Source organism: Amblyomma maculatum, chromosome 3 (genome assembly GCF_055883805.1).
Source record: "Amblyomma maculatum isolate TAMU_Amacu chromosome 3, ASM5588380v1, whole genome shotgun sequence".
NCBI lineage: Eukaryota > Metazoa > Arthropoda > Arachnida > Ixodida > Ixodidae > Amblyomma > Amblyomma maculatum.
The window spans coordinates 42,097,218-42,169,306 of record NC_139346.1 but is presented as its reverse complement, the minus strand read 5'-3'; the positions used below and the strand labels follow the sequence as shown (position 1 = coordinate 42,169,306).

Genomic DNA, 72,089 nt, shown 5'->3' with positions numbered 1-72,089 from the left:
AATTGTTTTTTATTTTTCACACGTATTCCTTTAACAAAGACTACCTTCTCGGCGGCGGCGATGAGCTTTTGCTTCAGCCTCGCTTACACCTGGTTGCTCTCGACGGTGGCGATGAGCCTCCGCTTCGGCGGTGCGAACGGCAGGGTCTTCTCGACGGCGGCGATGAGCTTCTGCTTCAGCCTCGCTTACTGCTCTGGATTCTGGCGACGACGGCGCTGGGCCTCTGCTCTGGCAGCTCGTTTAGCAACAGCAGCAGCAGACGGAGGACTTCCACCGGTTGTCTCGCTCATGGCTCAGAAAGAACTGGCAGATAATTTCGCAGTGGCGAACGGCAGCGGCAAGTTCGGCTCGGGCGGTGCACATATGCAGATCCGCCGCCACCGATCTGGCTCTCTGATTGCCACCGCACAGGGGTTGCATTGGAGGAGGAGCGAAGAAAGGAATTAAGTTCGAGCCGGCGCTTTGACAACCGGAGACTCGCAGGAAGAGGGGGGCGGCGTGTAGACCCAGCGGCAAACGATGGGGGCAGAAGCGCGGGCAGCAAGCGGACAACGCGATAAAGGGAGGAGGGAAGAGATAGCAGCGACTGACTGATGCTGCTGACGCCGATAGTGAGTCAACCCCAGCTGCGGAGTTGGTTTCAGGGACAACGCCGCCGATGCCGACGCAAACGATATGATACCCTCGCTTCCGCAGCGCCAAGAACCAGGTCTAGCCGTGGGAAGGTGGTCACGTATTCGCCGACGTGCCGGGGCCTAGGTGAAATAACCGGCGCGTCGGCAACTGAAGAGCACCCTATCCGCCACACAGGAACAGGGGCGGGGGGGGAGGGGACCCTCCACTCCTCTTTCTGCATGACGGCGACGGTGTTCTATGCAGTCACGTTATCTTGACTCTCTAGCGGCGTCAGCGGCATCCAGCGGTATCAGTCGGTCGCTGCTAGCGCTGGGGAGATGAAAGGGGGGCGGAGCTGGTTACGAGGCCGACGCCGACGCGAAACCCAGGAACGGACGCCAAAGAGCTGCGCTCTAAAAGTTGTATAGTGCACTTAGAAGTGTTCAGTATGAAAACTATGTCTTTGTATGACTCTCGAGCATACCGAGCGAATGAGCGGGCGGTGCGAACTAGGTGCAATAACGCCATCGCGTTCCACTCTTGAAGGCGAAGCTTAGGCGTCCTCCAAATTTTTTATCTGTTGTAGCGTCATTGCACCCGCCACCGCTTCGTTGATGGACCACGGCTGTTGTTGCGGCGCGCGTCTCTCTCTCCCTCTTCCTTTTCTTTCTTTTCTATTTTCTTTTCTGTCTACAGAAAACAAGCGAGACACTTAGCGTGCCTTTCCCTTCCTATAAAGAAATCTCTTCTGTCTGCACGAGGCAGCGGAGATGGCTCAGCTACACAGCCAGAGCAGGCCCGCGCATTTTCTTTTCCTTCTTCCTACATGTCACAACAACATGGACGCTTCTTCGTTTCGCCTCCATCGAAACGCAGCCGCCGAAGTCAGGTTCGAACCCGGGTACTCCGGCCCAGTAGTCTGGCGTCTTACCACTGCACCACCCCGGCTTTTTTTTTTCTTTATTGCCGTTTTCTGTGACAGATACTATGCCTTTCCCTTACTGTGAACCAATTATCATTACTTCCAAATGTGCTCTATCCCAATCTTATTAATCTCCTAGTTATTTCCCTTTCGTGGTCCACATCTGCATTTACTACCTCTACTAAGTAGACACATTCGCCTACATATCACTTCCAGTGCAACACTACCTATTGTAAACTGCTGTTCCTTTCTCATGCTGTTCAACATTACCTTCGTCTTCTGCACATTATTATTTAGGCCTACCTTTTTCCTTTTATTGTCTAGACCTTTAACCATTCTTTGCAATTATTCCTCTGAGTTACTTGGCAAGGCGATGTCATCAGCGAATCGCAGATTACATCCCAGTCAAGAAAATTCAATGGATTAAATTGGGAATTTCCCAATTGAAATGAATTAGCCAAAAACCAATTGTGTTTCCCCCACCCATTGGGTCTGACCATCTGATATGAATTGATACTCCCAACTGGAAATAATTGGTCACCCATGAAGACCAAATGGTTCACCAATTGAACTCAAATGGCATACCCGTTGAGCCCAAATGGTTTGAACTCACATAGCTGAAAAAAATAATTGAGATGCAATTTCAATGTGTTCTGTCCAGAAGTTATAGGAGAGCCGACTTCTATGCAAGTAGAATGACATTACAATTTTTTACAGAGATCATGACAGACAAGCATTACACACACAGAACACAGGTTCAATGTATATATCCACAGGTTGCAGACTTACATACTCCATTCTTTGAACAGTGCTGCTGGGACCAGTTACACATCTTTGTTATTCAGAGTTAAATTATTTAATTATGCCTGCACTTACAGCGAACACGATATAATGAATAAGATTAAGCAGCATATATTTATAAGAACTTAAATTTTTCACTGTTGTCTCTTTATAAAGGCGTGTATATTGTGCACCCCACAGTCAAGGATATCACTAGCGACTTTCCCAGCTGGGAATGTTTGCTTAGGACCAATTAGAACCAATGGGAAGCCCAATTCGTTTCGAAAGGGCGTCCCAATTGGGAGCGAAGGAATCCCAATTGGGATTGAAGTAACTCATTGGGCTTCCCATTAGCTCAATGGGTTTATTCAATCCCAATTGGGATGCCCCGTTGGTTTCTTCAGTCCCAATTGGGACACCCAATTGAATTCTTCATTTTCAATTGGGAGTCACGAAGCCAACTGGACTTCCCAATTGCGAGTGAAGAAACCAGTTGGGTTGGACAGTACCCATTGGACAAACCATTCGGGATTGGCAGAACCAATTCAATCTGACTGGTCTTCCCAATTGGATCCATTGATTTTTTTTACTGGGATAGGTATTAGCCATTCAGTCTTATCCCTAAAATGGCGCTGCTGAGATGGTGTCTCCTAGCCTGACACCTTTCTTGGAATTTTATCACTTTCTTTCTACAGAACAATGCTTGCTGATATCTTCTAGCACTTTCATATGTGGCTCACCTATACTCTTATCTCGCAATGCCTGCATGAATGCTGTCAGAGATTACGAACGAGTCAAATTGGTTTACAAGAAAGAGAAGGCTCGCGGAATCTCGCTGACACATTGTGTCTGTCGTGTGGACTTTCTTTTCGCGCAGCTGTTCAGTTGTGGCCTTGGTGGTACACCGCAACGTTGACATGGAATGTCAGGAATGCTAGAGAAATAGAACTCATCTAATTGAATCTTGCAAATAGATCACACCCACGAAATTTGCTCATAGATCTCCCAAACGCGAAATTTTAATGTGAAGGTCTTTCTTCCCAGTCAAAAAAATTCAATGGGTCCAATTGGGAATTTTCAAATTGAAATGGATTGGTCAAAAATCAATTGTGTTCTCGCCGCCCATTGGGCCTGACCATTTGATATGAATTGGTGCTCCCAAATGGAAATAACTGGTCACCAATGAAGACCAAATGGTTCACCAATTGAACTCAAATGGCATACCCATTGAGCCCAAATGGTTTGAACTCACATAGCTGAAAAAAAAAGAATGGCGATGTAATTTCAATGTTTTGTGTCCAGAAGTTATAGGGAAGCCGACTTTTATGCAAGTGGAATGAAATTACAATTTTTTTACAGAAATCATATACGAGAGACAAGCAAGCACGCACACAGAACTAACACAGATTCAATGTATATGTCCACAGGTTGCAGAGTTATATAATCCATTCTTTGAACAGTGCTGCTGGGACCAGTGACATCTTTGTTGTTCAGAGTTAACTTATTTAATTATGCCTGCACTTACAGTGAACACGATATAATGAATAAGATTAAGCAGCATATACTTCTTATAAAAACTTAAATTTTTCACTGTTGTCTCTTTATAAAGGTGTGTATATCGTGCACATCTCAGTCAAGGATACCACTGACGACTTTCCCAATTGGGAATGTTTGCTATAGGACCAATTAGAACCAATGGGAAGCCCGGTTGGAAGCCCAATTTGTTTCAAATGGGTGTCCCAATTGGGATTGAAGTAACCCATTGGGCTTCTCATTAGCCCAATGGGTTTATTCAATCCCAATTGGGATGCCCGTTGGTTTCTTCAGTCCCAATTGGGACACCCATTTGGTTTCGTCAGTCCCAATTGGGACACCCAATTCGTTTCTTCCTTCCCAATTGGGAGTCACGAAACCAACTGGGCGTCCCAATTGGGAGTGAAGAAACGAGTTGGGTTGGACAGTACCAACTGGACAAACCATTTGGGATTGGCAGAGTCAATTCAATCTGACTGGTCTTCCCAATTGGACCCATTGATTTTTTTTTTTGACCGGGTTGCCCAAGCAGCAATGGCCGATGGCCTGTCATTGGACATGTCTTGGAATCCTCTCGGTGGCCATCATACTTGGCCAACGCTATCCACCCTTGATAGGAAATAGCTTGGATACCATGCAGAATTCAACTATATAGGAAAGTCATGGTCCCTTAGCTTGGCAGCTCTTTGGTCACCATGCATCATCCCACAATTAACAGAATAGGTCACACATCTAACCGGCGCATTCACAAACACGCCTTCACTCGAACTTCTACTCCAAGCGGCCCTCGAGGCCTGTTTTTCGTTTCAGAAAGCAAACTCCACTCGAATCGCTCCTCCAGCGGCGGAAAAAACTCAAGTTTTCTCGAGAATCTCGAGTCGGCGACGACGCTACCTTGGCCGCTCCTCGACCGCCACTTCACTTGTAAACATGGCGGGCATGGCATCGTTTGCGCGCTTCGTAGACTTTATTTTCCGAGTTGATGAAACCTTTCACGGCAACATCCAAGTTCATCGTGTGCCAAAACGTCGCCTGCGGGACCGACTTAATCCTTTGGAACATTTTAGCGACCGTGAATTCCTCTCTAGGTACCGGTTCACAAAGGAGACCGTGGCCTACCTCTTGACAAGGCTGCCGCTCATGCCGAGCGCCGACAATCGTGGCCTGGCGCTCTCGCCGATGCTGCAGCTGCTGGTCGCGCTCCGGTTCTACGGCGCCGGAACGTTCCAAGTGGTCGCTGGTGACCTAGTGAATGTGTCACAACCCACCGTGTGCCGCGTTGTCAAACGGATTTCAGAGCTCATAGCGAGCACCTTGTTTGCTCGTGTGGTGAAGTTCCCGCAGGCGGCTTCCGAATTTGATGCCGCGATGAAAGACTTTTACAAAATTGCAAACTTTCCGGGAGTGACAGGGTGCATTGACTGTACTCATGTGCGCATTAAAAACCCTGGAGGCTCCAACGGAGAAGTTTACCGCAACCGAAAGGGGTACTTCTCTATCAATGCGCAGGTGAGCGTTCAATTTTAATTGGCAGTGTTAAATTTGGCATATTGTGTGCATTCGCGTCGAAACGATATTTTTAATGTACAGTTTATTTCGCTAACCATCAGCCATAATGCTGCCCCAGCACAAATTGATTCTATTTTCATTCATTTCTATATTTCCCGCTCCTCATAATATTCTGAACAGCGTCAGACAGCGATTTTGTTTTAAGTTTTAAGTTTCAATTCAGTGATATGTTTTGCAATTCGGCATAAATCCAACAGCGTGAAAACATTTTTTTTTCCCCGCAGGCTGTCGAAGTGCAATAAAAAAAAAAGGATTTCTACGCAATCTGTGGTGACGGTGGCCACAGCAGTAAACCAGTTTGCTTGGTTAACGGTGGCAAGAACAAGGCACAAAACATGAATTCCTCTGTAGAGCAGATAAATAACCCCAACCATGTGTCGGCATAAAATTGCGATTTTTTTTTTGGGGGGGGGGAGGGGGCATTTCATTTAGTTTTTTCTTCCACTTCCTCGTTGGGCGCTACAACCCGCGTTTGTTCTTCACTCTCAGTTTACAAGCTGTTGATATAATGTGACATCAGACAGCCAGCACTAGTAGTACCGATTAGGGCACTAAAGTCAGATTTGAATGGGACCCAGAAATAACGGGCTTTCTGGCATCGCTTAGGCAATTAATGGTGTACTGAAATAAAGAGGATATAATAAAATGAAAGTATATATATTAGGCCGTGACAGCAGCAAGCGCGCTGCTCGCGACCATGCAAATTCACACAATATTTCTATTGGATCATATTTTATTGAACCATCAAGACACTTTTACTCAGCATTTAAATACATATTGGTGGGGCAATGTTAGAAGGAAAAATAATATGTGGCCAAAATTTTACCATTTCGAAGCACACAGCATGATACATTGATTGCAGAAGTGTAGGAAAAAGATCACATTCTCCCAGTTGACATGAAAACTCTGCTGCATGCAAAAATTGACATGCCACGATTCTGCATGCACGTCTATATATGTAGACACCAATGACAAAAACTATATTTGATACTTGACTCGAGTTTTCAGTTTGTAATTATGCACATCACAATTTTAGATTCTTATTTCAAATGCAGCTTCAATCAATTGCTGCCCATTGCCAATATTTATTGATGCTTATACAGATTTCAGCACTTTCGAATTCAATTGATCTCACCAAAGAATAACTTACGAAATACTTTGGAATGACTCAAGTGCATTCTTACAAGGAGCAATCATGTTGCACTTGCAGAAACTTCTAGCAGCACTCATTACTTTTTTCATTGCTGCAATCTATTCAACCTATTTAAATTTGCCTCTCTTTCTAGGCCATCACGGGACCCCAGCTGCAATTTTATGACGTTGTTGGCTGGCCTGGCTCCGTGCATGACAGTCGAATCTTCGACAATAGTCGTGCACGGGTCCTATATGAAACCGAGAGACTTCCTGGAATGCTGCTCAGAGATGCAGGATATGCCTGCATGTCATTCCTGATGACAACACTAGCAAATCCTGGAGCCCCAAACAGCCCAGAATCGAGCTACGTAAAATTGTGAAACAACATACAGCAACAAGCTTACTTCTTGAGTTTCAAATCCATCAGTGTCATATGTTGTGTTTAAGATGTCTTTAAGACCTGTTCTTCTTATGCAGGTATCAGGCTGCCCACATTAAAACGAGAAGTACAGTGGAGCGGGCGTTCGGTGTGTGGAAAAGGCGGTTCCCATGCCTTGACATGCGGCTGCAGCACAAGTTGGAGCATTCAGTGCTTATAACCACAGCTTGTGCTGCACTGCATAATATCGCCTGCATGCGGAACGAACCTTGCCCACCTGCTGTGCCCATTCCTGCTGTCCACATACCCCAAAGGACCAGGCAGCAACCCCATTTGCCACACCCTGCACCTGTTGATACAATCAATGGCAGTCGTGCACGTGCTCGTGTGATCGCGAGGTGCTTTCAGTAACTTCTTCATTTTCGCGTCCCTGTCGTGCTTATCATTTGTGTCGTCCGTGCTGTCATCATGCCAATAATAATAGCCTGAATAATCTATACTACCCACATTTTGATTTTCTACTTTAAGCTAATGCGATGAAAAATTTGAAAAATTTAAAGACTCTGCCAATCCATCCCCACGTCCTTTTATGATGCCGATGCTGCTCCTGTAATTCCTGATCGTTACCACGATTCCTGCTTGCTAATATCTGAACTGCAACACCCAATTGGCATGCTATATCTACTTTCACAAACTATTAGCAGAATGTTATATAAAAAATAATAATTAGAATACACAATACAAATTCACCATTTTGTGGCACCCTTACATCAAGTTTTCCACACAATAATAAAGGAAAGGGCTATACATGATCTGTCACATAATTGATTAGATTATGAAAAACACAATAGTATGAAAAACGACAGGCGCTTTTTAAAACATACGTATGAAAGGCACAAAGAGGAACTGAAATGAAAGGGAACAAGAAGCATTCATTTAAATTATCCTGTCTTGATTCTTACGGCAAGTAGTCTAGATATTTGTATATTTAAAAATAATCACTCAGAGTGGAATAGAGGCCTACATGCAAGAGCTGCATGTTAATTCCTTTACATTGATTTAAAAAAAGATTATGAAAGACCTAAGCAATCAAGAGCACTGACAAAAGGCGGGTTCCAAATACTCATTTTGCATCATTATGCAGAACCATAAAAAAAATAGGTGCCCCTCTATTATTGCTGTTGCGAATCGCTGCGTGATGCTAACATTGCAAGTTGCTGCTCCTTTACTTTTTTCTCCATTTCGATTAGCTCAATCTCTAATTTGCTCTATTTTTCTTGGTGTTCCAGTTCCATTTTTCTTTTCTGTCTTTCGAATTCTAGATCCATTTTGTTTTTTTTATCTTCATGTTTCCATTGCCGAGTCTGAATTATTTTCCCCGCAGCAATTTCCTTCGCAGTGTGTGTAACTGACGCTTTCTTTCTTCCGCTTCCTCAAAGCTTTTGTAGCGGGCTTCGGTCTCGGGAGCTAGCATGCTTTTTACAGCTGCAATCCGGCCCCCAGCTTGACTGCCTTCTACAGATGTTACCCCATTGGTGCCTGTGGTCCCCACACTGGCAGAAGGTGGTGTTTCCGGCCTTCGAGCTGGTGACATGGGCATCACAGGGGATGGCGTTCTGTTTCGGCATGATGGGCCTAATAAAAGAGTTGAAACTTGCACATAAATATCAACAAAAAGTAAAGTGTGATGAGTACAAGAACACTTCAAAACATTACAAATACTGATTTCCAGCTTCACTTAATGCATAGCAAGCAAAAAATAGAGGAAGCTTTTTTATATAGTTTGTTCATTCAATATATGCTGTCTGATAGTTGATTACTATCACCTGTGCCTGCGAACTAATATAAATCAGGCATTGCTTGACCAGGATCTTCGAGAATGGCTACAGCACAACTGTTTAGTCATCGTAGCATGATACTGTACATAAATTGCTTAAGGAACATGTGATTGCAGGATAGCTCTGTTTGTTTATCTGGTATATTGCTCTAGCACCATGCATCTTTTTTTTTTTTTTAGCAAAACTTTCTGCAGCTGTTAATGAAACAATTCTCATAAACAAGTCCCCAGCAGAGCTTCACACTTGCAGGCAGTTTTGCGTGCTTTGAATACAACGGTTCTCATTAGGAATTTACATCATTTTTAGTTAGTTGATTTAGAATTTTTTTTTTCTGTTGTGTCATGAGAGAAAAATGTTGAATAAAGATGAATTAATAAACAAATATAAAAGAGCAGCAGCAATCAGCAACACCACAGATATTCAAAATCATATATCACAGGAGTGAAGCTGCAAGGCATGTGCTAAAAATTTAGTGAGTACATGGTATTGAAAATAATAGCGAAGATGCAACCACTTATATGAAATCACTTAATATCATTGGATATATTCACAGCTGATTCAACATCTTTAAGGACGTGTGCATAGAAACATTGTTCAGTGAATGAATGTCATGTATGCTAGGGTATAGTGTTTTTCTTGGCTGAAAGATAAAATTAAAGCTTGAATGAAAACTGGCCAATAGATAGGCAAAATGATGCATCCATTCTTCGATATCACCTGTGTTTTTAGAAGTAAAGAGCTGAGTTGTTAATTCCCTTTGTTTGTCTCTTCGTCCTGCACTTTATGCTGCCTTGCTTATTAAGGGATGAATATGCAAAAGGCGGCCGCCACTCCAGGGTGAACACACGAGTGTGAGTCGTTTCATTCGGCATGTCAAGTATCCCAGGTAAACAATGACATGAAGGTGCTTTTTGGCGTCATCATGCAGCCATTTTGCTTTGATCTATGGCCCTGAAAATTGCACTGATGCTACATAAGAATGCAGCCGCAAGGTCGCTCTGTCATGCACAAGCAACTGTATAATATATATTTTCAGCCTTTTATACAGATTACTCTGCATGCTATACAAAACGTCTCTCAAAAGGATGCTTGAAAGCAATTGCTGCAAGTCTGTAGAAACAACAAAAAAGGCTAATTACCAGGCATGTCGGTCCAGTCAAGATCTGGCTCCACCATTGCGTTGAGCACGGCAGCCGGTGGAAGTGCTAATACTGGCTCGCCCATGTGAATGCCATCGCTGTTGTATGGATTTTCCACCCGCGTTGACATATGTGATGCCAATGCTCCTACAAGCTCCAATGATGGGCTCATTGGACGGCATCCTCGTGATCCACCTCCTGAAATCAAAATGGTACATATGCGAAACCTGCATGTATAACAACTTAATGGCACAGTCAGTGAAAGGGTAGATCTGACCCTTTATGCCCAACGTTTGGATCAAAAGGAAATAATTTCTTCCCCAGTGTGCCAGCCCGTATGTATGCCTTTTGAATATGCATAGTTTTCAGCTTAACATAATAATTAAGCCATCAATAAAAATTGCTGTTAGTGCAATTAAACTTCGAGAAGCTGGTGTGTATATTTCACATTCTGAGTGGTGTGGACCATATAATATCTCAAAACGATTTGTTGGCCTTAATACATATTCCTGTATTTAAGCCCACAAATATTCTAAAAAAAAAGAGAGAGATGAGGAATTGTCTGACAGAAGTCGCACACCATTACACACTAAAGATTTTTAGCGGAAGGCAGTTTTCTTAAAATTTTGGCGCATCAAAGTATATTCTACCCAAGCTCCATAGAACAAAAAATAAACATGCATCAAATATGATAACGGGTTCGCGGCACTGGGCAATTATAAATGACCTGGTCAAGGATCCTGCAAGCAGCATGCATACATTGTTGCAATCAAGCAGGAGTGTGTTTCTCAGCACAGGCCACAGAAATCGAATTGTCGAAAATTTACGAAGGTGTCAAAAAATGGTAATTACCAGTTGCATATAGATCACGCTTCTCCTTGGAGTCAGTTTTTTTCCACCTGGACTTTTCATTATCCCATAGTTTGCGGAGCTGCTTCGCAGTTCTTGGCCGCATGTTGGGCTGGCTGTTGTACTCCAGGCACAACTTCTCCCATGCCTTGTTTTTCGCTTCTATCGAAGCGCTATTTGTGCGCTTATTTTCGATGGTTCTTGTATATTTCCCGACAAGCGCTCTGAGCACTTCGAGTTCCTCCTTTGTATAAATAAACCGCGTAGCCTCTTGGGAAGGCTGAATACTTTGGCTCTCGGCTGACGAGGACACTTCGATAGAGCACCGACGTAGAGACGTCCGAAGCGATCGACTACGCTACCAAAACTCTTCGGCTGTGGTTCCCGGCGGCATGGTGTAGAATTTTTTTTTTTTTGCTTTCTTATCTTTCCGCGCACCCCTCTTTTCCTTGCACTCACAGTTCTCTTCAAAAGACGGTAAAAAAAGACTAGCAATCACTTTGCTATTCCATATGCGCGAACGACGACCAAAGTGGGCGCTCGCGGACCAAGTACGCGGCCAGCCATCTGTGTCGTACGCATATCAGTGCGTAGCCCAGCGCCTCAGGGTGCGCGTTCGAACCCCATTCTGCGTTTCCGGGCATGGTTTGCGCATTGCTGAATACAGCTCCCAGCTGTTCTTCCAAACGCAAGCAGCGTTTGCTTCAGCGGAGTGTTGCACGAACGACCACCCGAAAGTAACAGAGCAGTGTACGCTCTGCTAGGTTTTTCTATTTTCACTTCACCATTCACAACAGAGTCGCTGCTAGCCGAACCTCTGAAACGAAACAGCGCTAAAAAATGAAGAAACTTGTCAGATAGGAAGAGGACTTATTGGTCCCCAAAAGGGCCGCGCGAGAGCTGTGGGCATGCCGCCCATGGCGCCGGCTAATGAAACGCAGTCGCGACTGGTTGGCCGAGACCGACCAGCGTTTTTTTTTCTTCTTTCTTTCTTTTTTTTTTTTAAGAGACATTCGCAGAAAAAAAGCGCCGTAGCAAGTACGCCTTTGAATGCCTTGCTTGCTTGTCCAGGCATTACAAAGCGCCGAGAAGCACTGGCAGCAGACGACTTAACAGCGCATCCGCCGCTCGCCCCTCGCAGATGTTTCGCGCTTGTTGTTCGCGCGAGTGTTGCCAGATGCGAACGTGTTTCCGGCCGCGCCATTACTCGCAGTGCGGAAAGCGCGTTTTTTCTATTGTAACCGTCGATCTTCTTTCAGAAGTTAATTCAGAAGCACGCCTTGCTAGAAATTGCGCTTGTTACACATGACTGCACGCAGTTTATACGAAAAAATTTGCTCTTAATCTCGTCCCCTTACTTCCTTTTCGCCAGCTCGGTGGAGGTGGAGTGGAGGATGGTTTCTCGAGGGCGCCTCGTCGGAGTGAAAGCCGAGCGGGGTTCTTGAAACCGAAATGCCTCTTGAGTGGAGGAGCGGCTGATATCTCTCCTCCACGGAGTGGAGGTGGAGCGTCGAGTCGAGGCGCATTTGTGAATACGGGCGTAAGCTATCTATACGCTGCCAGGGCCTATACACCTGCTTACAATCATTTTTATTTAATCGCCCGTTTCGCGCGCGCTCTTTTGACGAGCAGGCGCCAATCAAGCCATGCTTGCTCGGGTTCGCTGTTCTTATAAGAAAATTCAGTTATAATATTGAAATCACCGATATATAAGCTAAAATCTCATTTAACTACATGCTTTATGCAGAACACACTTGGTAACAGTGCATGTGAAGCTAACCTAAAGGAGGAGGAGGAAACTTTATTGAGGAGAATTGGGAAAGTACTTTCTTCGTGGGAGTTCGCTTCGCCCCAAGCCGCCCCAGGGGTGGTCATCGCTCGATGGCGCTCGACGACCTCCTTGGCCCAAGCCGTGATGGCGTGTTGTCGGCTTGGATCAGAACTAAGCAATGCGGCTAACCTAAGGAAGTTTGTTTGGAGAATGAATTTGTATACGCCCACCTGTGCACGCCGCACGTTTCACTTTGTCACCACCTCGGACCTCGCTCGGTGTATGCATGCGTTTCGCCTGTGTTGGAGCTGCATATAAGGTAAGCCCTAAATTTATGCTTCTGGGCAATTTTGGAAGCCGAACCTTGTTTATTTCGTGTATTCCTGGTTTGGTAGAGTTTGTAATTGCCTTTTGACAGGTACATAGATTGGCATTCGAAATTGCTACCGCTATGAAGAAAAAAGTGGTTTTGGCGAGAACATAAACACTTTTGTTGACACATTTGCAGTCGGATGGTGCAGTTGGCTCAGTCGGTTGAACCACTTGCTTCTTCGCGCTCAGATTTGGCCCACAGAGCTTGTGCGTGGCGTACGGCGCACCATGCATCTGTAATTTTCAATTCAGGTTTGGATCACACTAAACTTTAGCGCGTCGCCTGCACTGTCTGTCCTCCATCAATGATATTCCGGATCTGTGCGCAAGGATTTACAGTCAGTTCTGGTCGAGCTAAGAGCTAGTGTGAATGCCACATTGAAAATTATAGAAGGTCGACTATCTGTGTGCCGAATTTCTATGCGGATAAAAGAGCTGTTCAACGTATCGAGGTAGATGCACATTGGAGCTCGCATTTGGCACTGCAATGCTAGCAGGTCGTGATGTCATGTAAAAAAAGAAAAAAAAATACGTGTGCGGCTGCGCCCACCTGTTTCTCGAACTCAGCTTGAGCAGCTGCCCATCCGAAGTGGTGTTTATTTATTTTTTTTTACGATGTTTATTGCCTCGGGGTATTGCATGGCGTTTGAGATGCAGTTTCTTGTTGCTGTCGCGTGCGGCGATGGCCGGCCAAATTTTCCGTACTTGCGAATTCCAAGCGGCAACCTGAAAGCCGCTCGAGGATAGCATGGTAGCGGAGGCGTCTGCTACACGTGCATCGCAATATGGCAGTCGACGGCGTAGTTGGCCCGGGCGCCAGTGTATATACCACCTATTGGACAAAATATCCACGCATATAACTCCTGGCCAGTACTGATGGAAATCTTACATACGCAAATGACGGTGGAACGCTGTTAGTGCAAGGCAAACTAATGTAGAATGAGCTAGCCTATTCCGGTTAATTCCGGTTAAATATACATCTACGACATCTACGTATACGTATATAGACCGCAATTAAATGCACTCGTGCGCTGTTTTCTAGAGCCAACGCACACCTCGAAGTTCTCGCTGCGTGGAATCTTGGCGCACTGCCAAGAAATGCAATGGAGTGTGACGCGCGTAGCGGAGGGACGCTTTTAAATTTGTTGGCGACAAAAGTGAGAGGCAATTTCATTATGCATATAATGTACAGTCATAAAATTTATGAGCGTGCACACGGGAAAGCATGCCGAACTGTACAATCAGCGCAGTCTAGCGCACGCTGGCAGTAACTTCGCGAACGAGATATTCGCGGCTAAGGCTGTTAGATTAGCGGATGCACTCCCTGCCATCAATACAGTCTGTTGTCCCTTCTAGACCCGCAATCTGCTGCGTTAGCTATCTGCAACACGTGGTGATAACAGCTCAAGAAAGGCGCACTCATATGAATCCTACATGCCGAGCGCGTAACGATAAGAATACTGACGTGCTGTCCAATTATGGCATTTTTGTTCTTTTGTTTACAGCGCAGCTCTTATGCGCCCGTTCATTGGTATAACCGCGCCGCCGTCGGCGTTCCCGGTGTAACCGAGCGAAAGGGCCCGTGCAGCTAAAAACGGGCGAAAGAAGTGCCAAGAGTTCTGAGTCGCTCGCTGGTTGAAACGTTTGTGATTGGTTGAATTTCTTGATCATAAAATAAAACACATATGCTTTGATAACGCTGATACAGTTTTGCGTATAAAAAATTCCTTGAGCGCCCCTACCCGTGCAAGGGCCCTCCCCTAACTTCACTGTTAATTTCATATTTCCGCGCCGTTCCGGGAAAGAGCCCCCCCCCCCCCATTCCCTTCCCCACTCTTAGCACGCACCGCACCTAGGCAACACTGGCCTGCCCCATCCAGTCCTAGAATCCAATCCAATCCGGCTTTTCAAGCCGTTCGCATGCCCGTTTTCCATACCCGTTTGCTACTAGCCATTTGTTGTCTTGCTTTGACGTTGTCAGGTCGGTAATGCATTCCTACACGGTGGAAAAGAAAATTGAGGTTATACAATGGCACCGAGAAAACGGAAAGAATGTGCACCAAACGTCTCGCCACTTCAAGCTCGACCGGAAACAGATACGGGAATGGGACAAGAATTTCGAGAAGTTGCTGCAGCAAAACTACGCAAAAGGAAAACTTCGAAGAAAGTTAATAACGGCATGCCGGTGTTTAGTGAAAGCGTGGACGATGCGCTCTTCGAGCGTGAAAGAACAGCAGGGCGTGCGGTTAGCAACCGGCTTCTGTCTGAAGAGGCTGTCAGAATAGCAAACGGCATGTAGTTGGGAAACTTTGTAGCTTCCAGCCACTACATATGCCGGTGGAAGCAGCGGTTCGGCATGTCAATGCGCCGTTCTACGAACGAGAACCAGAAGACTCCTGAGGAATTTTCGGAGGCAGCAAATGCTTTTCGGTCGGCCGTAAACTCCCTACGACAGCGCAACGACTACACCTTGTTCAACATCGCCAATATGGATCAAACGATGGTCCGAATAGACAACCCGGCCAACAGGACGAACAACTTGGTCGGCGAAAGCAACATCCGGATCGCAAACACTGGGTGTGCCCGGTGAGGCGTCACGGTTTGCCTAGCCGCACGCGCCATCGGCCACAAGCTCCCGGCCTTCGTTATCTTCAAAGAACAAAGCGGGAGAATTCCAGCCAGGGCCTTTGCTAGCCTTCGCATACCAGGTGAGAATAATTTAATTTTTCTTCAGTGGGGCGAGAAATTACGTCGCTCGGAGTTTGTTCTATCAAAATGTGACTTTTTTTTTCTTTCACTCGTAACAAATGTTCGTCTTACCGCCATGAGAAATGGCTGGATGACTTCAGAAAAAAATGCAGGAGTGGCTGTCGAGAGACTGGGGCCCAAACGTCGATGACGTGCGGCGTTTACTGGTACTGGACCAGGCGCCCATTCATAAAATGCAAGCTGCCAAAAATGCTTTTGAGGAGCGCGATACCGATGTGCTCTACATGCCTGCGGGGTGCACAAGCATCCTGCTGTAGGCCAATGTGTTCTGGAATAAGCCTTTTAAGTCCACCTTACGGAGCTTGTGGGAGGATTATATGCGTGAAGAAGAGAGGACACCCAAAGGGAACCTGAAAAAGCCGTCGCGGCAGCATGCCCTTGACTTCGTTTCCGAGGCGTGGGATGCTGTGCCCGAAGAAATAGTGGCACGCTCCTTCAAGGATTGCGATATTACTAACGCACTCGATGGCTCCGAAGAAGGCGACCTGCATGATGGACTGGTAGATATTGGAGCCGTGGTGCCAGAAGACCGGGGGGGACTTCAAGTAGAATGCTGTGAACTTGTTTTGGCGACTGACTCGGAGGAGTCTTTTGATGGTTTTGAGAGTGATTGACGTAGCAGCCATAATTATTTCGCTCAATAAACTTGATGTTGCTGAAGATAAATAAAATTTTGAATCGATGAGCGCCGTTTTTTTTTTGTAGACAAATGTTACCGCCATCTTTAATTTCGGTCCCATTCCGGGAAAGCGCCCCCTCCACTTTTCGGGTAATTTCGACGTGTGAGAGGGGGGGGAGGGCGCTTGCTCATAATTTTACGGTACTTACTAGGTATTACAATGGCCATCTCTGTTTATGGACAATGCAGCATTTGATTGCATTCCTGTATGTTCAGTGTTGTATGTTTTCAAACTATTATTTAACTTTTAGATAGGTAGAGATGTGTGTTCTGGATCACCTCCATTATTTCAGTGCTAAATGGATGCAGCACCTTGCCTCATTTCTAATATTTGCAACTTGAGTGCTGTACACACATTACATCCTTAAGAAATTGATCCTACAATGCAATAAACTTCAGGAGGCAGTTAGAGAAGAAAAACTGGCTGTCACACTGTTCTGTTGCATTTTTCTAGATTGTGGAACCAGACCGGGCCAGCCTTGATACTTGTGCACCAAGTGCAGCACAAGGCAGCATACCTGTGGCTAATGATTCTAGCAGCGCAATGATAAATCAGGTGAATGAAGTAACTTCAAACAAACATATGGACTGACAAACTTGCAGATTGGCATTAAAGTGCTTAACCCAATACTGGGCTGTGGCCTGTAGCTTTTACAGCCACTCATATTGGCCTGTACATGACAGTGCAATTCCAAGCTTTTATCATCTCAGACTTCGATTTTTGCATATGGTGCTTGGAGGACAATATTTTTGGGACTGTCTAACAGGCTCTAATAAAGAGCATTGTATGATCCAATGGAAGTCTATTGAAAGTAACATTATGCTGTGCTTGTAGCGTGATGTATGAAATAGTCATTTTAAGTTAGGTATTCATTCATAAGCAGTTAAAACACATTTGTTTGGACTCTAAATGTAGCTCTATGAGAGGTTTCATATGCTTACAAGCAATATTTGTCGTAATAGCCTCTGTGGCAAAGCAAATTAATGGAAAGCAGTGTGCTTTTGCTACGTGCTTATTTCAGTGCAAACATTGGTTTCCTCTGTTACAAATGTGTGAAAGAATACTTTTAGAGCTATCACTGGTTGCTGTGGCATACGACACAAGTGATCTTTAAATTTCTTTTGCAGGAAGTCCTGACTTGTCCGTCGTGTCACATTCTGACCTTAATGCTGTAAGCTGCTAAACTTCAGTACACTCTTCATGCATAGTGAACCAGTTTTCCAGTTCATTTCTTTATTTATTCAGGTCATGCACTTGCCTGAGCAGTATGCAGATAAGATAGCTTCTTCTCCAAGACAGGAAGGAGAGACTATAGACGACAATGCAAGTTTCTACATATTCTATGTTAGGCTTGTGTAGTAAAAGCTCGATAATTCGACTCCCGTTAATTTGGAAAATCGGATAATTCGACCTTCACGCCTGGTCCCCAGAATTATGTATAGGAGTCTATGGGACTAAACTCTCGTTAATTCGAACGGATTTGACCACACAACGGATAATTCGGACAACTTCGGGCAGCTACCGAGGCTCGAAAACGAAAATAAGACAAACGCGGCGCAATGGCGATACCCAAAAGCAGCATCGCCATGGACATCAATTAATCAACTTGGCTCGACTTGTGGCTGAATGGGCGCTTTTTCTTGTTTTTTCACGAGTCGACGTTACTGGCGGTGCAATTTTGTCGTTTTGCTGCTGTCGGTGCGCTACGCTGTTGTACTGAAGACTGCTCGCTTTAGTGCGGCTCATTGCTTCTCTGCTGTGCGCTGGTATCACCGCACTTGCCCCTGATGGCAACACCGGCGAAACGGCTGAAGAGCTACGAGGCCAAGGACTTGGCTACCAAAGTGGAAATTTTGCGGGCCCTTAAGAACGGGCTCTCCCTACAAGAAGCAATAAAAAAATATGAGGTTAAAAATAAGTACTTTAAGCACATATGTAAAACATGAAGAACAGATTCTTCAGGCGTTCGAAAGCGAGAAGTTCCAAGCGTCAAGGAAGCGTCTGCGAACAGCAGCTCATCCGGAGTTGGAAGAAGCGTTGCTTCGGTGGGTGGTCAACTCGCGTGATGCAAACCTCCCATTGAGTGGACCCCTCATCATGGCGCAGGCTGAGAGGTTTGCACTGATGATGCATATCGACGGATTCAAAGCGTCAGAAGGGTGGTGTGCGCGCTTTAGAGACAGACACGGTCTTGTTTTCAAGACTGTGTGCGGCGAAAGAGGTGCCGTCCACGAAGATGTTGCCAACTGGAAGAACGCTCAGCTGCTGGAACATATCGCAGAAAATGATCCAAATGACATTTTTAATGCTGATGAAACAGCACTTTTCTTTAAGGCATTGCCTGACAAGACTGTGACAATGAAAGGAGATCCCTGCATCGGAGGAAAAAGGAGCAAAGAACGAGTCACCGTTCTTTTAGTCGCAAACAGGACAGGGACAGAGCGCTTGCCGCTTGTCGTCATTGGAAAGGCACACAAGCCACGGTGCTTTAATAACGTGCCTGCTCTTCTGGTGGAGTACCGGGCTAATAGAAAGGCCCGGATGACATCGGAAATTTTTCGCGGCTGGATACAAAAGTTAGACCGACAGTTTTCCCGCGAAGAACCGCAAGGTGTTAATTGTCCTTGAAAACTGTAGTGCACATAACAGTGCCACCGGACTGAGCAAAGTTGTTTTTTTGCCTCCCAACACTACATCGGCCCTCCAACCGATGGACCAAGGTATAATTCAGTATGTGAAGACTAAATACCACAGGCGCGTGCTGGAACGCATGCTACTGTGCAATGAAGTCGGTAAGCAGTACGACGTGGATCTTCTGAGCGCGGCCAACATTCTTGCCTACGTTTGGAAGAACACGCCTGCGCACGTCATCACTAACTGTTTTCGACACAGTGGCTTCGTTTTGCCTGAGCCCTGCAATGACACAGTGGCAAAAGTGTCACCAGACGACAATGTAGATGACTGCCCGGATTTCGGAGGTGTGCTGCCGGATGCGGTGACACTCGCCGATTACATCAGCATTGATGATGGCGTTGCTACAGCCGGCTCTCCAACTGAGGAAGAAATTGTCCGGGACGTACTGCACGGCGAAGATTCGGAGGAAGAAGCAGGGCTACGAGAGGAGCAGCCTCGGCCCCCTCGTACTGTGAAGGAAGCAGCAGAGGCCCTCGTTGTGTTAGAGGAATTTTGTTGGGGCACCGCAGATGGCATGCGCGCTGCTGAGCACCTGGAAGGACTGAGGAAAATAGTATCCGCGCGGGTTTCTGCGGGAAAGCAGACAAGCATCCATGATTACATTAAGTAATAAAGGTATGTTGAGATAAAATCGTGCATGTTTTTTTTTTGTTCTCTCAATAATTCAGACATTCGGACATATCTTACGGTCCCTAGAAGTCCGAATTAACGAGCTTTTACGTAGTGGTAAATAGGACATATTTTTCCATTCAGTATTACAGCGCAAAGATGGACGGAACAAGAGGAGGACACAACAGCGCTGCGATAATAGAACATTTTGGGCGAGTTGGTCACATACATTCATTATTACAGCGCAAAGACGGACGGAACAAGAGGAGGACACAACTTGCCCAAAATGTTGTATTATTGTAATATTTTTCCAGTCGTCCCTGTACCTTGAAGAAGGATGCATGCCTGCAGCTTGCTCTATCCAGACACTGAAAGGTCACATTCACTGTGTCAGTACGCATTAATTTTTATCTTGCATGATAAACTGTTTCGGACAGAGTTGCATTTTTGAAATACAGCATATTTTGCAGGCACCCAGTTCTACAGACGCAACGAACACAAGCAGAAGAGGAACACAAACAGAAACTATTTTTTATTAAAGCCTTAATGCACACTAAATGTGACTTTTCCTTGCATGACCTAAAACAAGTGACCACTCTCTAATTCACTCCAACTCGATATGAAATGATTTGCTTACTAATACACTGCGTCTTAAATATGTGCAGTGGGAAGACCCCTGCTAGCAGACAACTCCTACACCTTACGACAGCAAGGGCTGATGGCATCTCGGATGACACATGAAGACATAGCTTTTTATACTGGGGTGTCTAAGCAAGTTTTCCAAAAGCTATTGACTTTTCTGGAAAAAAATGTTAATGCCACAATCACGACTAGCATTGGAGGACCACCTTCTATTGACGCTTATGCGCCTCAGGCTTGGTCTGCTACACAGAGATCTCTCTTTAGGTTTAGAATATCTGTTTCCTCTGTGTGCAAAATCTTTAATTGCACACTAGAATGCCTGCAAAAGATCATGAAATATTATGTGATATGGCTTCCTAAAGATAGGATTTCAAGCAGCATGCCAAATTCATTTATAGAGAATGGCTATGAATATACACGCTGCATTTTCGACTGTACTGAGGTCGCCCTGAAAAGGCCCAAGAAAGAGCGTACAAGAACTCAGACATATAGTCCATACAAAGGACATAACATAGTTAAATTCTTGATTGTTATTGCCCATTGTGGATACATGTTTGTGTCTCGTACGTTTGGGGGTTGTGCCTCTGACAAACACATAGAGAATGTGGTGTCCAGGAATACCTTGTTCGAGGGGATGTCATTATGGCTGACAGAGGCTTCACCTTGGACCCATACATGGAAGCCCAGGGTGTCAAGCTGAATACCCCGGCATTCACCAGAGGTAAGGATGCATGATCGTGCAGAAGTTATCCAATGATGAAAAGGAAAGCTTTAAACTGATAATAAATCTGTACCTTCTAGAAATGTATTGCCAGATTTCAAAGGCTATTTGCGTATTTGGCAATAGTTGTGTTGTGTGTGTTGTGTTGGGTTTTATGGCGCATAAGCAACTAAGGCTATCATGCGCCAAGAGCAAGGTTAATGTATGTTTTGGTTGCAAAAGAGGAAATGGATATGTTGAATCTATAGTTTGTTTAAAAAGTTTCCTTCTAGGAAACTGAGAACAGATGCTAGGTTTACAAGTGCTCTTTCTCCTAAAAGCAAGGTGGGATGGAATGGGATGGTGATTGTAAAATACAGTAAAATGTTTTCTCCGTAGCGCCTACAGTTTTGAGCATGTAATTAGAATGTGGTTTACATTGAGTATCTCGTCGCATTCTTCACAGGTCGGTTTGTTATGTTTCATTAGCAGAAAGTTATGTGTAATATGTGTATGTCCAATACGAAGACGGCATACTATCACTTCCATAAAACATTGATGTGTGCTCGATTTCCATTCTCCTATACAGGCTTTATGAGGCGCAACTTATTATTTTCTTGGTTGTTCCATCTGGACTGTCACATTTATTCATCTGTTTATGTTTTATTAATTTTAAGCAAACTATGTGGTATGTTTACTTTCTGAATTAATTTGTTGTGGGCAAGTGCAGCACATTTGTCTGCTCTTTCATTGCCATCAATGCCTACGTGACTAGGGACCCAACAGAACACTGTTATGTCCTTGTGTCGTAATCATTTTTACATTATGTATTATGTCACCAATTAGAGGCATGGCAGCATTTCTGTGATTTAAAGCCATCAGTACACTCAACGAATCGGTGTAGATGACACTGTTCCCGATGCCTTCATTCACTATTTTTTCTACAGCTGTCAGGATAGCATAGGATTCAGCTGTAAAGATTGATGTGCACTGAGGAAGCCTAATTATTTGTTCCCAGTTCTCCTCAACTACGGCACAGCCAACATAAGTAGAAGTTTTTGATCCATCTGTATAAAACTCTGTATAATTACTTTACTTTTCTTTTATTGCGCGAAATTCTTGCATTATATGCTCTTTAGGAGTTTGGCTTTTGTTGAAGTGTGTTAGAGTGAGATCAGAGACTTTTGGAAGTTTGTACCATGGGGGTAGGGGGCTATTTTTTGGTGCAGTGTCGGGCAAGGTGTCCAGAATTTCTAGCTCACTGCAAATGTCTTCGAAACGCATTATCAGTGGCCTCGTTGCTTGTGGTTTATTTGTGAAAATTACTCGTGAGCGGCATGTTGAGACTATTGGATAGCAGAGGTGTTTTTTCTGTGACCTTATTCTAAGGACATAAGCACATGTGAGTGAAGCCCTTCTATCTTTCAGCGGAGGCTCATTCGTCTCTGCATGCGGACTATCAACAGGGGATGTTCTGTAAGCGTCACAAGAAAGGCGTAAACCTAAGTTATGTACCGGGTCCAATTTCCTTAGATATGATGGTCTAACTGACCCGTAGACTATGGACCCGTGGTCCAAGCTAGACCGCACAACAGATCGATATATACGTAGAAGACACACCCTATCAGACCCCCAGTGTTTCCGAGAGAGAACCTTCAGTATGTTTAGAGATTTTATGGCTTTCCTCTTTAGGATGTTTATGTGAGGCAGGAATGTTAGTTTTCTCTCGAACGTTACACCCAAAAATTTATGTTCGCTCTTTACTGACAACTCAATCCCATTTAGGTGTGGCTTGGGATTGATCTGTATACCTCGTTTCAGCAAGAACATTACTGCCACTGTTTTCTGTGGGGAAAATTTGAACCCATTTTTAAAAGCTGATGAGTCTAGTTTATTTCGTGTTAATTGTACTTGTCTTTCACAAATTCATATGTTTGAGGATGTGCAGGCTATTTGAAGGTCGTCGACATACAGCGAGAACATAATGGATTACCTTGCTAATAGAATTCATTTTTACAATAAACAAAGTTGTACTTAAAATGCATCCCTGAGGTACCCCATTCTCTTGAATAAAGTTCCTCGAGAAGGTGGTACCGAGACGTACTTGAAATGAACGACCTAATAGAAAGTCCTTCAGAATATTTAGCATCCGGCCTCGGATGCCCAAATCTGCTATATCACGTAGGATCCCGAACCTTCAAGTCGTGTCGTATGCCTTTTCCATGTCAAAGAAAACGGCCAGACAATTTTGTTTATGTATGAACGCTTCCCTGACAGTATTTTCAAGACGCACTAAGTGGTCGGTCGTTGCGCACCCTTTTTTAAAACCACACTGATGAACATTAAGAAGTTTATGAGATTCTAAGATGAAAGTTAGTCGGATGCTTAAAACACTTTCAAAACATTTTGCTAAACAGCTGGTCAGAGCTATGGGTCTGTAACTGCCCGCTGAGGTCGGCAGCTTTCCTGGTTTCAGAAACGGAACAATAACAGCTTGTTTCCAAGCCTCTGGGAGTTTACCCAGAGTCCAAATTTTGTTAAAGAATTTCACAAGTGCCTCTACAGAGGATTCGGATGAGCCAGCATTTCATAATGAATTTCGTCAGGGCGAGGCGCAGTCTGTTTTCCAGCAGCAAGGACGTTCTTCACTTCTTGGAGGGTACTAAAACTATTATATGATTCATTTCTGCCACCACTTGTTGAGAGTTTTTTGTTTCCCAGCTATGTTTTTATATTTTAAGAATGTTTCTGTGTAGTGTGACGAACTTGAAACGTGTGTGAAATGTTCGCCTAGTATATTGGCCTGTTCTTCTATGCTAGTCTGAACACCAGGGGCTGTGAGGATGGGAATTGTAAACGGGGAAAAGTTTCCACTGAGTTTATGAACTTGTTCCCACATTTTTTTAGACGTCATTGAGCTATTTATTGACGTGACATACTTCTGCCAGGATTCTTTTTCAGAGTTGCGACAGATGTATCGAGCTTTAGCTTTGGCCTTTTTAAAAGCTGTAAGATTTTCGTGTGTAGGGTACCTTCGGAAAACACCCCATGTTTTATTTTGTCGCTTTTTGGCCTCCTTACATTCCCGAGATCACCACGTCTTGTTTTTGTCGCACCACACCTAAGGACTGTGGAATGGTGAGGTGAGCGGCAGTGATAATGCAAGTCGTGAACAACTCATTTAGTCTGTCGACACTAAGGGCATCTGAGAAAACTGCTCCTAGATTCGCCTCTACTTTAAAAAGCTCCCAATCTGCTAAGTGAAGTTTCCACCGTTTCGGTTTGGTCGGCATGACTGATGGTGAGGATGATAAGCTGATTATTGCTGGCAGGTGGTCGCTACTATACGGGTTGTTCAGACCCATTTAAAATCATTAAAAAGGGAAGGTGAGCTAAAAGCCAAATCTAAAAAACTCATTTTTCCTGACCTTGGTGAACACTACATGGGCTTACAGGAGTTCAACAAGCACATGTCTGAACTAAGAATAAAATCCTCGATAAGCTGTCCACGTGTATCACTTTTTCCAATTCCCCACAAAGGTGAGTGTGCATTAAAATCTCCTACTACAAGGTAGGGCTCTGGTAGTTGGCAAAAAAGGTTTTCTAGATCATGGAGTGTTATTTTAAGATTTGGTTCAAGATAGACAGAACACACAGTAAGAGTTTTAAAGGCAATTATTGTGGCTGCTACAGCTTCTAAGGGAGTGTTTAATTTCAGTTCTTGAGCTGGAACTCCACTATGCAATATGATGGCCGCACCGCCCGAAAGCCTGCTTGCTTGCTCTCGATCTCGGCGGAAGACTTGATATTTTTTCAGTATATTCGTGTGCATGCAACCTAAATTTGTTTCCTGTACGCACAGTGCAACTGGCGAGACTGTATCTAGAATGTCTTTTATGTCATTAATATTCTTTAGGAGTCCTCTACAGTTCCACTGTACCAGGAATGCCATCTTATTTTGTTGAAAGCTTGGAAATTAAGTTAGGTTTTTTTTAGGGCCCGTGATTCGGGCCTTGTCTGTTTTGGTTCGTTCCAAGGAGCTCCGCCGTCTCTGTGACGAAGATGGCAAAGAGCTGTCCTGGCCTGTGTCCATTACCTCGTCTGAGGTGCTGGACGAACGTGCCAGAGGCACGTGTTCCTTCTTTTTAGACCTTGCCACGTAAGCGGAGGTCTTGTGGCCCGCCGACCCTGAGGGACGCATAGCCTGTTTTGGAGGTGGTGGAGGAACGGGAGCTGCTTCCACCGGGGCAGGTGATGGCACTACCTCAGCCTCGTTTGAGGTCTGGGTAGGTGCCGAAGGCCGTTGTGGTGCCCCACCCTGTCGTACCACACCAGCGAGATTTGGTTTCGCTGTGAACTGAAATGTGTTTTTGGTTTTGTTGTACTGGTTACGTGCCTCTTTGTATGTGATGTTCTTTGTTGTTTTTAGTGTTATGATCTGTTTTTCTTCTTTCCATTTTTGGCAGGATCGAGTATGCGGGGTGATCCCCCTCACAGTTAACACAGCGTGGGTCTGCGGTGCAGTTATCAGAGTTGTGGTCGTTCGCAGCACATTTCGCACAAGTTCTGCGGCCACGGCAACTTTGCGAACCATGGCCGTATTTCTGGCAGTTGAAGCATCCCCTCGGATTTGGGATGTATGGTCGGACGTTTATTTTGATGTATCCGACTTCAATTGACTCTGGGAAGGTGCAGCTATTGAAAGTCAGAACCATATGTTTTGTAGGGATCTCCTTGTTATCCTTTCGGATTTTTATTCCGTGAACCGCTATGACGTTTTGGTCCGCTAGTCCTTCTGCCATTTCATCTTCAGTGAGAGCAATGAAATCTATCTCAGATATTACTCCTTTTACAATGTTCAAGGATCGGTGGGGAGTGATGACGACGGGGATGTCCCCAATCGACACAATGTTTTTCAGGTTGGAGGACTGGCACTTGGTTTGTACTTCTAGCAAGAGGTCACCATTTGCAAGTTTTGATACTTTGTATCCAGGGCCCAGGTCTTTAGTGAGACACTTTGACACTATGAAAGGGGAGATTTTTCGAGCGGGTTTTTCTAGCTCCTGGCTATGTATGACATGGAACTTTGGGAAAGTCTCTTTTGTTTTCACAAAGAAATGGCTTGTAGCATCGGTCCGCCATCGTTTGTTTGGAGGGCGATCATTTGTTTGGGAGAAAGAATTCATGAAAGGGTTTGTGTTCTCGGTAGTTGTGCCTGCCACCCACCATGGAGCCGAACGAGGAGACGGGACAGGAACTTGCAAGAAGTCCTGCCCACGCCAGCAGTACACCGCTACTATAACCAAATATGGGCAACTCAGGGTAGCTACTCCACACAAGGTTAACCCTCGCCGCCAAGAAAAAAGGAAAAACAAGAAATAAGGAGGAGACAGGACAGTGCTGAGAAAAGAGATAGGAAAGTGAAAGATGAAGTGGAGGACAGGAAAAGGCGACTGCCGATTTCCCCCGGGTGGGTCAGCCAGGGGTACCGTCTATGGGAAGCGTGGGCCAAAGTGGTGTGTTGCCTCCGCCGAGGGGCCATAAAGGTCCAAACACTCGGCATCAGTTCAACCACCAGGATCCCCTTTTCCCCAGACACGGCGATGCCACGCACGGCTAAGCGTGGGTGCTGGGGTCCGTGGTGTCGCACAGTACACGCAAACACCTGCTTTAACAGGTGCCCCCTGCGGGGGCAACAGTTGTTCATTGGGCACAGCAGCTGTAGTAAAAGTTACATGACATGACTTATTTTTCTTGCTATCTTGGTCAATTGTGCACTTCAGCAACTTGAAGTTGATGTCCTCTAAGGCTGCAGGCACCAAGTTTCTTTTAGTTCCTCGATTCCAGGCAGCTGCTCTATCTGTGCATGCCTCCCCAGTGAGGCCCGAAGATACAGCCAGGTCAATCTTCCAGAGCAGTGCACCGACATGGCTGCACACTTTCCCCTTCCCTGCCATACACGAGCAGCCACTGTTTATAACGTCACCACTTCTTGTGCAATACACCCATGCTTTGTGAAGAACTTTGACTGACTGTGAGGCCTGCACTTGGCATTTCAGCAATGCCAATTGCTCATCTACTGTATGCATGAGCACCGTCCCAACCCAACTACTCTGCAAATACGAGTACGACTGCATGCTCCTGAATGATTTCGCCTCCTTGAGGTCACACGCTTTCTTCTCAAGGAGGTAAAAAATAATGTGTGGCATCTGCACGCGTGGCCACTTCTTTACGTCGTCACTCCAGTCAGTGACAACAGTTGGATGGCTGTACAGCTTGTCACCTGCAGACAAGTATCAAGGGCACATAATCAGAGCAATGGAAGGAAGTAGCGAAGAGAAATAGAAAAAAAACACTTCCAAATTCTCGTTGCATGCTATATCACCTAACTACATGCCGAGGAAGCAATGTAACAGCAAGGTTATTACCGCAATGAGCCTTGGCAAAACAAGAGTGCGCTAACTGCCCCAGTAAAGATACCAAAGCCTAGAAAACTCGTGTGAAAAAGCGTAACTTGGAGAGGACTGCAAGTGCTCTAAGTGCTCGCCAAAACACAATAGAAGAAAGGGAGGCGTGGCAAATTTCTACTGCTGCGTAGCTAGTAGCCGTGCAACCTGTGATCTAACTTCACTTGTTCAGCGTGTTATTTACAGCCAAAACACTCCTCTTTCATCAAGTGAAAAGAGGACGCTATGTACGAGAAAAAAAAACGAGGCAGAGAGAACGGTCATTGATCGCTCAGTGGCCAAATCCCCAAACTAGCGACGGTGACATACGAGACGCCAAGAGGTGTAGACGTTGCTTTCGCTCGGTGTCTACACGCTCTAGCTGAGTAAACAATCTCGTACCAATCACTGGATCTGCTCGTTAGTATTTATCTCATTGACAACCCGCTGAAACACAGAGTGCACAGAGGATCGAGCGCTTGATTTTGGCATGACACGTATCTCGCCAAGAAGTGCACTGTGGTACGTGTTCGAAATCGTGAATTGTATACCGGTCAGCTTTCACGAAAGGAGTTCAGTATCGGGACTGATCAAATAAAAATTGCATATATGCACCAAGTGTACTCAAGCAAAGTGAAGTCCCATTAACGTAAACATTCAAGAAATAGCTGCGTTATCCTGGCTGGCAATCGTAGTCTATCGAACGCAATTAAATAGCATAAAAGAAGCTTGGAGCTGTCTGTGTCGCTTCCTCGACAGCCGTCGTAGATAGCAGTGCAACAATTGTAGTACATTAGTTCACAAACTCAACGAAATCTGCTTACCTATGTCAATCATCGGAACGTCGGTAAGAGTGCCACTGCCTCCGGCCCCGTCATCTGCTGAAGTTCCGGCCATCACTCCACGAAATGGCGGCATTACTGCTAGAAAATGCTTTGCCGTAATCCAGGAGCTTTTCTAACGCAAACACACACAAAACCAGAACAGAAACGTCTATATGCTGTGGGTATACAACATTATACGTATGCTATTGCGTCCTGCACTGTGGGTATACAACAAATGTGTGCGCACATACCAACATGGCGCTAGGGACAAAAACAGAACATAGACGGCGCCACATTTTCAAAATGGCGACCTCCTAAATAAGATGGTCTATAAGACAGAAGGAAAAATTGGCGATGCTCCACACCGGAGCCTACCAAGAGCAACGATGGAAGAGGAGGATCAATAGGAGAGTTTCCTAATTCAGCGCCATCTGGCGAGTGAAGCAAGAAGCCTTTGCTGCCGCCATTAGCTTGGCGAGCCACTCCGGTGGAGTCCGTACGCGCGCGTACGTGCGTATAGCTGTGACGCTATCCGCGTGGAACCGCGCGTTTTCTCCGTGTTGCCGTTCCATCGTTTCAACTGCTGCGTTGAAAAGTGTGCCAGAATCATGCCCGTGCACTGCTGTGTGCCATTGTGCAAGCAAAGAGGACTGCTCGACGAAAAGGGCTCAAAGGCAAGTAGGCTTGTTATCAGCCTTTTCGCATTCATGCACTTGTCTCAGTTCATGCGTGACCTTGTGTCTACTTCTTTTCTTTTAGGTCTCCTTCTTTTGCTTTCCGAGGGACGCTTATTGGAAGAAGAGGTGGCTTATTGCGATTAAACGCGACGAGGGCAAGTTTTTCACCGTTACGAAGTTCACGAAAGTTTGCTCGAGACATTTCACGGAAGACAGCTATCTTCCGAGTGTAGCGGGGAACCGGCGTTACCTGAAACAAGATGCTGTGCCGGCTGTGTTTGCCTTTTGTGCGTCGAAGCCTCCACCGAGAAGAAAGCCTCGCAGCAGACAAGCATGCAGCCTAAACTCGACCACCACCGGTGCTAGCGCCGCTACATCTGATCTTGTGCCGACCACTGATTTTGAAACCGAGCCATCGGAGGCGGCAGAAATGATCTACGGGAGCATTCCTGCCGAGGCCAGCACGTCGAACAGCATTCGTGACGACGCTACGTGCGATTGCGTGTGTTCGCGTGATGTTGCGGATCTCAAGGAAAAAGCTGACGCACTGACGGTGCACATTGAAACCCTTGAGACAAAGCTTAAGGGCCAAGCAGAGGAACTCAGTTCGACAAAATCCTCTTTGTACAGGGTGCAACGTGAGCGTGAGCTGGTAGAAGCTAAAAATGTACAGCTTGAAAAACAAACGAGTCGAAAATTTTCTGTTGAATGTTTTCAGGACAGCCCTGAATACATGGCATTTTACACCGGCCTTCCTAGCTATGAAGCTTTTGTAAGGTTTTTTAACTTCCTTGATCCAGGGGAGAATTGCAAAAACCTTAAGGTCTGGTCAAGGAGTTATACACAGGGCTCTAACAATGCTGGAAGGCCCCATTTGCTGCCTGCCAAAGAACAGCTGTTCTTAGTGCTGGTCAGGCTTCGTGTTGGGCTGCTGGAAAAAGACCTAGCCTACAGGTTTAGGATTTCGATGGCAACGGTATCCAGGCTGTGCACAACCTGGATAAGCTTCATGTACCTTCAGGTAGGCCAGCTTAACCTTTTGATGTCAAGAGAACTAGTGAATGAATCAATGCCAGCTGCGTTTATCGCACAGGGGTACTCTAGCACTAGAGTAATCATAGATGCAACCGAAGTAAGGTGTGAGGTCCCAAGCTCTCTTGTACTACAGTCACAAACTTTCTCTACCTACAAGTCGGCAAATACATTTAAAGCATTGATTGCTATATGACCAGATGGGACAATCACTTTCTTGTCAAAACTATTTGCCGGATCGATTTCCGACAAGGACTTGGTGCAAAAATGTGGATTCCTAAAGCTTGAGTTTCAGCCTGGAGACACTGTAATGGCTCACAAGGGATTTAAAATAGACGAATTGCTCAACAAGATTGGTGTCACATTGAATACTCCTCCATTCTTACGTAGAGAATGTTTCACAGCAGAAGAAGTAACTGAAACACAAGAGATTGCAGCACTTAGGATTCATGTTGAAAGGCGAATTCAGCGCATCAAAGCATTTCACATCTTTGACAGGCCAGTCCCACTCACCATAGCGCCTGTCATCAATGAAATGTGGGCTGTTTGTGCATTTTTGACCAATCTCCAGAGCCCACTTATAGGGTGCGGCGATACTGAATAGTGCATTTGCACTCTTTGGTAGCCCTTTTTTTAATTATTGTATAAGTATGCATGCTCTTCCCTTATTTTCCCCTTATTATTAGTGGATACGTGATGTTACTGTATGATGTTTTATTATGCTGCATGTTCTGAGCAGTGTATCGGGTGCCTGGGCTCCGTCAAGCACAGTACATCTACCTTTTGCCCTTGCATCCAAGACCTCGTTGTGTGAATATCAGTGTCATAATGTCACTAGTATGTGTTTGGTGTCAGTTTGTAAAAAATAGTGAAGCAGTTCTGTTCTCATTTTATTGCGAAAGCAATACTACTTGCACTTTCAAGCCTTCAGCGTAGCGAGGCGGTGAGCTGCCAACTTGGGTCTCTCATTTCTCATGGGACGGTTATGTCCAAATCAGCCTGCCAGGACCCTGGCATTCACGTTACTAATATAGCCCCAATAAGGCACGTTCATAGGGCATGGTAATAGAGGGGCTTTATATGTGGGCTGGCAGGAGCTGCCAACTTGGGTCTCTCGTTTCACATGGGACGCTTATGTTAGAATCAGCCTGCCAGGACCTTGGCATTTCGTTACCCCTATAGGCCACTAAGGCACATTCATACGGCTTGGTTAAAGTGCAGCTTTATGTGTGGGCTGGGGAAGAAGAAGATGAAGAGAATAATTAGAAGAAGAAGAATGCTCGGTCACCCGCAGCTATTGCTTTTGCTCAATATTCGGTTCAGCAGCGTTGAACTCTTCTAATTTTTTTTTTTTCAAGATCTTAGATGACCTGCAGTTTATTGTTCTGCCAGAAATGGGAGAAGGGTGTCAAAGTAGAATTTGTCGAGTTTCTTTCGGCATAGCTGCCATGCAGCTTCATCGAACCTTATTCTTTCAATCACAATAAAATGGTGGCGAATAGACCACAAAGTCTGCCCAAGTGAGGCCAGTTAGTGCCATTTGTCCAAGAACTTGATAATAAGCATCTTGGCGATCAAGCCTGATAACACCGGTGGCATCCTTCACGAGGCATGACCCTTCTAACCTTGGAAAGTCCACATACTTCATTGAGTAAGGACACTTAACCTCAATAATTCGATGGCTGCCTTCTTCTGGGTCCCAGACTATCCTATCTGGTGAAGATCCCAGCCACGGGCAAGCTGGACTTACAGCAAGTCCACAGTGGAATGTCTGCACGTCGTGCTGAAGGGCCTGCATTGTCGTTGCATATTGGAGTATGGCTTGCAGCTCATTGGAAATGCCGTACCTGAAATAAGGACAAGAAAGCTGGTTCTACACAGCACTAAAAGCAACACCTCCAGTTCATAAAAGAAAGACTGCCAGTGAAAGCAGAAATATGACCATTATTAACCCACGCTGAATGAGGTTAGCTAACTTGTAATGCGTTAAAAGTGATTTTTTTACAAGACAGCATGAATGATTATGACAACCTGCTCATGGATAGAAGAAAGTAGTTTTTCATGTTGTCACAGACCAATGCCAGCAATACTATGTTTGGGAACAAGCTGGTGGTGTACGTGTTGACGCAGAATTTTCCCTTTTCCTCTATAGTTTCTAACCTCACATAGTTACGCCTTTAATGTACTGTATGCCCTTAGTGTGAATTCATATAATTGGTCTAGCTTACATTTTTTATTGTTCCTTCTCTTGTCACATTTTAGGTTTTGCATTAATGTTACATACTAGATTATGTTACTCCCTTTGTACACTTTTATCTTGTGTTTCTCCTTGCCAGTACTTAAAAGCTTGTTAATTATTTAACTTCTCTGAGTTCCTTTTAGATCTCTGACGCCCCGACACACATGAACGTCACACGGGCTGACCGACTTTTAAGTGTTGTCCAAACCTCGATTTTAGATCGGGAAAAGCGTGAAGTCCCTGTATCTCCACAGCTTACGCCTGGCAGCCAGTCGACGAGAAGTTGGTGACACGTCTAAGTTTGAATGCGAATGTACAAAAAGGGCGACCACTGAACAATTAATAAAAGGCTTTATTTCATGCAGTGGTGTTTTGCTATTTTTTCATACTTGGATGCTACCAGTGTTTGTTTACAGTGCTGCTGAAGACTTCATGGCCTATCAACTAGCATCTACTGGTGCCTTTCTGTCATTTTATAATGCCTTACTACAGAGTCCATACCTAGTGTCCATACTAGTAAAAGTTGCCAAAAATTGTAAAACGCTGCAACAGATCACCCTAAAGATTGATGAGCTGTAGAAGCAGTGCATGCAAGCATTACAGTGAGCACCTGTTTGCGTTTGCATTTACAAGCAAAATAGTATTTATGGATGCTTACTGGATTGCTCTTACTCGTGACAGATCCCTCTCGGCAGTCAAGTTTTTGAGACCCTTCACTGTCCAGTTCTCATGTTTCATAACTGCACCAAAGTTGGATGCAGTCAGTCGCTGACGGCGGGCTGCCTGCCATGCAGCACTCTTGTTTTGCCCACGGCTACTTTTCTCCAACTTGTGAGCCTCGGTGATAGTAAGGGTTCAGTTCAGTTCAGGCGTTCAGTCGTGTCCGACTCTTCGTGACCCTATAGACCATGTCACGCCACGCTTTCCGGTCTCTCACTATCTTCTTAACATCACATAGCTTCATCTACAATGCCTCGAGAATGCCATCTAACCATCGCGTTTGCTGCCTACCCCTTCTCCGGCGACCTTCAACCTTTCCCAACATCAAATCTTTCTCCAGCGACTCCTCTCTTCTCATCAGATGACCAAAGTAGCTGAGCTTTAACTTTAGAATTTGACCCTCCAATGAGCAGTCAGGGTTTATGGTCGACAATATCGACTGATTTGATCTTCTGGCAGTCCAAGGAACTCTTAAGAGTCTTCGCCAGCACCACAATTCAAACGCGTAAATTCTTCGGCAGTCAGCCTTTTTCACAGTCCAACTCTCGCATCCATACATCACAACTGGAAAGACCATAGCACGGGTTATACGGATCTTGGTTGGCAGACTAATGTCTCTGCTCTTTACTAGGCGGTCAAGGCTAACCATTGCTCTCTTTCCCAGAAGCAGGCGTCTCCTAATTTCATGGCTGCAGTCTCCTTCCGAGGTGATCTTGGCGCCCAAGAACAGAAAATCTGTCACAGCTTCCACTTCTTGTCCATTGATGCTCCAGGACTTGATAGGGCAAGACGCCATGATCTTCGTCTTTTTAATGTTCAGTTTAAGCCCAAACTTCTCACTCTCTTCTTGTACGTGCATCAGAAGTCTCTTGAGTAAGGAGTAAGGGTTAGAGACTGCAAAAAGAAAAAAAGGAAAATATGTTTGCACAGGTAAAAAGTAACATTTACCAGATAGATTGTAGTAGCAGCTGTACTTCTAATACTTTCATATTTGAGAGAAACGTTAGTTTGCTGTGCACTATGGTTGACATGCATATCCTCATATGTTTGCGCTGGGTGAGCAGTGACGTTCAGCACTTTACCATATTTAGACGAAGCCCTGTGTTTGCACTCTGTATGTTATGTGCATTTAAGAAAGATAATGTTAGGAACTGTAGCTGCAGACATTTTTTTCTAACATACTAGCCACATTTGTATTACTAAAGATTGTCTTACTACAACTTCTGTATTTACCTCAAGTATGGCTTTCTGTGATGCTGGCAGGTTTTGAGATGAAGCGACATACAGTGATGTTGAAGGTATGATAGTTGGTTCTGGTGGAACGGAGTCGGCTCCTCTTGATGTGGAACCCAACTGGACTAATATGAGTGGAAAAATGACGAGGCATTAACGGCTTCTGGCTCCATAACATACTGCATTCGCAAGTTTCCCCATAGGCAGAACTTGAAGGTTTCACTGTCATTGCCTGCAAATGCTTTGAAAATGGGGTTGGTGCCAGTTCTGCGAGATCTTGACCAAATTTCAGAGCAGCTTTTTTAACATCCTCTGCAAGCCTGGGTTTTTTGCGAGCTTCATAAAGTCGAGAGGCCGTGGCACACTCCCTACCACCAGGCCGTACGGACCTCCAATCTACATCATCTACCGCGCTGGATGATATTTTATCCCCACGCGGTCGTCTCCACTTCTGCGGCAGCTCCGTGCAGGGCAGCTCAGGCGGCGGTTCTTCATACCTTTGCTCTTTGAGCAACACAAGTAACTTGAGCAGTGCCAGAGCATGGTGACACCCACCACTCTCCCGCGCAGCGCACTCGCATGTGCGGCCGTCGATGAAACCATCTTGCGTTATCACAACACTGACTTGGTATGGCGATGCAGTCCTTTTCTGGCTTCTAAAGCACCGCGCGCGTACACGCACGAACCTGGAGTCACTGCACAAGAAAAAAAAAGACGAGTTTTTGATTGATGTTGCTTACAGCACAACCGAAGTAAAAAAAAAAATAGCTGGCACTCGGTTTAACCGGCCATGGCTGCTCTGAGTGCATTCGCATAAAGCTTGTGCACTCTATTTTCTCACTCAGAATGAGAATGAGCATAGGCGGTTCAGCGAACAGAACGCATCTAGCATTCGAAGACGAAAAAAAAAAAGCATAGTCGCAGAATGTGGCAGCTTACCGTATAGTGAATGGTGACGTTTCAATGGAAGTGCACTGAACGTAGCTCTCGGCGACAAACTTGTGGCTGCGCTCATCGTTCCGATTGCCGAGGCTTCTGGAAGCGCTGTACGCTTGTATTCTGTCGATGGTGAGGCTCTTCGGGACAGGAGAAAGGCTTCTGGACCACGACATTGCTAGCGAAGAGGAAAGGGAGAACGCGGACGCTAGGTGAGCAGCGGCGTTCGTCGCCAAGCTAATGGCGGATGGCGTCTGCGACCAATGTTGCCGGACCGAATTAGGAAACTGTCCTATTGATCATTGCGATTGTGGCAGACGATCCTTTTCAGACAGCGAATGAAATCATGGAAAATACTGGAGTCAAAGCCCACCCAGCCACTGTGCGGAACCGGCTGAAAGAAGCGGGCTTGTACAGTCGTGTCGCTGCACAGAAGCCCTTTCTTGACAGTACGCACAAGACCAAGCGACTCCAGTTTGCAGAACAACATGCGTCCTGGACGTCTGAGGAGTGGAAAAGATTAATCTTTACAGATGAATCCACCTTTTGCACCAAACAAGCCCAAAGGAAGAGTCTGGCAGCTAGAAAACGAGAGGTGATGCTTGCATTTGTATCTTATTTCCCGTTGAGTCGTCTCAATAGAATTATCCTAAATGTAGGAGGAGGAAGAGGATAAAAACTTCACGCAATCAATGGCTTTTTAATTAATGATGTCGACTGCAGCTCGAAACTGAAATATTTGGCTGCAAATTCTAGAATGAGTTTAGTGTTCGCCAGTCTCATTCAAGAAGCTTTATATCCTCTTTGCACATTTGTGCTTATTGCCCGTGCACACACTCTTTATTTGCAGGCACCATCCGACTAATATTCACAACAGTAAATACCTGGGGAGCCATCTCGCATCTCGGACTGGGACCGCTGGTCCGTATCGAGGGCTATTTGACATCCGCTCGTTACACCGAACATCTAAAGGACGTTATGCTGCTTTACGCTTGCCAAGGACCCTTTCCCAATGGCAGTTTCATCTTTCAACAGGACCTTTCCCCTATACACGTCTCGCCGTGTGAAGTTCTGCAGTGGGCTCCAAAAAGTCCTGACCTGAATATTATAGAGAATGTTTGGGGGCGGATGAAGCAACGCTTGGTGCGGCGTCCACTTCAAAGTATGAATGCTGACGGCCTTTGGCAAGCGGTGCAAGAAGAATGGAGCGGCTCCGTGAAGATGGTGCATTTGTTGCCTCCCTCTACTCTTCTTTACCGAAGAGAATGGCTGATGTCATTCGCCTAAAAGGCTGTGTTACTCGCTACTAGAAGCAGCGAAAATGTTCAAAGTTACCTTAAGTGCAAGATGCTTTCCACAGTTCTCACTGTAGTGCGAGTAGCAGTTGATTTTTGCTAAATTCTTTCCTCCTTCACTCTCAATAAATGATGCTCCAAACCGCAAACTGTGCAGTGCTTGTGTTTTGTCTTTGACATATCTGCACACAAAATACAGTCAGTAGTGTTTTACTTGAAGACATCTATATATATAAAATATATTCACACATAAGAGAACGAAAAACGTGAGCGTCTTTGCAGACGTAGCTTATGGTCAATTTTTCACACAACTGAGGCCACTACAACGCGAAATATTGAGAGAAGCAGCAATGGCATTTCTTGAGATGTCAAAACTTATATTTAGTTGTAGTAGTGCATGACTGTTGAAGGCGCCACCTCGATAAAACCACTGGTAAAGGTTATTTTAAAATGTAATTTTATTTTATTTTCACACCCGGAAAGTTGATCTGGAATCATACGGCACCGTACTCCACTGTTGCGAATATCTCAGCAGCAATGAAATGATAATAGCATCAAAATGACCATATGCATAGGTTTCCGCACCATTGGTTACAAATTCGCATGCCCAATATCCAAGCACTCCTTTTGTAAAGGAACGCATGTTGCTTTAGCAGCTGGGAACCCGCACCAGATTATCACTTTGCGCATGCATGGGAAAGTGACAGCCGCTGAGTGCCTGCGCCTTTGTTATCCGTTATCGCTGTGCGAAGTAGACAGTGAGCGGGAGTTGGCTGGGAATGCATCCGCTGATATAACAGCCTTAGCCGTGAATATCTCGTTCGCGAAGTTACTGCCAGCGTGCGCTAGACTGCGCTGATTGTACAGTTCGGCACGCTTTCCCGTGTTCACGCTCATAAATTTTATAACTGTATGAACAAAACAGGCATGAACAAAAGATTGCCGTGCCGACGTAGGTGCTGCGCTCGCTCTTCGCTCACATGGAAAAAAAAATTATACGTTCGCGCCTGTTTGCTATCATCCATTATCCTCCTTGTGTACAAAACAACATCCAGTACCCTTATTAGTGCTATTATTGCTAGAATTTCTTGCTTATTTGCTGAATTTGTAATTTACATGTTCCCATCTCTAGCAGTGTTCCATTGACCTGTTACTTTAACGAAATTTTCGGCTGCGAGTAGCACATATAGTTATATTGAGGTTTGCCTGTATCCTTTTCAAGTATGAACCACAAGTCCAGCTTGAATTTTTGATACCATATTATAGTACACTACCTCAAATCTAGAGTGGAGACGTTTCTCCTAAATGTGCACTATAATTGCTTGTGGGCCTTTTCTTTGTTTCCAGAATGAGTCTTCCAAACATGGAGCCAGCTGCTGAAAGGTGAATTCGGAGGTCCACTAATTGCATGTAGCTAGCTAGCTGCACATAACTAGCATTCAGAAGCAATATGAACAGGTGTTCTGATGCAGAACTCTCACGAAAAAGACAGAGAAGGCTAGTCAATGTAGAAGCCGAGGCAAGCATGTCTCGTATTGATGAATTTGTTGACTATAATCCTGCTAGTAAATATAACGTGGAGCAGGTGGACCATGCAGAACAAACAGAAATTCTAGTAATAGAAAATAATACCAATGAGCAGAACTTTCATGATGAAGAGGAACGTAATTCAGGTCACAGTTTGTCCTCATCTGTTGATGACCAGGTAGCTGTCGATGTTGATAATCTAGGTGAGGATATCATCTCTGCTCTGAGGAGGTGGGCTGTAGAGGACAACATAACGCATGCAAGCATAGACAGCTTGCTCCAAATCCTATAATATAGACTACCGGAATTGACCGGCTCTTCACGAGGCCTTCTTGCTACGCCGTCTGTTGGAGACAGCTCATTTCAGCAATGGGCAGTATTCCATTTCATCTTGAAAACGAGCATCTCCACTCTTCTTGACAGAATGCAGGCACTGCCAGGTATTGCTTTCCAAATCAGCTTCAACGTAGATGACCTTCCACTGTTCAAAAGTAGTTGAAAGGAATTTTGGTGCATTCTCGTGGAGCTACATCATCCACTACATCGCAGGGATGATAGTATTTCTTTGGTTGGGGCATTTTGTGGAGCCACTAAACCTTTGCTGAATGAGTTTGTCCAACCGTTCATGGAAGAACTGTCTGGCGTCCTGAGTAATGGAATATCACATAGCAGCAGACATTACAATGTGTCGCTGAGAGCATTTATATGTGATGCCTCTGCCAGAGCATTTTTGAAGGCATCTAAAGCTCATAATGCTAGGTCGGGGTGAGAGAAATGTACGTCAGAGGGTGTTTCTCGTGGGCGTATGACGTTTCCAGACATTCGGGCACATCTTCATACTAAGGCTTTGCACAGCAAGATGAAGACCACCACAAAGGCCACACTCTCCTTTTGTGTCACTTCAAGTGGGCATGGTGACAGCTTTTCCGCTGGATTATATATATCTTGTGTGTTTAGCATCACAAGAAGACTGCTGCTAATGTAGCTAAAAGGAGACCTATCTGTAAGACTAAATTCTACTTGTGTAGGTAGGCTATCTGCTCTTTTTCATGCACTCGGGTGCGAAATCCCAAAAGCCTTCCCCAGAAAATGTCGAGGTGTTGATGAATTTAACAGGTGGAAGGCTACAGTTTCGTTTCTTTGTTCTATATGCTGGACCAGTTGTGCTGAAAGACATTCTCCCTAAAGATCTCTATCAGCACTTTCTGACCCTTCATGTAGCTGTGGCTCTCCTCGTGTGTCCTACTCTACGCGGACATATTCAATATGCTGAACAGCTTATGCAGTATTTTGTAGACTGCGGAATATCACTGTATGGAGTTCACAACCTGGTGCATCTGCCTACCGATAGTTTAAATTTTGGTCCTTTGGACACATTTAGTGCCTTTCTTTTGAAAATTTCCTACAAATGGTGAAGCAACTTGTGCGAACAGGCCGAAAGCTTCTAGAACAGCTCGCAAAGCGGGTTGAGAAAATCCATAGTCTCTTCCCTACAAAGTTGCCAGTCGCTATCACAAGCAGAACCTGCCAAATAGTGCCATCATCTCATCATACTGACGGCCCAACTTGTGGAATTCATTTCCAAGCACAGTTCCGAAAAGCAAGCTTTGCTAATTCTGAATTTACAGCAGGGCCAGGCAGATTTGTACTTTTGAAAGATGGTCGTGTAATAGGTATCAGCAACTTTCTGCAATGCAAAACTGAGCTTATTGTTATAGGCCAAGAGCTTGAGAAAACTGAATGTCTGTTCAACCATCCCTGCAATTCAAGCACTGTTTCTACATTTTCTGGTCATAACCTTCATCAGCATCTGTTGTCTTGTCTCTTCTGACATAGCTTGCAAGGGTATGGTGTTGACGTTTAGGAAACGGCTAGCTTTCCACTTTTTACGTTTTGAGCCGAACTTGTGCCATATTTCCTTTTCCTATTTGATTTCATTGTATTCTTTGCGCTTGCATGCCTTAATTAAACTACTGAAATGAGAAAGTTGCTGTTCTCCCTAGGTATCTTTTACTAGAATTTTTGGAAGATAAAAGCACATATGTGGTTCCGTCCACATAGATTGTAGAAGATGTCAGCTCGACATATGCATTTGGGCCTCCGGTTAAAGCAAAGCTGGCTGCCATCAAGACGATGACCTCAAAGAAGCCTATTGACAACAACTGTGTCTGTTGTGTGGACTTTCTTTTCACGCAGCTGTTCAGTTGTGGCACTGGTGGTACAGCGCAGCGAAGCTCCTCATTGCACCGCACGTTGCCATGGAATGTCGGTAATGCTAAAGAAATAGAACTCATCTAACAGAATCTTGCGAATAGATCTCGCCCACGAAATTTGCTCATAGATCTCCCAAACGCGAAATTTTAACGTGAGTCTTTCTTTCCAGTCAAAAAAATTCAATGGGTCCAATTGGGAATTTCCCATTTGAAATGAATTGGTCAAGAACCAATTGTGTTCTCACTGTCCATTGGGTCTGACCATTTGATATGAATTGGCGCTCCCAATTGGAAATAATTGGTCACCCATGAAGACCAAATGGTTCACCAATTGAACTCAAATGGCATACCCATTGAGCCCAAATGGTTCGAACTCACATAGCTGAAACAAAAAGAATGGAGATATAATTTCAATGTTTTGTGTGCAGAAGTTATAGGGGAGCCAACTTCTATGCAAGTACAATGAAATTACAATTTTTTTGCAGAAATCGTATGAGACAAGCAAGCATACACACACAGAACTAAAACAGATTCAATGTATATATCCACAGGTTCAAGACTTATATACCCAATTCTTTGAACAGTGCTGCTAGCTGGAACCAGTGAAGCATTTTTGTTATTCAGAGTTAACTTATTTAATTATGCCTGCACTTACAGTAAACACGATATAATCAATTAAGATTAAGCAGCATATACTGTTTATAAGAACTTAAATTTTTCACTGTGATGCCCAACTGGGACGCCCAATTGGTTTCTTCAGTCCCAATTGGGACACCCAATTGGTTTCTTCATTCCCAATTGGGAGTCACGAAACCAACTAGGCGTCCCAATTGGCCCTGAAGAAACCAGTTGGGTTGGACAGGACCCATTGGACGAACCATTTGGATTGGCAGAATCAATTCAATCTGACTGGTCTTCCCAACTGGACCCATTGATTTTTTTTACTGGGCTGGCTCATGGTGAAAATCAAGCGTGTGCGAGATCAGTTCGCGAATTCCTGCTATGTGTTCTTGTCATGCGTTCCTTCCAGCTGCAATCCCACACTTGAACACGCACCAATGAACTCCATGCGATAGGAGCGATGGTGCAAAGTCCAGACACTCCGGGGTGCTGGCGTAACTTGGTTTGCTCGGGATGGTGGCTCCGCGAGAAACAAACGACAGAAGAGACGAAGAAAACGGGCTGTTCCAGCCAGCGGCTATCACTCCCCGCACCTCTTGCCTGTTGGGTGCTGCGCGCGCCTTTTGTCGCCGCGCTTTTGGACGTCCTGCTGCTGAACATTTTTTGCCTGGTAACGTCGTTTGTGCGTTTCACTGCCTACCTTGTGCGCGCTTCGGGCTGCTGCTGAATTTTTCGTTCGTGTAGTGCCGTACGCACGCTCTTGGCTTGTTTGTGCGCTTCACTGCCTACCTGCCAGGTAACGTCGCATGTGCGAGCTTCGGGCTGGTGCTGAATTTTTCGTTCTTGTAGCGCTTTACACGCACTCTGGGCTTCTGCTGAACTTTTTGCCTGGATTACCGGCTTCATTGTCATAGTGCACTGCAGCACAAGGCGACACTCCTGCGAAAGAAGTATCAGCATTCTTCGGGCCTTGTGCTGTGCACCTGAACTCCTGCCAAAGAAGTACCAGCATTCCTCGGGCCTTGTGCTGTGCACCTGAGCTCCTGCGAAAGAAGTACCAGCATTCTTCGGGCCTTGTGCTGTCTATACGTGAACTCTTGACAAAGAAGTACAGCATTCTTCAGGCCTTGCATGTGCTCTCTGTACGGCGGCTTGTTTGCCATTCACATGAGAGTTCGACGACAACAGCGTCGCAAACGTCAAATGCTTTCGTGTTGCCCTCAACATTGATGGGGACGTGCACGAATGGCTAAGCAGCTACAGCAATGCTACGAGTAAGTCATGGGTAGTCGACTGGGAAGTGGCCGATCCTAAAAGGTATTTTACTACATGGCGTGGCATGTGCTTGTTCCTTGTAGTTTTCTCTTCATTAACTAATTTCGCTTACACCCAATGCTCTCTTTACTGAACTGAAAGTTTCTGGTTGCTTCAATTTGTGTGATAGTATCTGTGCATTTAATTTTTTGACGGCCCACCATCATAATGCACTAGTTAATGTGGCTTCTTAGATGAAGATTAAATGAGCATAGTGTAATTTCAATTTATCATTTTTCTAATATATAAATTGAAACAAGTCTGTTTATTTATGCTGAAATGTAAATTTATGTTTTTAGATTGTAAGCTCTACTGCTTGGGGTGCAACTTCGAATTCATCTGGCATTATCCAAATGACCTTGAGTGGAGATGCCGCGCTTTCCTTACCCAAAAAACTAATCTTTATTTTAGTTGTCCACAGGAAAAAGACAGATACTGCACCTTTCCTTTCCCGTAAACCACTTATTCTTAACAACTGAAGAATGAAACGGCAGTACGACCTGGTGCAGATGTCTACCAAAAACCTGCACCTTACTTTTCCCCAAAACACACTTAAAGTAAAAATATATAAAAACCATAATGAAAGGTGGTGGGACGTTATACTTTCCAATTTATTTCCAACCTGCAAGTCGGGGGTCCCCCAGGGAAAAAGCTATCCCAGACAGCTTTACTGAACCCTGGGGGCCTACAGGCAGTATCTCGCAGTGGATTTCACAGTGCAATCAAAAATCGATATGAACATGAGAGCGAAAGCAGCGCTTACACTTCCTAAAGAATTATACACACATCAGATATCAGAAATGAATATGAACATCGCAGTAATATTTATTGCCTCATCGTAAAATTTGTTAATTCGTGTCTAAATGTGTTCAGTGGGGCAGTAAAGTCATGTGGGCTTTAGGTTCATTATAAAGTGATGGTATGAGGTAGTCAAGAGTGGCCAGGCCATAATTTTTTTTTCGTTTATGTGGCACTGTTTTTAGTTCCCTACGTAAGCTGTGAGCATGCAATGGACGGTGTGTATCATTTAGGAGGGTATGTTTATGCATATAGAGAGACAGTTTGTAATCATATAATTTAGTTGCTTTAAGCATATGATGTTTAGTCAACAAGGGATCAGTAGATAGCTGTCTAGGGTTTCCATAAAAGGTTGGTTTGTGGGGTTTAACGTCCCAAAGCGACTCAGGCTATGAGAGACGCGGTAGTGGAGGACTCCGGAAATTTCGACTACCTGGGGTTCTTTAACGTGCGCTGACATCGACAGCACACGGACGCCAATTTGTTTCGCCTCCATCGAAACGCAGCCGCCGAGGTCGGGTTCGAACCCGGGAACTCCGGACAGTAGTCGGGTGTCTTACCACTGCACCACCCCGGCGGGGCTTGTCAAGAATTTGTAGCAGCCTTTTTGTAGCCGCTCTAGTTTATTATAGTTATGGATGGTTGTAGCTCCCCAAACTAAAATGCAATATGAAAGACGAGAGTAGAGATTAGCAAAACATATTGCTTTTTTGAGCCTTACTAGAAGTAATCCTCTCAGCTTATGGAGACAGCCAACTGTTTTGCTTAATTCTATCGCCAGCTTGCTAGCATGCGTGTTCCATGACATGGCTTCTTCAAACCAGATGTCTAAAAATTTTTCAAAGTAGCATGCTGCAATGCTGTACCTTGAAAGTTTAGGACTAGCTCAGTGTCACAGGCTTTGTTATGAGGCTTGAAAATACATTTAGTATTTTTAACATTCAAGGTTAATCTGTTTTTATGCAACCACTGTTCAAGTTTGATCAAATAACTATTATGACAGTGTTCAATTCAGTTACGATTTGTGCGGAGAAAAAAATATTTCTGTCATCAGCGTACATGACCAGTTTCGGTGAGAGGCAAATTGCATGTCATTAATATACAGAATGAACAGCAAAGGTCCTAGGATTGATCCCTGAGGTACACTATATTTTACTGTTTTAATCGAAGATGTCAGGTCACCAACTTTTACACTGTTTTCTGTCTGAGGTAACTTGTGATAAGACCAAGAGCAACACCACATATGCCATAATCTTGCAACCTTGAGAGTAATATATTATGGTTTACACAGTCAAATGCTTTTTCCTGAAGTCAATGAATAAGCCTACAGTGAATTGTTTGCTACCCATATTTTTAAGTACTTCATCTTTGATTTGTAATAAGGCCATTTCAACTGATTTTCCTTTTTGGAAGCCGTACTGCGAATCACACATAGCATGTTATTTAGTAAAGGAACTTGTAAGTTGAGCATTGATAACATTCTCAAAAACCTTAGAAAATATGGGCAAAATGAATATTGGGTGATAGTTTGTATATCAATAACACTTCCACATTTGTGGACCGGGGTTATACGTGCTTGTTTAAGGTCAGAAGAAAATACACCAGTTTTAATCATTTGATTTATTATAAATGCCATTGGTCTGGATATAATAGGTGCTACATGTTTAATAGAAACACTGCTCAGGCCACCTAGTCCAGCTGCGACATTCTTTCCAATTCTGGCTATGAAGCTGATGACTTCTTGGTAAGTAACTGGGGAGAGTATAACTGAATTCTCAAGCCTTGGGCACAGTCTTGAAAACGAATTAGCACAGTCACTGTTTGGAGAAATGTATTCGCCAACGTTAGCAAAGAAATCATTTATTGTGTCCAATGCCTCTATATCAGTCTTCCCATCAGCAAAAGCTGCAATATTGAGAGGACATGTAGCTTTAAGGTTATTGGATAAATGATTGATTTTTTGCCATAGCTTTCTTGGGTTGTATATTTCAGCAAACAGACACTGATAGCAGTATATTTTTGCCCTCCTTAAATCAGCATTTAATTTATTACAAAATGCCTTGAATTGTTTTAGTAGAATAGTATCACGTGATCGGAGGAAAGAATGGTACATTGTTTTTACTTTTATTCTCTTATGCAGGGTGGTCGTAATCCAAGGCTTGCATATTTTTTTCCTTCGGTTGTGCACCAAGGAAAAATGTTTCTCATAGCAGACCTTAAATGTGCTGAGGAAAAGATGGTATGCGTGACTAGGATCGCATTTGTCATAGATACTTTCTCAATGAATATTTTCTATTGTGGTGTGACATTTCTTGAGTGAAGCAGAGCTGATGTCCCGATAAGTAGAGGTTAAAGTGACTTTGTTTGACAATCGCTGTCGGCAAACATGTAAAAACTGAGATGTGGTCACTGATATCAAGGGAAAGCCCACCTGATAAGCACTGGTCACAAAGTACAATTGGTAATGCAGATATCTAGAAGTGTGGCACTCGTATCGGTAACATGGGTAGGCAAGGAAATTATATTTGAACAAGTGAAAGTGTGAAGTATGGTTTCTAGGTAATCAGAAGATGAATCTTCACCAAGCATATTGATATTCACATCACCTATACGTAAGAAGGCTCCTTGCATTGAATGGAGGCCTGATAGCAAAGTTTCCATGAATTCAAGAAAAAAATTGAGACTTGTATCCTAATGGTAGCCTATAGACAGCTGTTATATTTTTAACCATACCATAAAGCACTCAACACTGGTGTAATGCATGTTAATTCGCTGACAACTTCGCAGGCAATTAAGGGTTTGCTTTTCACCTCTTAAGGTTAAGCTTGAGCATCCCCCTAATGCAAACCCCCTCTACAATCTTGCTAAAGCATGTCAAACCATAATTCCCATGGCTTTTGCTTGTGATTATTTTTAAGCCATTCTTATAGCCTCCCATTTTTTTCCTAGAATTGTATTCCACAAAAGGTGGAAATGCCACCATAGCAGTCGCAACAAAACTGCTGGCCGGAACTCTACAAACTGCCCAGCCTTCGTAAATCACGAAGGTCACAAAGAAGAGGGATGTCTTCTTGAAGCGAGCTGTGCTGCTGCCTGCTGTCATCAGGGTCAGGGATGACCATAATCATGCCACCGACTGCGCCGATGGCCTGCGGCTGCTGCAGAGCACGCCTGACACTGGGGCCGCATTCCATTCCTACTTCAATGATGGCCACAGCAGGCCATAGCACTGCACCAACAAAAGCTTGAAGTAGAGGATGATGGGCTGGAAAAACTGGCTAGTGGTGCTGTAAACCCAAGTGCCAACACAGTCTACAACTGGTACCGGGTCTGGCGGAAGGAACACTTTAGCAGTACCACAGAATACTTAGGCTGGTGCCTTTTCAGCCAGCTTAGTCAATCTTCAGAACGGTAAGTTGCAATATGCTCAACAGTACTATGTGATGGACAAGTTTTTGCAATTTTATTGCCTCAGGATATAAATCCATAATGCTGTTGCAGCCTGGAAAGGCCAACATCAGACGTTGCATTACAGTTTTCCTTTCCCTTCTAGAGTTTTCCTTGCTCTGAAACCATTAAGTTTCAGAGCAATGTCCGTGCAAGTCTCCCCTTTTAAATACCTGAAACATTGAGATTTGCAGGCCAAACAGTCAGTCCTCTGTCTCGTGAACATTGTGCCTACCACAGGAGCCGCTAACATAGCAATAGAATGTAGACAAATCCCACTGGCTGCATGTAGTATTTAATGTTTTAGCGTTACAAGCTACAGTGATTATGTTCATGTCTTAAACTTGCCATGAGCATGCATCTAGCTGGTGATAGTTGGTAGTGGGTATAACATGTTAAGTTGGCAGGAGCAAAATACATATAAAGTGATATGTCTGTGTTCGTACTGCATCACATAAAATACCCCAGAAAAAAGATTGAATGGCTAAGATTCAAAACCATGAATTTCTCACAGCCTCATAGACACCATATGATTGGCATGTTACTTGCTGGATAAGGTGCTAGTAAGTGAAAAGCAAAATCTCGTGGTATGAAGCTGAAAAAAAAGGTGAATGCACCATAAGAATGATACGGTGCAAACAAGGCATAAAAGAAAGTGTACAATGGCCTATTAAAAGGTGTTTGCAGTCATTAGCTTGATAACTGCTTGCCAGCAGTCAAACCTAACTCCTGGATAGCATGAACAGTAATTATTTCATCTTCTTCTGTGTCCTGTTTATTGACCTGACATCTAAAATATCATTCATGAAAAACTTCCCAATTCAATCAACCACACTATTAAAATAAAAAAAATTCCTCTGCAAGTTTTCCATGATTGCAGAGACTGCTGACTTGTTACATGCACAGCTCAACAAAGCCCTCAATTATGTATGCATATCTGCTCAGCAAGGGTGCACCATTAAAAATTGATTTTAAAAGTTATGTTGGAAAGCCATGATAAACAGTACCCTGTATTGGGTGAGTTAAAAGTAGTTCACATTGTGGAAAAGTGCAAAAGAGACAAAGGACCAAGAAAGGAGAGCACAACACGGGCACTGTCTAACAACTAAGATTTATTAAAAAGTATATACGGTGAAATGTGCGGAACCAAAAACAAAACATCAAGGATTACACTGCAATGAAAGGCACTTATCAATGAAGGCTATCTCATTTTCTTGCAATGCAAAAGACAGTTTTGCTACACGTGACCGGGTTCTTAGCAATGTAGTAAGCTTCAAAAATCTCCCTGCCTATCTGGTTGTTGCTGTAGTAATGGGTCCTAGTGTTATGCAAATCCAGATAGCAAATGCTTTCTGGTAGGCTAGAGTCTTTCTTACACTCAGGATTGAAGCTAGCAGGTGTGTCATGTAGTATACCAGAATGTTTTGTGTCTCAGAATATTTATGTAATTTTCTTTTCGTGCTGTATTTACTACAACTTTCGTGAAAGTTCGAGAATCAGAAATAAAATTTCTCATTACCACCTATTATTACACTTGAAATGTATACAAAATATAGTATATTCGCTTCATTCTATTTTCATGTGTTAATTTAATGCAGCCACCACATTATTTCATCAAAAATAAGTAAATAACCTAACAGAGGCCATCTGCTACACAACAAGGGTGGAGCCAAAGAGGGTCTTGCTGCTCCTGATATCAGAGAAGCACAGGCAGTTCTCGCACAATTGCTGCATTCCCCATATAGCCATTTGTGAACACATTTCTACTGTCTAATCAATTATCTTTCAGGCAAAAGAAATAATTGCACTACTAATTTCCCATTGATCAACACCACAAATTAGGAGATGATATAAATATTCACCCTGAGGTTTTCCTTCATTTCAGTGACTGTCGGCCTTACCCTTTCTCCACAATGAAATCATGCCATACAAGGCATCTCTCTTGGCCTCTATATATACCTATCTAAAGGTTTAGAAAAATTCAAAAATTATCATCATAATCACAGGTTAACACCACACTTCATGCATAATAATGTTCTGAAGTTTTACTTTCTAAGAACAATTCACTTTCCGAGTGGAAAGCTCTACCTCTATAAATGGTATTAATGACATTGCCAACAAATTTTAACACATTTTAGAAAATGCATTTGTCATATTCTGCAATTTTCATCTTTTTAATTAATGTTTGCCTCCTCATTGCATTTTGCTTTTTCTACCTCCCTGCTTGGATCTAAAGAATAGTCTCGATTGTTTTGTACGAAAATAATGTTCCGGTTAAGTCATATGAAGCATTGACACACTCAATAGTACAAGGTTAAAAGCACGTGTCATCTTTCACAGGGATTGATGTGAGGATCACAAAGTAAGAGGATGGTACCAGCTGTGCAGCTCTCACAGCCACTCAAATAATGAAGAGGACGCAAGGACTGACTTTTGCCAAGGAGATCATATTCATCGATAGCACAGCCTCATGTGATGAGTCTCAAAGCACCAAGAGCTACAAAGCTGCTTTTGGTCTGCTCAAGCAGATCTACCCGACATACTTCGGTGGTGCTCATGTAAGCACTATTGTACATAATGTTCATAACGGACCAAGTCATAATTACAGTTAAGTGCACAATTGTGTACTGATCTTGCCTCTCTCCTGCTCTGTTGGAAAGGGGGAGAACAAAATGAAACATTCTGCAATTTTAATCTGACCTGTTGCATACACAAATGAACTTACAAATTTTCACCACTGCAGTTTTTAAATAATACTTCCCATACACTGTAATAAAAATCACAGCATTAATTTCCATTTAAATTTATGAGGTAATATGCAAAGGCTATAAAAATTATTTCTACATATTGTGATCATTAGCCAGACTATACCCACTGAAGGGTGAAGGCCTCTCCCATATTCCTCCAACTAACCCAGTTCTGTGCTAGCTGCATCCACTTGACACCTGCAAACCTCTTAACCTTATCTGCCCACCTAATTTTCTACCGTCCCCTGCTACGCTTTCCTTCCCTTGGAATCCAGTTTGTTACTCTCAGCGACCATCGGTAGTCCTCTCTATGCAATACATGCCCTAGCCATGCCCATTTCTTCTTCCTGTTCTCCACTAGAATGTCATTAACTCGAGATATTTTTCTGACCTACTCAACACGCTTCCTATTTCTGAACATTAAGCCCGCCACTTTTCATTCTAGAGCCCTCCGCGTTGCCCTGAACTTAAGTAGAACCCTTTTTGTTAGCCTCCACTTTTCAGCCCCATAGGTGAGCACAGGTAAGACGTAACTGTTATACACTTTCCTCTTTAGTGATATCGGTAAGCTGGTAGTCATAATCTGCGAGTACTTGCCAAATGCGCTTCATCCCAATCTTGTTCTTCTGGCAATTTCCCTTTCATGGTCCGGATCTGTGGTTACTACCTGTCCTAAGTGGACATACTTCCCAACCACTTCCAGTGCTTCGCTACCTATAGTAAATTTCTGTTCCTTCCCTAGACTGTTGAACATAACCCTAGCCTTCTGCATATTAATTTTTAGGCCTACCTTTCTGCTTTTCCTGTCTAGGTCATCAATCGTTCTTTGCAATTCATCCCCTGAGTTACTTAGCAAGGCAATATCATTAGCAAATTGTAGATTACATGTAATGATCATTAGTCCTGTTGCAAGCTTTTTTTCTTACTGACTTCAAGGCTTCAAATGGCTTACTAGGAGAAGGTAAAAGCATGCATATTTTTTCTATTTCTTTTGCTGTTGCATGGCTTCAAACCCTGCTTGATCACATCACTGAAAGCCCAGTTCAGTCAATTGTGCCACAGCACACATCGGTAATAGCTGTATGCTTTGTAATCAAGGTGACAGGCAGTGGTGTTACAAGTGCGAGCAACATACCTTATATTTTATCCTTTATCCATTGGCATATTGACATCACAACACCATATTACTGTATACATGACTTAAAAAGGCAGTCTTCTGTTTTTTTTTTCAATTATTTTCTTGCATCAGCTAAAAGCTCATTTTCCAAATTGACAAATATTTGGCTGCAGCACAGAGGAACCCAGCTCAGCCACTTAGAACACAATTTTTCAGTATGATAGTCTCGTTTTCTCATTGGCAGACAGTGTCTGTAAACCCTTTCTTTGGGTACATGACATATAGTTAGCATAGTATTCTGAAACTCATAGGAGAAAGCAACTGTCACGCCTTTTATGTGGCTTGCCATGGTAATCTTGAGGATGACATTAACCAAAATGCAGACTTTCTAAACATATAAATGAGAGAAATAAAATAGGTTTAATTAAAGTAGGCAGATATGAACTAAATATAACTGGTACTTTTTATATGAGAGAAATAAAATAGGTTTAATTAAAGTAGGCAGATATGAACTAAATATAACTGGTACTTTTTATGAACTGAAAGTACCAGAAGAAAACAAGTGCTGCGGCAGTTATAGCGATGATGTGGATTTAGCACTTTCTCTTTAAAAGAATTTTATTAAAAGTGGATCAATCAAAACTAAATGATAGTTGCTGCACTTTACTGAGAGAAACGCAGGCTGTCTTAAGTTGATATGAACAAAAATAGCTTTATTTATGATGCTTTGGCACAGTTATGAAATGTACAGTCACTTCATCCGCTGCAGGCAGCGGCCATGTAAGTGGCAAAGAGAGGACAAGGCACCTGCCGTCATTTGCTCAAACCTTACTTTCTCAATGAATTAAAAGATAAATTTGGGTTTAATCTGCAATTTCTGCCCTCGTTACTGCCATCAAGTGGCCAGATCTACCAGAATAAGCTAATATTTTATAGTAATTTATGACAGCAGACTGTCCCTTTAACTTCCATTATTAACAGATGAGCTCTCTAGATAAGAAACTGTGATTTTCTAGTATCAGTGTGGGCATATTTTTGAGCATGTGGTCTAATGAAACCATGTGGGGAAAATGCCTCCTCAATAGTATAGTCTGCTTCTTCTTTGTGACCTTTGTCTCTCTGGCTTTGCTACCCAAAAGCTTTTAACAGATAGCAATGTGCACATCTTGTACTATTATATTAAGTGTTTCTGTTTACTGCAACTAAGATACAAAATATTACTCATATTTGGGAGGCTCCCGAAGCATTCATGACGGATAATTCGGCAGCAGAGAAAGCTGCCACGAGCAACATGGCCTGAGGGGAAGCAACTCCTCTGCCACTTCCACGTGGCCCAGGCAGAGTGGCGCTTCACTCATCACATGACATCAGCAGGGAGGAGAAAAGAGATTTGATGACAGCATTTCAGAAGGTAGCATGCTATACGTTTGCTGATCACCTCATTGTTAAAGGATCTCAGGTGATGGAAACTAGACTGTAGTCCTCCATTATGGCATTGTGCATAGCCCAGGCAACTTATGAAATGAAGTCCACATACCTTACTATGTCATGCCATGCCTCATTGTTTTGTGCCTGAATTGGGTTTGGAAACCAATATGGCTGTGGGATACTGCATTTATCAAAAAGCATAAAATAATTGGTCAGCAGCATAATGCTGTAAGATGAGCATAGATTTGAAATGTACTGTAATAAAATGACGTGAACAACTGTTTGGAGGATGTGGTTAGAAAATGTTTTGCATTTTCATAAAACCAATTTGCAACTTTGAAAGGAAGTGAGCCCTTCTGTGCTCTGGACTAGTGCCTAATTTCTTGCTACACCCACTTGCCTCAGGTACATCAATATTATACTTGCCTGTTACCTGTTAACGTGAATGGTGAAAATCACACATTGTGGTTGTGGAATTATCTTTTATGCGTACAGTATGCACACATTGCAAGACGTGCTTGGTCTTGAACTATAACAGTTTTTAAGTGCATTCATTAATTGTTACTGACTTCTTCACCTCAATGTTAAACTTTGCATTCCACACAGTCTATATTTTTTTTCGTCAGAAGGCTGTCATCACAGCATTTTTGTCTCGATAGATGAGAAGCTTCGCTTGAGAACTTTGCACCATGCAACTGCCTGACTTGCATTACCCAGGTTGAAATGGAAAGCAGAACAGAAAAAAATTTACTTTGTTGCCTCTCAGATGTTCCTGGCTTAGAGTACCTTGATTCATGTATTTCTTGCCACTAATAAAATGCCAGCTGCACAGTCTGCTGTTTTTTGTTGGCTTCTAAGGACAGACCTTTTAAAGAAAGCAAAGCAAACATGTACCAGCAAACAAGCTGGAGAAGTTTAGTTATGAAATGAGTTCAGGTGATTATAATATCAAACCTGTCAAAGAATTGGGGGGAGGCCGCTAGGGGGCCAAGAAGAGTGGACGCACCTCAGCACGGCTCCGCGAAACCTTGCCCGCTACAGAATTAAGGGACCAGGTACGGACGTGAAACTGCACCACTACGAGCAGAAGGTGAGTGGGTTACTCCCACCAATTTTGGTTCCCCTAGCTCCAGCCAAAATATCGAGAACCGTCCGAAAGCGACTCTTGGGGTGCTACGGAGGTGCATTGGGGTGCATTGTGCACGGCGGTACGGTGGCAATCCAAAGAGCCTAGCGCTTTGGATTGCCACCGTACCGCCGTGCACAATGCAAGTGCAAGTTGAGGGTCAGACTCTCAAAGAGGGAGACTTTAATCCTTCAGAATGGACTAACGTGCTCAGTACCTACCAGAAAAAAGAAACATCACGCAACCAAGCAGACAACGCGGGACCCGCGTCGTCGTCAGCGTCCGCGTGGAGACCGACGTACAAACCCAACGGAACGCAGTTGCGCGCCACAAGGATTGTTGAACGCCGCAACAGACAAGTAGCGCCACTACCTCATCAAGCATACAAGGTCATCTTCCACTCACAAGGAGGGTTATATATCCCCACAGTGCAGCCACAGCAACTGCTCCGAAGTATTTGTGCAGCAGCCAACACACACCACTGGGAGATCATGTCCAGCTACGCATCCATCCAAGTAACAACACTTGCACGATGGCCACAACAAGCAAAGAGGCCGCACTTCAACTGGCGCAGGTGAAGATTATAACGCACGCCTGCAAGGAGTACGCAGTCACTGCGTACATAGCGCCAGCATCGGACGCTGTCCGAGGCGTCATTACGAATGCCTTTTGGAACGAAGCAGACCAAGAAATCGTTCAAGATCTCCAAAGACGAAACCCAGATGCGGACATTGTAGCCGCTCGTCGTATGGGACGCACTAAGTCTATTCTAGTGACTTTCGCACAAGGCCCACTTCCCCGGAAACTAATTTACTTTGGCGGTGTACACCTGTGTACACCATACCGTTCAAGGCCAGAGGGCTGCACCAACTGCCGGCAACCGGGTCATCGCTACGATGTTTGCCCGCATCCGAAGCAATCAAAATGCCCAAGATGTGGCGTCGACCATGGAGCGGACCATGAGGGACTCTGCATCCCCCAGTGTATACTGTGCGGTGGTGAACACTTAACGGGAACAGGATGGTGCAAGGCGAAGCAACGCGTGACACGGCTCCGGCACAGAGATTCCGTTGGACAGCCTCGCCTCAGTGGAAGCGCTTCCAGAGAACGCTCTTCACGACGGACGCGTCAAGACGACACAACTGACGAGAAGCGCATGGGAATCACGTGGGCAGAAAGGGTCGCCCGCACTCCAGACAGTCAGGCGGAGGAGATGGCCCGGCTCAGGGAGGAGGTAAGACGCCTACAGCAACACCTCTCCCACTCATCCTCGACCTTATCTCCTTCATTGCACCCAGATACCAACTCAAATGTTCCTCCTCCCACCACCCCCCTAACCACCCAAACTCCATCCCCTCCTGCTACTCCCCCGCCTAAAAAGAAACGCATAGAGTCAAACAGCGACACCGATCCTCTAGCTGAACTAGAAGCCCGCTTAGAGGCGAAATTTCAAGCAAAATTCGAACTCTTCCAGCAAAAAATGGAAGAACGATTCCAAACCCTAACGGCCCAGCTAGAGGCGCGGCTAAACACATTCTGTGACCATCTAACTGTTAAAGTAGAAACGATGGTAGAGGGGGAGTAGTTGACGCCAGATTGGCTACACTCCCCATCCAACCATCCCCCACTTCTTCCTTCCCAAGCCATCCCTCTATCCAACCACCAATACCCCCCTCCGTAGCACCCCAAGTGCAGCATGATGGCAGCTCATCCTCACTCCCTCTCCAACCATCCCCCACTTCTCTCTTCCCAAGCCATCCCTCTATCCACCCACCAAGCTATCCCTCTATCCAACCACCAATACCCCCCTCCGTAGCACCCCAAGTGCAGCATGATGGCAGCTAATCCTCCAATTCTTAAGGGCAACAACAACCCACTAATAATCTGGCATTGGAACTGCCGGAGCATTAAGCGAAAGCGGGATCCTCTAGTCAAACTCATTACTAGCAACTCGTCACCCCCAGACCTTATACTTCTACAAGAAACTCGTATAGCACTCAACATACCAGGATATACAGCATACCATGCACCTAGCGTGGACAAGCCCGTGGTTACAACCTACATCAGACGCACACTCAGACACACAATACACAACTATACACACGAGGTAGCACACATTACCGTAGAAATTATACCGAATGATGTTACTAAAGAATCATTAATAGTCTCCAATATATACAACCCTCCTAGTAGCCCCGCATCTCGTTGCGCGAATCTAATTAGGACAATAGCAAAGGAAGCCAAGAAAACACCTTTATTAATAGCGGGGGACCTAAACTGCGCACACGCTGATTGGGGATACAGCCGTACAAACAGCAGAGGAGAGGTTCTGTACAATCAGATACAGCAGTCACAGCTATCCGTACATAATGATTTTGAAATGCCCACCAGACAGGGTACAGTTGGTATTATGGATACCAGCCCAGATCTCACGCTCGGCAGACACATCCCGCACCTGAAATGGGAACGAACCAGACACACATTAGGCAGCGATCATTATATCATCGCCCTAACCCTTGAGGGACCACAGTGCACGCCAAATACATATAAGCATCGTTTGGTGAACTGGGAAAATTTTCGAAAACGACAAAACACCCCTGCTGAAGACAACATAGAATTAAGGCAATGGGTGCGACAACTACTTCTGGACCAGGAAAATAATACGCAGATCATTGATACAAACGAAGATGTGCCAACGTTAGATGCCAGAATGGCGCATTTACTTGAGGCCCACCGTAGTTTAAATAAACGGTATGCCACACAGAAGCCCAACCGCAAACTTAAGCAGAAGATTAATGATCTGGCCACCCAAATTGAAGACTATGGAGCGCAATTGTTTCAGCAGAATTGGACACAAATATGTGAAGGGCTAAAAGGAAATCTCACCACAAAGCGTGCATGGCACCTACTTCGGCACCTTCTGGACCCAACCCAGAGCAAGACATACACGAAACATAATAGCTAGACTAACCCATCAACACAGAGATGACACAGATGCCCTACTAGCTACTCTAAAGCATATGCACACCACCCCGGGTCAACCACAATCCCTTCCCTCCTATGCAGGAGGACCAAATGATATATTAGATGCTGCAATAACGACATCAGAAATACGGGCAGCACTTCACAAGCTCAAGAACACAACGCCAGGCGAAGATCAGGTTTCAAATGCGGCGCTAAGAAATCTAGATGATAAATCATTGGAGCAACTAACGGACCTCTATAACAAACACTGGGAAGAAGGGACACTCCCAGCAGAATGGACACACGGGAAAGTAATTCTCATACCAAAACCCAATAAGCCAATTTCCCCAGCGAATATGCGCCCAATATCGCTCACCTCAAACTTAGGAAAACTCTTTGAACAGGTTATACTAGCTCGGCTAACTGCATACATGGATGACACGGACCAACACCCGCACTCAATGCTCGGTTTCAGGCCCCGTCTATCTACGCAGGACGCTATGCTCCAGCTAACGTCAGCAGTGCTTGACCCACATATACCAACGCATACTAAGGCGATACTAGCAATAGATCTCAAAAAAGCGTTTGATAATGTACAACACACAGCAATCCTACAGGCACTCACGAACATTCAAACTGGTCCTAGGGTTTACAACTACATAAGAGCCTTCCTTCAGCACAGGACAGCCACACTTCACATCGACAATCTCCACACCTCACCGTACACGCTTGCCAACGTGGGGACGCCGCAAGGCTCCGTTCTTTCCCCGTTTCTGTTCAACATTACCCTTATCCCCTTAACCGCAGAACTACAGAAAATCCCTCACCTCGGTCACACCATATACGCCGATGACATCACACTCTGGACAACACACGGATCAGACGGTGAAATCTAAGACACGCTACAAACAGCAGCAGACACGATAGTCAAGCTTACCGCAACAATCGGATTAGAGTGCTCCCCAGAAAAATCAGAATTACTAATCATACCCCCTAAAGGACGGACCTACCAAAGCCCCATAGAAATTCGAATTCAGGGAAGACAAGTACCACAGGTTCATACTATCCGCGTTCTGGGACTATACCTGCAACAGGATGGAAAGAACGTCGACACAATTAAGCGGCTCAAAAAGGCCGTTGCAAACACCACACAAATCATAAAAAGGCTGACAGGACGCGCACATGGGCTTCGAGAGGCGGACACACTTCGAGTAGTGCACGCCTATACCCTCAGCAGAATTCTTTATGCTACACCATACCTCAAACTATCATGCAGTGAGGTCCACCAAATAGACTCATTAATTCGGCAAGCAACAAAGGCACCACTTAAATTACCGAAAAGCACTAGTAACGAGAGACTACTCGAACTTGGAGTCCATAATACCATGCATGAACTTCGAGAGGCCCATTTACAAGCACAATACCTCAGATTAGCTGCTACAACTACCGGGCGACATATACTCACTAAGCTAGGCATCACTATTCCTGCAAACAATTCATCCCTATTAACACTCCCTAGCCAAATTTACACTTCAATCTATGTCAAACCATTACCGCGGAACATGCACCCCCACTATGACCAAGGTCGCAGGAAGGCGCGCGCGGCAGCGCTCCACAAATGGTACGGGAATGAGCCCGATGCCGTTTGGGTAGATGCCGCCTGCGATGAGAGCGGAGCCACTGCAGTTGTCCACAACCCCCACATTTCCCCCTTAACTATCGAGCTTCCTTCAGGCACGACCCCTGAAGAAGCCGAGGAGACCGCTATAGCTATTGCTCTGGCATACACCGATGCCAGTTACATACTCAGTGATTCAAAAACTGCCATTCTAAATTATGCCAGGGGCCGGGTTCATCCTCCGGCGCACCGCTTGCTGCACATGCCCACCTCCCACCTCCCCCGACGGATTGAGCTCATCTGGGTGCCTGCGCACTCGGGAAATCCCGGCAACGAGGCTGCCGACTCCTTAGCCCGAGGGTCTAGAAACCGGGCACAGGCGGACCTCATGGGGGATTTCTCGAAGGATCGTATGCACTCGTTTGCTGAGTTCACCGCAAACTCCCGCGCTGAGCGCCTCATCTATCCGTCACCCCACCCATCCCTCACTATCAGAGAACAGTCAATCTGGCGTCGTCTGCAGACACGAACTCTACCGACACCAGCTCTACTTTCGAAATTTCAGCCGGTATCCCCCCTATGCACTTTGTGCTCCCACCCCAAGGCCACTCTTACCCACATTCTTTTATCCTGCCCGGCGTCTCCTCCCCCCGCCGGGCCGGTGCCTCTCCGAACCTGGGAGGACTGGGAGACCTCACTGCGATCAGCGGACCCGGCCAGGCAGAAGATCGTCGTCAGCCGGGCCGCATACGTCATGGATAAACATAATATGAACGTTTAGATCGTGAGTGGGGTCGTGCGGAGACCCAGGAGGCCTGCGTGCCTCGAATTCTTCTGCAAATAAAGTTTTTTCCTCCTCCTCCTTCCTCAAAGAATTTTACACCCAAATGCTTGCAAATTACATACAAATGAGAAAGTAAAATAAGAAACCCTTAAAAACCCATAGTCATGACATATGTTCCATGTTAGAAGAAAACCGTTTCAAAGAATTACATATGTATCAATATTCCAACTTAATGATTGCTAGAAACTGAATTATTTGCATTATGAAGAGCTACATCATGCCAATCTGGCAAATATACACAAAAAATGATATTCCGCAACTAACCGACAATTGGAGAGCCAGCTGTGCAAAATCTAGAATGATTAGTATGCAAACACTAGAAATGTTTCTCAGTTTGCAAGTCGCTTATGTAAACTCACAGGTGCACAAACTATACAAAGCCATGAGGGAATGCATGATGCCATCTATGTTGCTTTCAGTTCAACAAATTATCACTGCGGAAAAGACATAAATTTGTCAGTTGTGATGAGTAAAACAATTATGCAACTTTCTTTCGCATTATTAATTTAAACAGCGCGAACACGAAGACAAAAGACAAAAGAAAGCCACAGTACAAGCACTTGTACTGTGGCTTTCTTTTATCTTGTCATTTGTCTTCGTGTTCGCGCTGTTTAAATTAATAATCAACAAGTACCAACTCACCCAACAAAGTATCTTGGTAAGCAATATTCCTTTCGCATGCAACTATAAAAGCAACACTCAGAATGCACTGATGATGCTTGACTAGCTACAGATTGCATTGGTATACATGTGCAGCTCTAATTTTTTTCTCCGAATGAAGACAATCGAGTGTTGTCTTTTTCCCAGTTTGTAAAAGCAGGCAGGAAACTTGCAGAAACACACTGCAGAGAAGCTTTTGTAGATGTTTGAACACCTCACTATATAACAGTTTGTTTTTATTTCACCCAGACCTTGCATAAAAAATATCTGATAGATTGTGATTTTTATAAAGTACGACTTTCAACTGGGTTCTAATGCGAGAAGAGAGGGCGCCGGAAGCCACGTCTGTCATTTGTGGCACCGATGACTGGTGACTCAGAGTGTATTTGATAACTTTGCACTGCTGCATGATTGTTTTTGTCCGTGATTTACCGTAAAAGCTCGTTAATTCGAACTTCACTGGACCAGGAGAAAAGTTAGAATTATCCGATGTTTAAACTATCGAATGGCTGTGAAAAAATTGACAAGAACCATTTGCATTACGGTAAATTTATCCTATTTTCTCACGACCCACTTACATAATGAGCCCACCCACCACCGATTTTAGGCCGAGAATTTGAACAGAAAAAAAAAAAAAAAACAGGCGTAAGCCGTTAGCAGTCCCTCCGTTTTGCACTGCCACGGACGGCAAGGCCGGCAATGCAATTCATGGCAGTGCATCAAATTGCTACGTAGCGATAACATTACCATGTCTTTACCTTTTGACGTTGGCGTTAGCAGGGAGGGGAGGGGGTAAAGTGACCTTGGAAGAGTGCCAGCACTTGTCTGGCTGTGCAAGCCTCGTTTTCATTAAGTTCGCTTTATCATGCCATGGGTGATTGCAGCGGCCGCCGTCTTCTGCCATGCGCGATAGCAGTAAATGCCCTTTGAAGCGAATGGCACTAAAAGACGGCATCGTGATCGGCATCATGATCGTGCTTTCGTTGACGACTGATGGGAGGAAGGATCGACGACTCTCGCAAAAAAAAATTTCCACGTACCCCGAACCCGTAGCGCTCACCCAAAGTCATAGCCTTTCATGGCATTGGCTGGGACCGCGTCGACAGTGCTTATGCATATTTCCGAATTAACACGGCTCGAATTAACAAGTTTTAGTTGCCACTTTTGAAGGTTATGTGGAAGAGAGAGAAGGCAGCCATCGCCAACGCCAACCTTGCCGCCGCTCATGGCACCATTTAGGCTTTATGCACTCTTGCATGCTTTTAGCTGGTTTTATCCATCCCCGTTTTGGACGTGCGCAGCCTCTATGCCGAAGTATTTCTTTTTGCCACATGCTGCGCGCCAAGCTGCCCAGACGCAGCAGTGCATAGTTCGAATTATCCATAATGGAATCAAGTCCCTCCGAATTAACGGGCTTTTTTGCATACAGATCTCTATAGAGTTTGGCTGGACCAAGTAGTGCAGTTCTAATTACCTGAAAACTCGAATTATCAAGGTTTGAATTAACGAGCTTTCACTTATACACAATTTTTGATGGTCATGAATGAAACAAATTTTTATAACCTTCAACTGCGCATTCCACTATAATGTTTCACCACCAGACTGGTGAAGAGCTGAGGGTTATGAAAGAAATTTAATCAAATAATAACAAATTGGCAAATTTTTTTATTATCTTCACTTCCTTTCTTCTCCGTTCACTACTGTTCATTGAAGGAGGAGCATTCAGACATTTTAGTATTTTAAATTTTGTGGCCTTCCTTGCACTTACACGCAGCAGCAATCAAAGCATAGTAGACAAAGAAATGATAATGGCAGAACGACAGAACACCTGTCGTTAAGATTGCGGGTGACTGCAAATTTTTCATCATTGTATATAAGTTCACTGCGAGGCAAAGACCTGTCCCATGTCACTCCAACTCATCCTTCAGGACAATGTACTGTTGGCCTAGTTGCCAAGGGTTGAAACTTAATGCCATTGTTACAATGTGCCTGCCCTGTGACTGCATTCTGATGCTCTTGGCATCTTATTCCAGTTTGCATGTGCAATGCTGATATTGTAGAAGTGAAAAGCTAATCCTGTCCTGTGCAAACCGTGCCCTCACAGCACCTGTAGACTGCCCAACCTCGTACATTTACTTGACTCTGACATCTCTACTATGTTTGCCCTCTCTTCGAAGGCCCTGCATACATATCCTGTTCACGCCTATTTCTGCTTCATTTCAACCAGGATATCATTAACTCACATTTGTTCCCTGACTCACTCCACTCACTTCCATAATTTAGTGTTACGGCATAAAATTTCCGCTGCACATCTGCCTGCTACACCATTAGTTAGTTTTAATCCTTTTTTCTAGCCTTCAAATTCTATTCTCTTGGCATTTCTCGAATGTAATGTTGAATATTATTTGTGTTGTGTCTCAATTAATCTCCAGACTCACTGGGGTGCTTTGCCAGTTTAGTTCCATTTGATGCTCTGTTGTTAGTCTCTCCAAGTCATTTTCTTTTCACATAATGTGCCTAAAACGCACAGTGTCCCTGTTGAAGATAACTGAGTGATTTGAATGTTAGAACTACTGTACCAAATACAATCATTAGTATTCCAGAATCACCTCGTTGCATCTCATTATAAGATAAAAGTGGTGAGTCCACATGCCACTGCTGAAAGATGCAAAACAAGGAGTGCGATGCGAATATATTTAGTACAAGGAAACTGTTTCTTCGTAACTTTCGATCCTTTGCTTGAAGAACTGTTCGGCACAAGTTAATGTTATGTAAGGCAGTGACACAGGTTTTACTTACGGTGTAACCTTGGAAGCATAATCATAACCTTGCAGGTATAAATTTTTTTTAAGAGGTGGTGAAAATTAAATAAGCAGATAAATAAATATACGGCATATGTAATGTACATTTTATATTATTCCCTGCAGATCATGCATGCATCATCGATGGAGGAGCTGGATGTAGAGCTTCAGGCAAAATCCCATAAGGGATATGTGGAACGAGTCACAGCTTTCCTTAAGCGAAAAACGGAATGGACGTTCCTTTTCCGTGCTGGAATACTGACTCAAGGCCACAACGCCAACAATTTGGGGGAAGCCTCTATCCATATACTGAAAGACGTCGTGCTTGGAAGGCAGAAAGCCTATAATGCCATGGCACTCGTTGACATTGCCACCACTGTATGGGAGGGCTACTTCCAGAAAATGTTACTCAGGGTATGCCTACAACCGTGTGCCAGCCCAAAAGCTCTTTTACGACAAGCTGCTCCAGAGGATGCCCGAGAACGCTGCCGCCACAATACATCCCCTTGGTATGGAACTAAAAAAGTATCTATAAACGTTGGCCGCCACTGTAACCACGCTACTGCATTGTGGCTACAGAAACGGATTGGATTTTGGGCTTTGGTTGGCTCGAGTACGTAGTTGCCAGTCGTTCAAGAGGCATCCGCTAAAAACCGGCTGAACGAAAGCCTATTGAAGAAATTCAAGGATATTTAAGGACTTCAAAATAATTAAGGGTTTTCAAAGCCTTGAAAATGCTATTTTTTAATTCCAGGGTTTTCAAGGGTTTCACGGACCGCTACGAACCCTGTGCATTGAGGACTTTGTTGACATTGTCGCCGCAGTGGCTATCATCGCTCCTCTTATCAGGATCACTGACCACAGCCTTGCACACAAACCTCGCCTTTGCGAAACACATGGCGATGGTTGACACTTCTATCTGCCCCCAAGATTACTTGATCATGTAGGTGGCACTGCAGGTTTACCTTCAACGCTCCATCTCGCTGAGGGTTAATCAGCACTCTTTCGCATATGCACTTTTTATAAAGCACTTTCACTGCGGTAATTATGCCTTGGTCCATCGGCTGGCTCTTGACTGCATATTTGTTGGCAAGAGCTTGAGGCTCACTGCATTAAGCTTAAAATTAACATGATGAGCACTGCAGTTGTCAAGAACTAGGTCAAATTGCCGCTTTTCTGACACCATGTCTTCATAGCATTTTTTGAAGCCAAGTTGCAAATGGCGCCCGAGTCATCCTTGTCTTTCTGTTGGCCTTATATGTAATCAACAGGCACTCTCTTTTTCTGAAAGAGCACGGCCGCTCTGTCCTTCTGATCATAAATAAGTGCCTCTTGTATAGGGCCATCCGTATTGGCGCAGCAGAGAAGGGTAAACCGCTCCTTCGAAGCCTTTCTCCTGGAGCGGCATTCGCGGGAAAGTGCGAGAGTGCGGTTTGGGAGCAAATTATCAAACACGCCAGCCTCATCCACATTATAAACTTCCCGTTCGACATACTTTGCCAGCATGGCAAAGTATGCCGATACTTTGTTTATACAGTCGAACCCGGATACATCGAACCTGGATATTTCGAATTTTGCTTGTATCGAACTCACGGAATATCCCCTTGAAAATCCCATGTAAAAGTATAAGAAAGCTGCGTCGTATATAGAAGTTAATTTCACCGGTCGTTCGATATATCAAAATCCGCACCAAGCATTGGACAATGCGCCTACCCCAAAGACGATCGCATCACCTCGGCCGTTTGACGCGTGACATTTTCAAGCCATGTCCGGAAGGAATGATAGGGCACAGCCTTGGCGACGGCTGGTCCAGGGCAGCGCCGCGCCCTTCCCCCAAAGGCGTGCGCATATGCGGTGATCGCTGCCGCGCTACCAAGTGACGTTTGCAAGTCATGTGGGTGAAGGAACAAGAGGGCACCAATGCACCTGTGGTGTTCCGGAGAGGGAAAAAACACGATAGAGCGAAGCGCAAGGGTGTGCCCATTCTTCTGCTCCTCTCTCTTTCCTGGTCTTCGTTCGCACAGCATGCACTACGCATGCGCGGACAAGCCAGCTCGGCCCGTGGCAGATGCTTGTGCAGTGTGTGTTGTGAATGCTCTGCATGTGGTGGCTGGCATGCGATGAGCGTCTCGTGTCGTCACGCTGAACGCGCGTTAGCTACGGCGGCCGCGGACGCTAAAAAGCGGCAGATTTTTATTTTCTGCCTTTTTGCGAGAGTCATTGTTGTCGTGCTGACCGTATGCTATGGCGGCTGTGAAGGTTAAGAAGCGGCAATATTTTTTATTTTGTGAGAGTTCTTGTCGGGCTTAATGTGCGGTGCAGCGTAAGGCATGGCAGCTGCGGATGTTATGAAGCGGCAGTCTTTTTTTTCTTTTTGTGAGAGTCATTCATTCTTCCATCTATGAATCAACGAAAGCACGCTGTCGGCTGCTGTCATGCCACCGGCTTTTAGCATTGTTCACTCCAAACGGCGTTTGCAGCTATCACACGTACCAATGATTAAGCAGTGGATTACGCCCGCCCCACCCCAAGCGCGGCACGATAAATCGAACTTGGCTTGTGCAATCAAGCCATCACGTGGGCACTCTGCCAAGTTCGCTCCCTGCCACCGTAGGATCTATGAAAAGTACAGTTAAAAGATAAACACGTCATGATGTTATCGCTGCACAGCATCTTGGCGTGCTGCCAATAAATGAGCTGTGGATGTGACACTCAAAACAAAGGAACGCGCCACCGAATGCTTTTTTTTTTCAATTCTCGGGGGGAAAAAATGGGGAGTGGGTTCATTATGCGAGTGCGTTGACTACGCGACAAATACCGTATAATTTTTCACGATCACAAATGGCATCTCATGCCGATTTCTGTATATCGAATTATCGATATATCGAACTATTTCGCGATCTCTTTCGAGTTCGGTTTGGTTGGTTTGTTGTTTGGTTTGTGGGGTTTAACGTCCCAAAGCTGGAGGACGCCCGGAAATTTCGACCGCCTGGGGTTCTTTAACGTGCACTAACATCGCACAGCACAAGGGCGCCTTGCTTTTCGCCTCCATTGAAAAGCGGCCACCGAGGCCAGGATTCGATCCCGCGTCCTTGGGAGCAGTAGTCGAGCGCCGTAACCACTGCGCCACCCCGGCGGGTCTTCGAGTTCGATATACCTTTGAGTTCAATATATCCGGGTTCGACTATTGAGCCAGGCCTGAACAGTACAGTCAACTTCTGCGCTCTCCCCAGAGATAACAGGGAAGCTTATTGCGTGCTGCTCCTTAAACAGCTGAATCCATCCATTCAGTCAGTTGAAACTGTAGCGTTCGGTCCCTGGCCGGACGCCGAGCGCGGCCGGGCAGCGGGCAGGAAGGAACTGAGACTTGCCCCGATCCCGGCACGATAACAACAACCCTTTATTTCACGCGAACAGCATCTTATATAGCAAGCACACATGCGACCAGTGACGTCACGGACAGACAATGTTTCAGACGCGGCACAGGCGCTATCAGCACATCTCCCCTTTTCTCTGAAAAGATACACTGGCATTTGCAACAAACTTAGCACTGCCACCAACAAAGGATGAACACTTTTTAACGGATGCAACCAATGCTCAAAACAAAATAACAGTCAGTCATTGAACCCATATCGGTCTGGCGGTCGGACATGACGGCCAAATCGTGTTCTATATCCAGGAGGGCTAGTTTGTGGCAAGGGGGTATGGGATGGATCGGCAGGTGCCTTCGGTTTAGATGGATTAGTTTCCTGTTCTATTTCTACCCGACTATCATATGCCTGCGGAAACTCATAGCTACCTCCTCCTTCCTCGCAGTCATTCTGCTGGGAAACAAAGCGAACCAGGAATTTCCTGTTTCTTTCTAGAACTACACCCGTAGAAGTTCTAACTACATACGACCTCGGACGTTGTGCAGGACGTAAGACTCGCGCTTTCACTTTGCAGTCTGTCACCCATACTTCCGCTCCTGGTTTGAGGACTGGCAGCGGATGAGCCCTATGACGACTATTGAAGTACCTACGCTGCCGCTGTCGGATGGTTACATCGCGATCTCTGAACTTTTTCAGGCTCACCTTCTGGGGCAGAAGGCTCTTGGGAGGGACAGGGACTGTTGTGCGTAGCCGCCTGCCCATCAGAAGCTCTGCAGGGCTTTTTCCCAGTGGCCCTGGGGTGTCCCTGTACGCTAGCAGCGAAAGATAGGGGTCCTTAGCTTTTATAATCAGCCGTTTAATTGTTTGGACCATCCTTTCTACTTCCCCATTTGCCTGAGGGTATCTGGGGCTCGTCGTCACACTGCGGAAGCCATAGTCACGAGCAAAAGACTGGAATTCCTGAGATACAAATTGTGTTCCATTATCCGAGATGACAACCTCTGGTATGCCATGTCTTGCAAAGAAACTTTTGAGGTGCATAATGACAGTGACACTTTTTGTCGAAGATAGCAAGGCTACCTCTGGGTATCTAGAAAAATAATCTACTACCACTAAATACCATTTTCCCTCAATATGGCAGAGATCAACACCTAGCTTTTGCCAAGGACGCTGTGGAGTGGTTGTCGGAATCATTGGTTCCGACTTTTGTTGCCTGTGTTCCGCGCACACTGGGCAATCAGTTACCAACGCTCTCAGCTGGCAACTCAACCCAGGCCACCATACGGACTCTTTGGCTCGAGCTCTGCATTTCTCGATTCCTTGGTGACTCTCGTGCAAGCGCCTCAAGACCTCTGCGCGTAATTTTTGTGGAATCACCAGCCGCACACCTTTGAGTAGCACGCCTTCAGCGACTGTCAGCGTTGCTCTTTCCTGCCAGTATGGACGCAACACCATCGACAGCGATGAGAACTTGGGCCAGCCTTCCAGGCTGAATTTTGTGAGAGCTTGACAGACTTCATCGGCTGCTTGCTCAGCTTTGACTCGTTCAAAAAGGCTAGCCTCGACGGCATTTGTCAAACAGCCCGAAACGAATTTCGCGACTTCGCCAACACAGCGCATGAGCATCAATTTGGTTTACCTGAATCGGGGCTCTAGACAATACATCTGCAGTAACGAGGCTCTTACCCGGGACATGCACAACCGTAAAGCTGAACCGCATAAGTCTCATGCGAAAGCACTGAATACGAGGAGGCAAAACATCTAAAGGTGATTTTCCCAACAACGTTACAAGTGGTTTGTGGTCGGTTTCAAACACAATTTCAAGACCTTTGATGTACCCTTCGAATCGTTCTGCCGCCCAAGTCATTGCCAACGCTTCCTTCTCAATCTGAGAGTATCTGGTTTCGGCAGGCGTCAACGAGCGTGACGCAAATGCAACAGGTCTTTTTTCATTGTTTGGTTGAACTTGTATCAATACGGCCCCCAAACCGAATGATGACGCGTCGGCGGAAAGAATCGTAGGGTACTTTACATCATAGTTAGCCATGACGCGCTTCGAAGAGATAACGTCTTTGACGTATGACAGCGCTTGCTCTTGGGCTGGTCCCCACGTCCATTCGGAACCCTTCAAAAGCAAGTGACGTAAAGGCGCCGTTTTCGAAGCCAAATCTGGTATGAATCTTGCCAGATGATTAGCCATACCGAGCAACCGTCGAACGTCAGACACGTTAGCTGGCGTCGCCAGTTCTTTGATAGCACGGACTTTTTCAGGATCCGGCTTGATGCCATCTTTACTAAGCACACAGCCAAGAAATTTTATCTCAGTTACCCCAAAGGCACACTTTTCTTTGTTTAGCGTAACACCGGCACTGGCGAGACGATCTAAAGTTAGACGCAGGCGTTCGTCATGTTGAGCCTTGTCGTTACCAAAAATGAGCACATCATCCATTAGGTTTATCACGCCTGGGATTCCTTCAAGTATCTGCGACATTTTCCTCTGAAAGATCTCGGGTGCCGACGTTATTCCAAACGGCAGTCTTTGAAAACAGTATCGCCCAACTGGCGTTATGAACGTAGTTAACAACTGACATTCGGGCGACAACTTAATCTGAAAGAAGCCAGAGTTGGCGTCCAACTTCGAAAACACAGACGCACCACCTAAAAGACCGAAGCTATCATCCACAGTCGGCATGACATAGCGTTCGCGAAGTACACTTTTGTTTAATTGAGTCGAGTCAACGCAAATACGAACCGCTCCAGATGGTTTGAGTACTGGCACAATTCCTGCACACCATTCTGTTGGTTCTTCTACTTTGCGGATCACGCCATCTCGCTCCATACGCTCGAGCTCTTGCTTAACTCGGTCACGCAAGGGTAAGGCTATGCGACGCGCAACATGAATTGCAAAAGGTGTCGAGTTCGGCTTTAGTCTAATTTTGTATTCTCCTTTTATCGCTCCTAGACCACTGAAAAGCTGCGGGTAGGAAGCTTCGACGGCTGTTGCGCTACTGACCGAGTCCGCAAATTTAATAACTTCCAGAGCCTCAAGCGCTGGGAGACCCAAAAGTACGGAGCGTAATGGTGAGACCACGTACACAATTTGCTGTACAGTGTTTTGTTTCCACTGGATAGTGGCATAAAACTTTCCCAAAACAATCAGTGGCTCATTCGACGGGCCTGTTAGGATTAGGTCGCACTTTTCTAGCCTGGTAGGTAAACCGGGAAACGTCGAGGGCACAACAGAAACTTCGGCACCGGAATCAACTTTAGCGAACGCCGGAGTGCCGTTAATGATGACCTGTACATACCGAGAATTAGAGTACTCCCCGTTCACTACGCCAACGATGAACGCCGCCTTGTCCATATGGAGAGAAGAAAGCTGTACCTTCTTTCCATCACGTGCAGCCTTTTTTCGAAATACAGCTGCGAAGTGTCCGGAACAACCGCAGTAGTTGCATTTGGCTGCTTTTGCCGGGCACGAGGCTCTGGGGTGCGTTCCTTGACCGCAGTTGGGGCATGACCCGGGGGTGCCCGGTCGGTAGGACTTGACTCTGGGACGCGGACCTTGTATTCCAGATGAATAGTTCTTTGACGAGCTGTCCGAGTGCTGTCCTGAAGAATACTTTCTGGGCTGCCCTTGGTTGCTGACCGCGTCAAGATTGCCGGTCGCCGTTACCAAGGGTTCGTCGCCGGTTTCTCGCAGTTGCAGCTGCTGTCGTTGGACGGTCTCCTTTAAACGCGCTTTTGCCAAAGCGCTGGTGAGAGTCAAATTCGCATCCATTTGAAGTGACTCAGAGAGCTTAGCGTCCCTGAGGCCGACCACGAACCTGTCGCGAATCATGCGTTCCTTTTCCTTGTAGTCGCACCGGTCCGCCATCGTGTGCAACGCGGTAACGAATTGGTCGACGGACTCTCCAGGTTCTTGAGTGCGACGGTGAAAGCACGCACTCTCATAAACAAGGTTCCGTGCGGCGATGAAGTGCTCGTCGAACTTCTTTTTGACGACTTCGTATTGCTTCTGTTCTTCTTCAGGTAATGAAAAAGTAGAGAAGATTTCTCTTGCTTGCCTGCCCATCGTATAAAGTAGCGTCCGGACCTGCGCTTCTTCATTTCGCTCATTTAGGCCCGAGGCGAAGCGGTAGTCATCAAAGAGTTGGATCCAAGAAGGCCATTCGGACGTCCGGTCGAAGTCAAACCTTGGCGGAGCTGGAACCGCGAACATTCCGTGGGAGGGCTTGGCTGCGTTGTCCTCTGACATGGCGCCCGTTGAGAAGTTAAGGCAACGCCTCTCAAACGCCAGAGGACCCCACTTCTGACACCATGTAGCGTTCGGTCCCTGGCCGGACGCCGAGCGCGGCCGGGCAGCGGGCAGGAAGGAACTGAGACTTGCCCCGATCCCGGCACGATAACAACAACCCTTTATTTCACGCGACCAGCATCTTATATAGCAAGCACACATGTGACCAGTGACGTCACGGACAGACAATGTTTCAGACACGGCACAGGCGCTATCAGCACAGAAACTATCGCGGTCGAACAGGTTGGCAAATGACCTGGCCTTTGCTTGCAGAATTGGATCACTCATGGGGACATTTTCTGCTCGCACCTCGCTAGTGATTCAGAATCTCTTTACAGTTGCTGTTGCACCTTACCCCTGTGTTCCAAAATTGCTGACACTGTCGTGTCGGCAATGCCCTACTTTTTGCGTGACTGAAACCTTCTTTGGATCATTTTTGATGTCTTCAATGATGCTTTGCTTTGTTTCCAAGAATAAAGCTTGTCGTTTTCTTCAGTTGGAAGGATCAGGGGACATGGTAACTTAGCGCAGCACGACACACATATGAGACAAGGGAACACAGTGCAGTAGGGAGCCTTCTCATTGGAGAAACCATACTATACCCAGTCTTCCGTCGTGCATGACCCCATACTAATCAGCATGCTACACTCTATGGGAGGTGTAGGTAGTCTCATAGAGCAGCATTTTATGCAGTCCCGTACTATAGGAGGTTACGTTGTAAATGGTTTATGCTATAGTAACGTATGTGTGGTTTGAAACAAGAGAGGCAAAATAAAAAAAAAAAAGACAAGCAAGTCTTGGCAAAAGAAGCTTTCCGCTAAGACAAAAAAGGTAACTGCTGACATTGTGTAGCTGTGGCTTGTAAAAAGCTCTTTTCGTGTCCATACCCATAAGGGCCATCTACAGCTGCGTGCAAGGAGGACCTGAGAAAAAGTGGAAACTGCAGTTGTTTGTGTTGAGCCATGAAGGACACAAGCGAGTGCTCACGGGTATCTGAAATAGCTTCCCACAGCATGTAGAGTTCTATGTCTTTGGGGATGAGGTGGTAAGGAAGATGTAGCGGCGGCACTGCTGTACACGTGGAGCGGAAGGGCTACAATGACTCAGTGCCTCTTACAGAAGCAGGCTATTGTCAGTTCCCGGATATCCCATTGATTACAGAAGCAGGCTGGGAATCCACTGGAGGGCGCATTTATTTACGTTCCATGCTAGCCGAACACACCTTTCAAAATTGATCTGATCCATGTAGGGTACCTGCTGCATGCATTCTCAATGTTGCTACAACTGATGCGGAAGATGCAGTCAGTATATTGGTACTTGCACAACTGCTAGCGTGTCTGTATGTGCCTGACAGTCCGGTTTGTCCCATTGGAGTTTTTTTGTTTGGATGAATCGTGACGTCCATGAGCTTCTTGCTCTCTGAAGAGTTGGCAGACAGAAGTCTAGGGCATGAGCTTGCAAACAATGTCTCATATGTCCAGTCTAGGATGGGACCAACCCAAGGCCTTGTTTGAATGTCATGGACCTAGGCTGTGAGCATCAAGTCAATTTTTTGGCAATCTTGTTGGTATTTTTTTTATTCATTCCGTGGATAACTGGATGTGAACTCCCTTCTTTTTTTAAATAGGTCAGAATAGTAATGAGGCTTTTTTTACTAGCACCCTAATTTTCTATCACACACTTTGGACAGTGGTTCAAAAGATTGACGGCGGCATCATCCTGCCATTGCAGATCAGTGCAATTCAGGATGATGAAAGCTGTCTGCTAGAGCTCAGATAATGCTCTGTACTTCATATGAAAGAAAAGTTTCTCTCACTACAGATAGAAAAGGAGATTCACGTGCAAACTCTCTTTTTCAAATTTTCTTTGCAAAATTAGGGGGACAGCTTAGAATCAGGAAAATATGGCATATGGTGCACATTTAGGGATATGATTTTCTGAAATTTGGGACTCTTGGTTACCTCAAGCATACATTTACATTGGTTGCATAGAGGTTTAAATCTGTCTTCTAATTACATGTGCAATATCTTTTTCATGTTTAGCTGCCTTCTGCTGGCTTTGAGGTATGATTTGAACCAAAATACAAATACAATTTTTGATCTAGTTTCTTAGCCAGCGGTAGCAGATATGTCCTTGTGTGTCCGGTATAGCACATGCGCCATGTAAAGTGATTTTTGGCTTCGAAAGTGTGGGTCATATTTCTAGATTTGTGTACCAGTGCAACCTATTGCAGCTAGCAATGTATATACATCAGCTTCTGTATGGACACTAAAATTCAATCACAGTAAATTTTATACTGCTATCTGGGTGCAGAAGACAAAAGGAACCTCAAAGAGTACAGATTAATGGGCTCTCACTGCAATGTTTCAAAAAAAATATATATATAAGTACTTTCGGTCATATACATTTATTATTTTAGCACCACGGCAGTATTCAGGCTGAAATGTTGACTGGTTTTTATTGATGCCTAAACGCACAGCAGTGTAGTGCATGAGCACAGATGTCTACAGAGTACAAGGAATACATTATTATTATTATTTTTTTATTATTTATCACATACAGTAGAATCTCGATGATACCATTACGGCTGGTACGAATTTCGGGGTGATACGAATTTTAAGAATGCTTTGAACAGACTACATTGTATAAAATACATTAAGATTCGGGGTGATACGGAGAGTTTCTGAACCCGCCGCGGTTGATACGAACATGCAAACCAGTCGCGCATGCGAGCGGGCCGCACAAAGCCACCGAGCAGCTCAGCGCAAGAGCTCACAGGGGAAGAGGGTACCCACCGCG

At 44.9% G+C, this 72,089-nt stretch overlaps 1 protein-coding gene, 1 long non-coding RNA gene and 1 pseudogene across 2 annotated transcripts; all 3 read right to left on the bottom strand.

The window, feature by feature from the left end:
• Positions 1 to 7,737: 7,737 nt before the first annotated feature.
• LOC146194648 (uncharacterized) lies at positions 7,738 to 12,817 on the bottom strand. The gene is made up of 4 exons (XM_084596606.1): positions 12,760 to 12,817; positions 10,762 to 11,070; positions 9,910 to 10,107; positions 7,738 to 8,567 (listed from the first exon to the last, which is right to left on the bottom strand). Exons 1-4 carry the CDS (start codon positions 12,815 to 12,817, stop codon positions 8,302 to 8,304), a joined length of 831 nt encoding a protein of 276 aa, XP_084452732.1. The 3' UTR covers positions 7,738 to 8,301.
• An 11,628-nt stretch (positions 12,818 to 24,445) lies between these two features.
• Positions 24,446 to 33,059, bottom strand: LOC146194647 (uncharacterized; annotated as a pseudogene).
• A 21,915-nt stretch (positions 33,060 to 54,974) lies between these two features.
• Positions 54,975 to 58,173, bottom strand: LOC146194646 (uncharacterized). Its single transcript, XR_014705462.1, has 2 exons — positions 57,933 to 58,173; positions 54,975 to 55,190 (listed from the first exon to the last, which is right to left on the bottom strand). It is a non-coding gene; the product is annotated as an uncharacterized LOC146194646 (long non-coding RNA).
• Positions 58,174 to 72,089: the final 13,916 nt, after the last annotated feature.

Excerpts from the sequence above, each read along its gene's own strand:
- LOC146194648 (XM_084596606.1), bottom strand. The coding sequence starts at position 12,817 with ATGCATACACCGAGCGAGGTCCGAGGTGGTGACAAAGTGAAACGTGCG. Across the intron at positions 11,071-12,759 it reads GAAACGTGCGGCGTGCACAG|TGTCCTCGTCAGCCGAGAGC; the intron begins GTGGGCGTATAC and ends GCTCTATCGAAG. Across the intron at positions 10,108-10,761 it reads GCGTGATCTATATGCAACTG|GAGGTGGATCACGAGGATGC; the intron begins GTAATTACCATT and ends TTTTGATTTCAG.